Source organism: Hydra vulgaris, chromosome 12 (genome assembly GCF_038396675.1).
Source record: "Hydra vulgaris chromosome 12, alternate assembly HydraT2T_AEP".
In the NCBI taxonomy this organism is placed as follows: domain Eukaryota; kingdom Metazoa; phylum Cnidaria; class Hydrozoa; order Anthoathecata; family Hydridae; genus Hydra; species Hydra vulgaris.
In genome coordinates this window covers 8409321-8481409 of record NC_088931.1, presented here as the reverse complement: position 1 = coordinate 8481409, position 72089 = coordinate 8409321, and the positions used below count along the sequence as shown (strand labels likewise).

The window sequence follows — 72089 nt, the reverse complement described above, 5'->3', positions numbered from 1 at the left end:
TTGCTTTATGGTTTGTTTTATTGTGTTTATTTTTACCTTTAAGGAATTGACAACAGGTTACTCGATTTGAAATCTGTTGTATATAACGGATTTTCTTTAAGAGTGTATCGATGAACAAGAAAAAATAACTATTGATGAACTAGACATTTGATAAAGTAAATATGGAAGTTACTAATGATAAGACCGGAAAGTATGCAACTATTAATATGAGAAGTTCTATTTCTGAAAAATGTAATATTTTTTAGTCTATAGTGTCAACTAACTACCCTGAAAAGTGTGGTTGCGATCATCTGCGATCTTGAGCGCTAAATAGGTTTGAAAATTTTTTTTTTAAACAAATAAAAAACTTCTTTGAATAAAAACTATTTTTTTCAACCATTACTAAAAGTAAAAAAAAAAAAAAACTACTTAAAGTCATGAAAGACTAAAGTAAATTTGTTTCCGTGTCGTTATTGAAAGAAAAAAAGTTATTTTTTTATTTTAATTTCATGTGTTTAATATATATAATCAATTTAAGATAGAATAATTCTAAAGTGCACTTTTAATCTACCAATCGACCAAAAACCACATGAACTTCTAAATGTTAAAAATTTCTTTTTACCTTGTAAGTTTATTGTTGTGAACCAAGATAATCGAAGAAACCAATTTAAGACAAATTGTGGAATGTTTTCAGGTTTAGAAAAATACTTTTGATAATGTAAATAATGGGTTTAAATACATTATTACTAGGATTCAAGTCAGAAGACAAAGTAAATATAATAAGAAAGAGATTAAAAATAACTCTCGCAAAGTATGTTGCACTATGCATACATCATATCGAAAAAAAGGAATACATGATAGTAGAAATCAGGTTTAGCTTAATTCAGTTTTTAAAACAATTGATTTAGTTGAAGCACCAGGTATTCAAGAGGGTTTAATAAATAAATCAGCAAAAAGAGATCAACCAACAAAAGAGCTTGATGAATCAACAATTGATGAACAAGCTTGATGAATCAACAAAAGAGCTTGATGAATCAACAAAAGAGCTTGATGAACCAACAAAAGAGCTAGATGAACCAACAAAAGAGCTTGATGAACCAACAATTGATGAACAAGCTTGACGAATCAACAAGCTTGATGAATCAACAAGCTTGATGAATCAACAAGCTTGATGAATCAACAAGCTTGATGAATCAACAAGCTTGATGAATCAACAAAAGAGCTTTATGAATCAACAAAAGAGCTTGATGAACCAACAAAAGAGCTTGATGAATCGAGTTCTCAAACCAAGACGATTAATAGCAAATATATAATTTGATTCAAAAACGGAATCCATCGAAAAAATATTGTTAATGGCACGAAGAACAACATTTAATAAACGTGACTTTAACTTAGTCAAATTACTTATAAGTAATTTGACTAAATTAAAGTCAAGTTTTTTTTTTAATATTTAAAAAAATTTGCAGTGATTCGGTTCAAATCATTGAAACAAGAATATCCCAAGACTAGTTTATTAAATTTTTTATTATCAATTTTATTATTATTTATTAATAGTTGAGAATAAAAACGAATTAATTCTCATTTATAATCTGTTAAAGTTCGAAAAAAACTGTAGTAACCAGGGATGCGGAGTCCCAAAAGGACTCCAGCTTTATACTCTACTTTTTCTAATCCTGTAGTGTCCAGAAGCTCTAAACATGTTTGTTAACTTATGATCTGCTATAAGAAAAAAATTCATGAGATTTAATGACTTGAAACTTATTGTTTTTAAGCCCGGAGTCCTGGAGTCCCGGAGCCCTTGCCGCCATTATACCTAAGGACTCCGGGTTCAAAAAATGATTGTTCCTCTAACCTAAAAGTCTTAATTTTTATCCTAATAGTAATCCATAAACTTATAAGTATTTTCAGAACTCTTGGATACCAAAACTAGGATGAAGTAACCTTTTTGTGACTTTAAAATCCGGAGTCCTTTTTGGGACTCCGCATCCCTGGTAGTAACTATACTAAAATTTTCATTCTCCCCATTCTCACTGTTCTGCACCATTTTTGAGGGATTCGTGAGAGTCGATCGGCCAAGTATAATATAGATGGAATCCATTGTACTACGATCTGGATATCTTTTGCGACCTCAATAATAGTATTCAACCGTCTTTGTACTAACAATTGAGAAATTCCCCGAGTTTTTACGCGATATTCTTTCTTTAAAAGTGCGTTTAACCATCCCACGGTGCTCTTGCTATCACTGTAAACCCGTTAACTCCTTTATGTCCTACTTACTAGCTAAATTTAGTCCACGTAGTATCGAACCCAGTTCACTTATATTGATATGGTGTGTGTCACTCGTTAGCCGTAGCAATGCTGCATCTTCGACAACTACTCCGCTAGGGTTGGTCAAGATTTAAAAAATTAAAAAATTACACCCGGCTGCATGATATGCTGTTCCTTAACATAAAAAAAGTATTTAAAAAAAAAGTGTAATAGGATAATTCTGAGTACTGCCGAATTTGATATAAAGATTCGCGTTTTTATGCTAAAGTATTGCCCAAAATAATGAATGTAAGGAAGTAAGAGGAGGATGGTAAACATTATGCATCAGTTCTAAACGTTTAAGATGCTTTTTAATTATCAAAAATTTTACTTTTAAAAGTTAGCTTGTGAATTGAGCGAAATCAGAAAAAAGTTGCTTTTTATTAAGATTATCAAAAAGTTTTAAGGAGACCAACAAATAAAAGTTATAGAAAAATTAGGGCAGGCCAAAAAACAAAAATTTTGAAAACTGCACATCTGCAAAAGACACGATCCTTTACACATAAGAATACAAACAATTAAAAAACAAACAAAAAAAACATTGAGTGCTGCCGAATTTGATTTGATTATTTTTATTTTTAGCCTAAAATGTGTTAAAATTAGGATTTTTATATCAATAGAAAATATTTGTTATGAATAATATTTTTTTTTCAGTAAAGTAGCTATCTTGTTACTTATAAAAGAGGCTTATAAATTATTTGTATTGTGCTAAATCAGCAAATAATTGTAGACCACGTTGCGTAGCCTTGCCCTAAAGATAAAAAATATTACTTGAGTTTGTTCTAAATATTTATATTCATGTATATATTTCGAACGTAAAGTAAATGCAATTTTCATTTGCATTTTTTTAAGAAAGATTTTTCCAGTTTTGAGAGCTGCATACTAAACAATGTCTTATCCTGAATCAGTTGGAAAATGAATATAAAAAAAAATCCATTAATTGTTTGAACTAGTAAATTTTCTTTTTAAAATATGTTTCTTTATTTATTCATACTTTCACTGTTGCATAAGAGATGCCGTTGTTAAAATAGTTTGAATTTATATTATTAACCACTTTATTTATAATATATAATTTATATATAAACCACTACCAGTACGTTAGTGGTATAATGATAGAGGGCTCCATTGTAAGCAAGAAACTCCGAGTTCCAACTCATTACGTCCTTGGTTGTACCGCACTCAACTTGTTTCTCCAGGAAACAATCTTGTTATTCAAGGTTCGTGTTTTAAAGTTAAAGCGTTGCGAGAGTGTTATAATACCAGTTTTAAAAAAAAGTAGTCTCCTTGACTGTAGTGGCGAATTCATTAAATATAAAAAAATATATATAAGTATTAGAATGTAAAGCGTGTTGATTTTAATTAATCTTAAGGTGGTAGTCTACCTTAAAATATGAAAATTTTCAAAATTTCAAATTGTACTGTTTTACCCAATATCATATACGTAGAAAATGATGGTGATATTTGTTTTTCAAAAAAATATTTACAACTTATATGATTTTATCATTAGATATAGGTGTTATAATTTTTTTTATGAAAATCGCATAAATTTTGCGATTTCAAAAAAAAAAAAAAATTAAAATCGGATCTTTAAAAAAATTTAAAAAACCAAGCCTACCTGAACTTGTTTTAATCATTGGAAAGCATCTAAAAGTAATTCAGGACATCCAAATGTAGTTTTAAAGTATAACCAAAAGTATAACTCCAAAAAATATTCGAAAAGATTTAATAGAAGCATGCTTTTGCTACTGGCAGATATATTTTGTATTTATATATTACTATAGTTCTTAATTTACTATAATTTATTTGATTCGTGCTAGAAGTCCTACTTGTGTATTCAGTTAGATGATTATGATTATTATTCAAATATATAAAAAAAAAATAATTAGTATGGAAAATAAAAAACTTGATGCTGGAAAAAGACGAAAGGCAGGAGGATCAAGAATTTTCAAAAAACGACGTTTTCATGGCAAAAGTTTTTTTAAAGCTCCTGAACCCAACATTGACACGGAAAATAGTCTTGTTAATAACATACCTTCAAAAAGTAATTTAAATGCTTCAACTTCATCAAATAAACTTACATTATTAAATCATAAAGCAACAACAGTATCAACAAAACGAACTTCATTACCTAATAACAAATCAAATTTTCCACACTGTTACATCATGTTGGATAGCTTTGTTTTAAAAAGTATCATAGATGAAATTGCTATGTGCCCTGAATGTCAATCGAGGAGTATTGAACTTTCTACAGATTTATCAAGAAAGAAAGGACTGTTTGTTTTATTAGAGTTTACATGTACAGCCTCAGTCTGCTCATGGAGTAAAAGGGTTTACACTAGCCAAGAAATTGATGATGAATCTCGTGGGCAATACCAATCGGATGTTAATATGAGATCCATATATTATTATAATATATTAGTGGCTTACATATATAATATAAGTATATACAAATATAAGTTGCTCTAAACTTTATGAATAAAACAGCTGTTGAGATTAAGCAAGGTCTTGGTGAGAACAAGACAGATATTACAGTTTCATGTGATGGCACCTGGCAAAAGCGAGGATTCTCTTCTTTAAATGGTGTTGTAACTATAATTTCAAGCGATACTGGAAAATGCATTGACTACCGCATTAAATCTAAAGTATGCCATCAATGTGATAAATGGGAAACAAAAAAAGGCACTGATGAATATGATGAGTTTCTTAGTACACATGAGTGTAGCATTAACCATAAGGGCTCATCAGGCGCAATGGAGGCAGCTGGAATTGTTGAATGTTTTACATCATCAGAGTCAGACAGAAATTTACGTTATGCTTATTATATTGGTGACAGTGAATCAAAATCTTATCTAGAAGTTGCTAAATGTAATCCATACAAAAATCTTATTGTCCAAATGTTAGAATGTGTTGGACACATACAAAAAAGAGTTGGTAGCAGACTTCGTAAATTTAAAGCCACTTGTAAACTAAAATTGTCTGATGGGAAACCACTTGGTGGAAAAGATTGTCTTACCGAAAAAGAAATTAATAAACTTCAAAATTATTTTGGAATTGCAGTACGTCAATGTAATGGTGGAATAGTTTACCAGTTAAAAAAAGCAATTGGTGCAGTACTTCACCATTGCTCAGATGCACTTACATTAGATAGTCGCCACCAAATGTGTCCAAGAACCCCTGAAAGTTGGTGTAAATACCAGTCTGATAAAATAAATGGTACAGCCCTGTATAAAGAAAAACCAGGACTACCCATTGTTGTAAGAGACATAATAAAACCAATTTTTCTTAGTTTAAGCGATGATGATTTACTAAGTAAGTGTTTGCATGGGCAAACACAAAACAACAATAAATCGTTAAATGGAATTATTTAAAAAAGATGTCTGAAGGATATTTTTGTTGCTAGAGACACATTAGAAATTTGGTGTCTTATCTGCAATCATAAATTTTAATGAGGGAATAAATGGAGTTTTAAATGTATTTGCTATGCTAAATATGTATAATGGAAAATTTACGCAAGAGTTTTGCACAAATAAAGATTTTATAAGAGTCGCTAATATGAATCTTAAGTCTACTCCGAAAGTCATGCTTAAACGGAAAAAAAAAAAAAGATCAGCGTAAAGGATTTGCAGATGCCAATGAAGAAATGGAAGGAATAGTATATGAGACTGGTCTTTTTTAAATTATTTTTTTCTACGTTATTATACCATTTTTTCTACATTATTATATATAGCGTTTTACTAATTTACTAATTTATTGCTTTATGTATTTTTATTCTTTTCTTGTTTTTAAAGTGGTTTTTAAACTTTGAAGTCTTAAAAAAATATTTCTAAAGCCAATAATGATTTGAAACAGTTTGTTTTTCAAAAATAAGGCTTTGTTAATGCAATTTGTGAGTTTTTGGCTTAAGTTAGACTAAAAGAGTTGGATTTTATTTTTCTTTTCTGTTTTTCTCGAAACAAGGTTTTTTGAAACGGTGCGATAAATAACTTTTCTCAATTAAATGCTATTGACCTGAAATTGGGTACATTGATTCTTTTATATATAATCTATTAGCTGAATTAAAAAAAATTATTTTAACTTTTTTGGTTCTTTAGTTAATTGGGCTCAAAATCTGTATTTTGGGTCAAAATTTTGCTGCCATTTTGAATTATCATTTAAACAAAAACTTTTAAATAATATTTTTTTTCCTTAATTCAGCCAATTAACTTCCTTATTAGATGATGTACAAAAAAATCCAGAACTGTATCTTTAATCGTTCTTGGGTTATTTATCGCAGCGTAAATGCCCTTTTTTTGGTCCCACGGACCAAAAAACAGTGTTCCAAAACCAAATTTAAATTTAAATTACTTAGTTTTGTAAGGTTTTTTATATTGCAGCCGAAAATTGGGTTTTCTTATACAAAATTCTAGGATTTAGGTTTAAAGGTAGACTACCACCTTAATTAATAAGTGACTTTGAAGTGACCGCCATCTTAATTAATAAGTGACCGCTATCTTAATAATTTTAATTAATAAGTGGCCGCCATCTTAATTAATAATCCTTATTAATAATTTAATTTTATAACTAATATAATAAATTTTATAACTAAAATAAATGTATAATAATTTTTATAACTAATATAATAAATTATATCATTGATAATTTAAATTTATAATAATTTAATTAATAGCTTAATTAATAAGTGACCGCCATCTTAATTGACTTTGAAACTCTTGCCTTTAATTTTTTTGAAACTAAATTATTTTTATTACACGAAAACTCCGACCCAGATATTAATTATTTTCATGATACAAAAATCGAATGTTCTTACTATTATTCAAATGAGTTAAAGGGAATTCTATTGAAGAATGTTAACAAGGAAGCAACGCTTAAATTAGAATTCTACACGTAAATATCAGAAGCATTAATTGTAATTTTGAAAAGTTCTAAAGTTTACTTGAGGAAACTAAATACTTTTTCAATATTATTTGCTTAACTGAAACTTGGGCTACCTCAAACGACACTAATAAAATTCTAATTTTTTTCTTTCTCATTTTGAAATGATTTCTCTTGAAAGGCAAATAAATAAGCGTGGTGGTGGAGTTCTAATTTACGTTCATGAAAATATTAGACGTTGCTGTAGAAATGATCTTTGCGTTTCTGACGGCGATGGAGAAATATTAACAATTGAGATTATTAATGAACGAACAAAAAACATTTTAATTGTTATCGACCGCCAAATGGCGTGAGCGAGAACTTGAGCATGTTTTTACAGCAAAAGTTATTGCGAAAGGTAACAACGAAAAAAAAAACTTTCTAGTGGGTGATTTTAATACGAATTGTTTTGACTACAATGACGATAACAAAGTGAGAAATTTTTATAATGCAATTTTTGAATCTGGAGCAACTCCTTTAATAAATCTTCCAACTAGAATAACAAAAAATTCATTGATGGGTAATATTATTTCCACAGACTTGTTCAACAGTGATATAAAATTGGGCATCTTAAAAACAGAAATTTCAGACCACTTTTCTGTTTTTCTAACCATAAACACTGACCAACCGCAACAAAAATTAAATAAAGTTATAAAAAAACGTTTTTTTAAACCATCAAATATTGAGTCTTTCAAAAATCAGCTCTCAATATTACATTGGAAACACTTAAATTCTTATGAAAACGCAAACAACCTTTATGAAAAGTTCTTTGAAACATTCACCTCCATTTACTAATCTAGTTTCCCAATTGTTACAATTACATTAAAAACAAAACACTTTAATAATCCCTGGATTACCAAAGGATTCAAAAAATCATCCAAAACAAAACAAAAGCTATACATAAAATATCTGAAAACAAAAACACCAGCTAGCAAAAAAAGATTACAAAAATCTTTTCGAAAAAATTAAAAAAAAACTTACTATTCAAAATTAATTAATAAATGACTCAAAAAGCACTTGGCAAGTATTAAAAGAAATTACTGGAAAACAAAAAACATGCTCAAGCTCTTTGCCACAAATGCTGAAAGACGATAACAATAGCTTGTATGAACCACAAATAATGGCTCATGAATTCAATAAACATTTCACTGAAATTGGATCAACTCTGTCAAGAAAAATACAAAATACCCAAACCTCATTTTATGATTTTTTGGTACCTATTGACAAAGATATTTGCTCTGAAGAATTATCTGCCGAACTATCATTTAATGAGTTTGAAAAAGCTTTCAAATCCTTAAAAAAAAAATAAAGCACCTGGTGCAGATGAAATAAACGGGAATACTGTTATAGATTGCTACGAACAATTAAAAAATATTCTTTTTAAAATTTTAGAACACCTATTCATCAAGGAATTTTTCCTGAACGTTTAAAACTTGCCAGGGTTACCCCTATCCATAAAGAAGGAGACAGATCCAATATCAGTAATTATCGTCCTATCTCTGTTCTTTCTATATTTTCTAAAATTTTAGAAAGAATTATCTTCAACAGAGTATACAATTATTTTAATTACAAAAACTTATTTCATGACATTATTTATTTATTTTTATTTTATTTATTTTAACTTTTATTTCGCTGATTAAACAATATTACAATTTTTCATATAAATTAAATAACATCGTAAACATAAAAAACCTTTATAAAAAACGTTTTTAATCTTTTTAATTTATAATACATATATACTGTTATAATCAGTCAGGGACTCAAAGAAGGTAAGGATGATTCGTTTATCATCACAACCTTTTCATAGAGCCCCTTTAGTCACTAATAAAATAAAAATAAAAAAACACTTTAATTTTTAAAGAAAAATAAAAAATTTAATAAAATTAAAACACATAAGAAGAAAAAAATAAAAAATAAATAAGAAGAAAAAATACAAAAAAATCTGAAAACAAATACTGTAAACTATAATATATATGTCAGGAATTAAGGAGATGCATTTTAGTTTGTTGTTTAAACGATGAAATGCTTTTTAGGTCTTTAATATTTTTATTTTGGAAACGATTCCATATTGATGGACCTCGGTTTGTAATTAGAAAACTTGACTGCTGTGATTTAATTTTTCCTAGTTGATAGTTGTTTCTGGAACTTGAACGCAGATTATATTTTTCAGAAATAATATAAAAAAGTTATCTGAAAAAACGCTTGGTAAAAGATTGTTTTCATATTTATACATAAAAATTAATATCTGTAATGTGTTAAGTTTCTCAATATCTAGAACCATCATGCTTTTCATCACTGGGGCCGGGTTTACTAACCTATTTAAATAATTAATTGCTTTGCATGCATGGTTTTGCAGACTTTGCAATTTTAGCAATTTGGTTTTATTTGGCCCTTCCAATATTTGCGTACAAAAGCTGACTATGTACAAGACTAAAGTAAAGCATATTACGCGATTTACTATCGAGAAAAGGTCTTGACTTATACAAAAAAACCTATTACAGAGGACACCTTTGTTTCAAGAAGACCAATATGGTTTCTCCATGACAAATTTTCATCAAAAAATACTCCCAAAAATTTTGTGCATTTGTTACGTTCAATTTGGTTTTTATTAATAAACAGTTTAGGCAGCTTTAACGAAGATTAATTGATTGTTTTTTTTTATGAAATAGAGTAAAGCTAGTTTTTTTACAATTTAGGGATAATTTATTTGCTATGAACCAGAGGTTGAAATTTTCGAGTTCAATATTCATAGTTTCAAACAAAGTCTTTGCATCAGGATGATTAAAAAATAAATTTGTATCGTCAGCATACATAATAGTAGATATTTTTTGGGAAGCTTTATTCATATCGTTAATATATAATAATAACAATAATGGACCTAGGATTGAACCCTGAGGAACTCCACACGTAATATCAAGGGCTCCTGACTTTTCTAGTAGTACAAATTGTTTTCTGTTAGACAAGTAGCTTTGAATCCACTTAAGTGTTGAGCCTATTTTGCCGTAATATTTTAGCCGTAATACTGTGATCAACTGTATCAAAGGCCTTGGAAAGATCAATAAAAACTCCTTATACCAGTTCATCGCAATCAAACGACTTATATATTTTGTCAGCAAGTTTAATAATAGCATGTTCAGTAGAGCATGTTCAGTAATTGCTTTGAAATCCAAACTGATTTTTGTATAATAAATTGTTTAATGTAAAGTACTTATTAACTCTATTATAAATTACTCTCTCATATACTTTTGAAAAAACTGTATAGAAATAGGTCGGTAGTTAGAAATATTATTGCAATCACCTTTTTTGAGAATGGGATTATTTTTGGCTAATTTAAGTTTGTCAGGGAATATACTATTTTCAAATGAAGATGATATTAAATAAAATAATGGTTTACAAATGCTGTCCATAACATAAATAGCTACATTACTGGAAATACCATCATATCCACATGACTTGTTGCGTTTAAGTTCAATAATTGCTTTATTAAATTCAAGTTTAGTTATCTTTTTATTATTTATACTGGTGTTGGGTTTTTCTCCTAAAAAATTATTAAATGTTTTATTTGGTTGCGCAATGTTAGAAGCAAGAGAGGGGCCTACATTAACAAAATATTTGTTAAATTCTTGACATATATTTGTTTCACTTGTTATAATTTTTTTATCGGAAATTAATTTTTGTGGTAAGCAAGTATGCTTCTTTTTTTCTCTTCCTGTTAGTTGGTTTATAACAGCCCAAGTCCTTTTTATATCGAATTAATGCTAATCTAGTTGATTAAAAAATATCTTATTTTTGCTGCTTTTATATTATGTTGAAAAAACTTTTTATAATTTTTGTAGATTTTTTCATCATCTTTATTTTTTGATTTTAAAAATTTTACGTGAAGTTTTTGTTTTCATTTTGATGTTTTAATTAAAGTTATTGTCATCCATGGATTCTTATATCCTTTGTTTTTTATTTCTGTAGTTATTTTTGGGCATATATTATCAAAGATATTTTGAAATGTACTTGAGAAATTATCAAAAGCGATAGAGTTTTTTTTTTAAATTATTTAGGTTGACAATCAGTTGACAATTGACAATCAGTATGGTTTCAGAAAAGGGAGTTCAACTGAACATGCCATTATTCAATTTATACATAACATCTCTGAATCTTTTGAAAAATCTCGATAAACACTAGGTGTTTTTATTGACCTATCAAAAGCTTTTGATACGGTCGATCACCGCATTTTAATCAAAAAAATTAAACATTATGGTTTAAACAATAAAATCTTAAAATGGTTTAAAAGCTATTTAACAAATCGAAAACAACTTGTGTATAGTAATGATGGTCAGCAAAGGGAACCCCTGAGCATAACCTGTGGGGTGTTCCACAGGGTTCTATTCTCGGACCGCTACTATTTTTAATCTATGTAAACGACTTAAACAATGCTTCCAAATTAAAAAGTATAATGTTCGCTGATGATACTAATCTTTTCTTATCCCATACTGATGTTTATGAACTCTTTTCAACTACAAATAAAGAACTCAATCTTATTTCTAATTGGTTCAAAGCCAATAAATTAACTTTAAATATTAACAAAACAAAATGGATTTTTCCACCTTTCACTCCTGCGCAAAAAAACGTTTTTTACCAAGTAATATGCCTCAAATTTATATTGATGAAACGATAATAAAAAGAGATATTGTTATAAAATTCTTAGGTGTTTATCTTGATGAGAATATTACTTGGAGAAAACATATCCCAGTAAGCACACAAACGTTTATTAAACGTCGAAACAACGTTTAGATTAAGGGTTTAGATTTGGTCGATTATACGTTCAGAATGAAATCCAGATTAACGTTTAGATCAAACCTCCATAAAACGTCGAGATTACAACGTATTTTCGACGTCTATTATAGGGTTAATAAAGGCATATAAAGCGTATATTATACGTATATAAAGCGTTTAGATTTAGTTCAATTAACGTATATAAATTGTTTAGATTTAGTCTAATAAACGTCTAAAACGTGTTTAGATTTAGTCTAATAAATGTATATAAAGCGTTTAGATGTAGTCTAATTGAACGTATATTTAACGTTTAGCTTTAGTCAAATAAACGTATGTATATCGTTTAGATTTAAATCTAATTAAATCCAACCTAATATATATATATATATATATATATATATATATATATATATATATATATATATATATATATATATATATATATATATATATATATATACACACTTTATATGCTTTTCCCAAATATACAAATATTTTATATACTTATATATTATTTATAACTTTTTATAATTTACTACTTTTATACTATATATACCCATTATAAACTTATAAAATACGCTATAGTTTGGATTTACCTTACAAATAGCAGAGGGAAGGGGGGGGGGTCCGTAAACTATATTTGTTTGTTTCAATAACTCTAAAAAATTTATTCGCATTATCCATTATGCCTTCGCACTAGCAATATTACAGTGAAAATTTATAATATCAATTTACGTCTAAAAAAATCCATTTTGCAAGAACGCACCTAAACAAATATTTTTTGTAAATTTAATCTCATTTAGCAAAAAATAAAAGTTTACATTAGTATTAAGTTAAAGATTACTAATAAAATTATTAAACTTATAAAAATGTATTTTGGATCACTGTGTCCTCTGGTTTCTCAAAAATCTTTCTAATATACCGTCCAACGAATGTTCATCAAGCGCCGGTTCTTGTTCATCGTGCGCCAGTTCTTTGTTCATCGGCCTCGGTTCTTGGGCAACATCATCATTCATATTCGTCTCCTGATTGTCTTATTTCGTAACCTAATTTGTAACCGCAAAAAACTATTTTAATTAAAATAATTTTAATGTACATTCATAAAATAAAATTAGAATTACACAGAACAACTTTACATATAGAGGATTTTCTGAATGGAAGTTTCCAAAATTTCCTGTACCATCCATGTTTATTTTTGACAAAAATAAACATGGAAAATTTCGAAAGTCGCGCCATATCATATGCAGTGGCTTTTACCAGCTCTGTTCAACCAAATTTCTTTAGCAAATGTAACTAAATTAAGCTAATATGCATCTAAATTAAAAAAATTAAAAAATTTATTTATTAAACCTTAATTAATGCAAAGATGAATACCTACTGCTACACTATCCAACTAACGCTTACAAAATGAATTTAAACTGTTTATAAAACTTACGAAAAAAGTTCTTGCAGCAGGACTTTTATAATGAGAGACCAGCAACTCATATTTTTTAACTGTGTCAATGTTGCAATCAATAATTTCTAAAACATCTGAGTCCATTAAGTTGTTGGCATTTTGGAAGGTAGATTGTCGCGATAAGAGATTTTTAACTTTTTAGCTTCCGACACTCGTTTATTATTTATTTATCAGTCGTTTTGCTTTCAGTTGTTGCAAGGAAGTGAATCTTGTAAACGCATTTAAATTAATTATTTAGCCAATAAAAAGTAAATTTTTAATAATTTTTTTTATTTCGTTTTAATTATGCCTATTTAAACCGCGTGATATAAGCTGTTATGTGAGTCTTCTGACCAATGGCTATATTGCTATATTATAATATAATAAACGTTTATTAAACGTCGATCAAACGTTTAGAATAACAACTTATATTAGTCAATATTGTAAACGTTTGATTGACGTTTAATAAACGTATAAATTAAAAGATTTAAAGCGTAGATTTTAAATCTATAAATGTTTACGTTTAATTAAGGTCGATTAAAGGTTTACAATATTGACTAATGTAAGTCGATATTCTAAACGTTAAATCGACGTTTATTAAACGTATATATAAAAAAGTTTGAAATATACATTTCAAATCTTTATGAAATATACATTTCAAATCTTTATTAAAAATGATTATGAATTAGGCTATGAAGAATTAGAGGCAGCCTTTGCCTCCTTAAAAAAAAAAAAAGGCTCCAGGATTTGATGAGATATCTAGTGATATAGTTATTGCAAACAAACACAGTCTTAATAGACCCCTGTTTCATATACTTAAGCTCTCATTAAATTCTGGGATATTTCCGGATGTACTTAAATTGGCAAAAGTAATTCCATTATACAAATGTAATGATCATTCTGACATTACAAACTACAGGCCTATATCAATACTTTCTGTATTTTCAAAACTCTTCGAACGTGTAGTTTATAATAGAATCTATGATTACTTCATTAAAAACAATTTTTTTTACCCAAATCAGTTTGGCTTTCAAAAAAATCTCTCTACAGAGCATGCAATCATTGAAATAGTAAATCAAATAACTAATGGTTTTGAAAATAATAAATTTACTTTAGGAGTGTTTCTTGATTTATCAAAAGCATTCGATACAGTGGACCATTGCATTCTATTAGATAAATTAAGGCACTACGGAATAATAAATAAAAGTTATTATTGGATTAAAAGCTATCTTACAAACAGAAAACAATATGTAAATAATGTCCAATCTGGAGTATTAAATGTCATATGTGGAGTCCCGCAAGGATCGACTCTTGGTCCACTTCTTTTTCTAATATATATAAATGACTTTTGTAATGCATCTTTAAAAATGAACTCGGTCATGTTTGCAGATGACACAAACTTATTTCTCACCAACAATGATATCAAGAAATTATATGCAGACATGAATATTGAACTGTGTAAAGTAAACAACTGGTTTAAGGCAAACAAACTCTCACTTAACGCTGAGAAAACAAAGTATATACTATTTCACAAAAAAACACAAGAAGAAAATCTTCCTCTCAAGTTGCCTAACCTATCTCTAAATGATAAACTAGTAAATAAGCAATCCAATATAAAATTCTTAGGAATCATTGTTGATGAAAAATTATCCTGGCTTCCACATATAATATATATCCAGTCAAAAATCACCAAAATAATAGGTTTGATGTATCGAGTTCGCTCCTACGTCAATAAAAATAGTCTTAAATTAATCTACTTTGGGCTAATTCATAGCTTCATCAGCTATGCAAACATTTCATGGGCAAGTACTCAAGCGGCAAAGATTAAAAAAATTTATAGTCTACAAAAACATGCCTGCAGAATCATTTACTCAAAAAATAGGCGTGAACACGCTAAGCCCTTAATGAAAGATATGAAAATGATGAATGTGTTTGAAATTAATATCTACCAGCATTTAATTTTCATGTATCGTTATAATCACAATATCTCTCCTATAAGCTTTAATAACAAGTTTAAAATAAATAAAAATGATAGCTATAATCTTAGAGCGAATATGTCCAACACATATAAACTGCCTCGGATAATAAACAAATATTCAGAGTACAGCATTCTATATCGAGGTCCAAAAGTATGGAATACTTTTCAAAAAGGATTCAAAGGCACGGTAAATTCGTTAAGTTCCTTCAAGTTTTTAACAAAAAAAGAAATTTTTAAAATATAAGAAATGTTTTTGGTTAATCATACTTTGAATAATTTCTCATAAATCTGTTTTTGTTTTATTTCTACTTTTGTTGGTTGCTTATCAATTTTATTAGCGAATTACGCGTTTTATTACGATATTTTATTGAAATTTTATTACGCATTAACATATTACGATATTTTTTTGAAATCTTGTTATAGGGGCTCTATGAAAAGATTGCGATAACGTACTGTCATCCTCATCTTCTTTGAGCCCCTATCTGTTTTACTTATTTTATTTATTGAAATTTTATATTACGAAGTTGTAAAATCTTATATTATATTAAAACAGAGAAAGAAAAAAAAAAAAAAAAAAAAAAAAAAAAAAAAAAAAAAAAAAAAATCAAGCGTCAATTTTTAGTCAATAATAGGTCGCTAAACGTTTTATCTATTTTTCGACCGATTTCGATTAAATATTGACCAATTCTAAACCATTCTGTGTTTACTGGGATTGATCATGTTAGCACAAAATTTCCAAAAATATTGGCATTTTATACAAAGCCCGAAATTATCTAAAGAAAAAAAACTTAACCCAACTCTATTATTTATTTATACACAATTATATAAATTATGCAATCATCGCCTAGGGAAGTACGGATAAAAGTAAATTACAACATCTTTATCGCCGTCAGAAATATGCAATCCGCGTAGTTATTTATGCGGATCGCTTTTCACATTCAAAATATTTTTTTGATTATATGAAGGTTCTAGATGTTTATAAACTGAACGTATTTAATGTCTTATGTTTTACTTTTATATGGAAAAACGATTTATCTTTATTTTTTTTAACGACCTTTTTTTTTAAAACCAATAAATAAATACACATAAAGAAATTATAAATTTTGAAATGAACCTTTTTGTAGAACTAAGTTCAATCAATTTTGTATTTCATATAGTGCACCCCGTCTTTGAAATAAAATAGTATTACCAAACTTTGATCCTTCTATTACTCTTCCTGTTTTTAAAATTAAGTTAAAAAAATTAAATCTCTCTATGGACAACATTCTAAAATTCTACTAAAAAAATTAAATCTCTCTATGGACAACATTCTAAAATTCTACTAAAAATGTATGTAAAATGTATTTGTTAAATCTTCAGCTTATTATATATTAAAATGTGTCGCATCTTTGTATAATGTAATTACGTTAAATCTTTTATATATATATATATATATATATATATATATATATATATATATATATATATATATATATATATATATATATATATATTTATATAAATATATATATATATATATATATATATATATATATATATATATATATATATATATATATATATATATATATATATATATATATATATATATATATATATTACTTTTTAAGGTTCCGATGATAAGATCCTTATAATCTTCATTTGGAAACCTAGCTTTATATTGTTATAATGTACGCTGAATTGTATTATTTGCGTAATTGTATTACGACCACGGCGATCTATACTGAAGGCCTTGCCATCGCGCAAACAGCGTATTTGACTGGGGGCCTATTTTAAACTGTACTAATCCATAATCGCCATTTTCGTTATATGGAAATATGGGTAAAAAGTGCTGTATTTATGGCTGTACCACAAATTATTTATCAGCTAAAAAGAAATCGAATAATTTGACGATCTCAGTGTATCGATTTCCTAAAAATGAAGAAGAAAAACAAATGTGGATTAAAGTAATTCCAAATGCAAATCTAAATGTAACTAATGACACTGTAGTTTGTGAGTTGCATTGGCCGATAAATTTTGAAAAACAACAAGTCAGAGGAAAATATCGTCCTAAATTTCCATCATCTGTTTGGCTTCTTGTCAAATTCCCACTCAATCTCCTCCATTACGTTCAACAAATTGTGCTTCTTCGTGTTCTCGAAATTTCGCTTAAGATGAACTATCAACCTTTTTAGAAAAAGAAAGAGTAACTTTTGCTGAAATGAAAAAAATTATTTTAAGTAATGAAAGAGATTTAGGTATTCCATCGGTATGTTTTATGATTAATAACACTATTCATTTGCAATCACAAGCTTATTCAAATGGGGTTCCATGTTTTTTAATCAAGATTAGTGACGATTTGCATTTCAAAACTTATCACTATGGAGTCAAAATTAAAATTTCTACAATTTTTAAAAACAGAGTTTCCAAAATTTATGCATGGTCAATATTAGAAGAAGTCGTACGTTATTTAAAGAATTTGATTCTTGGAAGAAAAGAAATGTTGTTGAATTGTAATTCAAGAACATTTAGCTTCTATGGGTTCACAGTGTATTGGTAGTAAGATTTATTCTAAAGAAATTAATATTAGATCTTTTCAGTATTTTGCTACGTCCAGAAGTTTGTATAATCAATTGCGAACAGATTACCAATTGCCTTCTGTAAGAACTTTGACAAGAATAACTTCAAAAGTTTCTAAATTAAACGAAAAGCTTTTTTTGACAAATATTTTCCAATCTATTGAAGAAAAACAGAAACTTTGTTTGTTATTGCATGACGAGGTTTATGTTAAAAAAATGTTATTATATCATGGTGGTACATTGTTTGGAAAAGCAATGGACAATTCAACTTCTCTTGCAAAAACTGTATTGGGTTTAATGGTTAATTGCTTATTCGGTGGACCTTCGTTCATTACCAAAATGATACCTATAAATAAATTAAACTCACAATTTCTTTTCGAACAAATTAGCATTACTATACAATCAGTAAAGGAATCATCGGGTCAAGTCAAAGCCATAATATGTGATGGAAATAGAATTAATCAGGCATTTTTTAAAATCTTAGAAAGAACAGTTCCAAATAAACCCTGGTTGACTAATGATGGTATTTTCTTAATCTTTGATTATGTACATTTGCTTAAAAACATTAGAAATAATTGGCTTACTGAAAAAACTGGTCAGCTTATTTTTTATGATAAAGGAGTACATAAAGTAACACAATGGGATCATCTTACAAAGCTTTATGAACCTGAATCCAAAAATTTAGTTAAATTATCTAATTTAAATGAAGTTTCAATATTTCCGAAGCCAATTGAGAGGCAGTCAGTTTCTACCTGTTTAAGGATATTTTGTGACAAAACTTACCATGCTTTGATTAACCATCAATGTTAAGGGAACAGGTGCAGATATTAGATTTAATGATGAACTTCAAGCAGTAATTAGAGATCCTAATGATAATAGTCTGGATGATTATTTAAATTTTGGAAATGTGGCTTTAAAGATGGCTGGAAAGCAAGGTAAAAGAAAGAAACAACTTACTTGTGACACTGCACAATCAATTTACCACACGTGCAATGGTGTTGTTTAGTTATGTCGATCGTTATTGAATAGCTCACATCAATATGTCATTCTTAGTGAGTTTTCTACTGATCCATTGGAGTTTAGTAAATTGCGACAAGGTTCTGGAGGCACATTTTATAACAGTACAACAGGTGATTGAAAAATTGAATATTTCAAGAGCCACGCTTTTACTGTTACTTGATAACCTGGCTGTCGACATAAGTCTTGATACAACCCATTCTTGTCCAAATTGCGGCTTTTTATTGGATGAGTCCTCTGCTGAGATATTTGACAACTTACCAGATCTTGAATCTTTCATTTCTCCTGATACAAATATGGCACTTATATACATATCTGGGTATTTAACTCGTAAAGATCCAACTATCAGAAAATGAGCTGCTAGAAAAACCACTTTTTACCACCAAAAATATGGACAATGCATAGACTCAATTGACCGTGGTGGACTTATTATTCCCACTGATAATACCTGTCAATGGGTAATATTTTCTTTTATAATTTTTAATGCGATTAAGGATCAAATATGCAGAGTTTCATTGAGCAATATTCTAATGTTGGTATCAGAGTTTTACAACTTTGAGATGCATCGACATCAAGGAAATATTCTTTCAAACATTTTTTTAAATAATTTATGTAAAAAGAACCAGCTCATAAAATATTAAAATTGTCATGAATTCTTAAATTATTATTGTAATCTTATTGCAAACTTTTTATTGTAATTTTATGTATATGATTATTAACTTGTGTTTTATAAATAGAGTGTTCAATGTCTTTTTTCTTCAACTTAAAGTTTCACCATTACTGGATCTTCTGATTCATTCACCATTACTGGATCTTCTAAATCTCAAAACCTATTATATTTTGAGATTTAGTAACTCTTCCTAAAGAACCAGTAATGGCAAAACTCAGAGTAGAAGAAAAAAGATAAGTGTTTTTACTAATATATATATATGTGTGTATATATATATATATATATATATATATATATATATATATATATATATATATATATATATATATATATATATATATATATATATATATATATGTATATGGCATGACTTTGATCTTTATTTTATTGTTTGTTTGATTAATTTGAGAAAAATTTATAAATAAAGAAATATTTTGTTGGAATTTCAGCTTGTTATTTTAAAATAAAACGTTTTGAGAGTGAAAGTTAATTGAGTTAATATAAAATTACTTAAACAAATTGTTTTGTTTTCGCCGTTTAAGAAATAGGTCAAATACGATGTTTGCGCGATGGCAAGGCCTTCAGCATAGATCGACGTGATTACGACTTATGTTTATGTATTACGGTTTATGAATTATGTAACGCGACTAACATCGTAAACTTAAAAAAAAAAAAAAAATTTTTTTAAACAAATAGAAAAATTATATGATTATTGAAATAATAATTTTTTAATTACATTACTACGTAATTTAATTCATAAAAACTTTGCTTTACTCAAAAATGTATCCGTTTAATTACTAGAGTTGAAGGCAAGCTTGCTAGAACCATTCATAATGGCTTGAAAGTTGTCAAATTTTCGCAATTTTTTTTTTTTCAAAAATACTTATCCTCAAAATCTACATAACTTTTTTCAATTAAAATGGCTTTGGACCATATTTATATTAAATAAACATATTAACTTAGTGCTTATAAAAAGTATATGTTTTAGTTATATATTTGTATTTAATTTATTCATAATATGTCTTAGAATTGTTGGTATTTTAAAGGTATTTTTCTAAATTTCCTCATCTTCCTTTTTTTAAATGCCACCTGAAGATTGTTTGAATTTCTGATTTTCGTATTTACTAAACAGCAGTTATATTTAAAAAAAAAAAACCATGTATTCTTTAGTTCAAAATCGACGACTTATCATATCTTTTTTAGTTCAAAATCGACGACTTTTTTTGCTTTTAAAAAAAGACCAGTTTAAAGTTAAGATATTTGCTTAAGGATCATAGTTTTTTTTTTTTTCTAATTTTATTTAACACATCGAACCGTTATTTTTTAAATAAACTTTTTTGTTTAATTTTTATTTTTTTCAAAACAGGAAAAAAAAGAAAATCATTTCACTATAAATACATAAAAATCAAATATTTAAGTATTCGATTCCAACCAAATGCCGCTCTCTTGAAATTGGAATTGGTGATATTTAGGAAGTATTAAGGTTGTTTAATACTATTAATTAAAATCAGCTGCGACTAGTTATAATTTAAACTTAAAATCGATTTTGAAAATTCAAGATTTTAGACTAATTTAACTCTTACTTTACAATGCATTGTGACGTGAAAAAATTTATTTGTCTGGAAATTTGAAGTTTATATAGTATTATATGATTATATGAAGCCAAATTAGTTGATAATTGCAGCGATTTGATTAAAAGATTGTAACGTTAAAAACTTAAAAAAGCCTTTAGCATAAAAAATAAACGTAGACACTATAAGAAATTTGAAGTTAGATACTTGCATATACTGTAAATGTTAAAAAATAGTTAAACTATTAGTCACTAACATCCTGCATATAGACTTTTAGTGGATTACACTTACTATATTTTATATTGTAATTATTTATTTAATATTAAATAAATATTTAAAACTGAGAATTTATTTTCTATATTTCAAGGTTAAAAGTTTATTCCTATTTTACAAATTAGTGCACATATTAATTTCGTTTAAATCAAAAGGTAAAAATAAAATAAATAAAATTTTGGTCAATAAATTCAAAGTGAGCATAGTAATAAAATGGAAAATCAGTGTTTTCGTTTTTAGATGATCCGATAATGTCATTGTGCTCATTTAAATTTCTTATTTAATTTATGTTTATTAGTTTTAGTTCCTTATTTTTATCATCAAAACCATCATTCTCATCCATCTTATTACATTCTTCATCCGCATATATATCATCATTTGCATCATTTGTATTTTCTTTTTCGTTACTTGAAAAAGAAGATCAGATCTAGCTTTTTTTGGCAAAATTTTTTTTTCAAAATCTTTTGTTTTTCAACTTTTCTATTTTCAATAGCTACCTTTGAAGCTCTATCTTCAAGCTTTGCATTATAAGCCTCCTCTGAGGTCAGAACAAAAAACTTTAAATTAGAGTTTTTTGAGTGTTTGTTTGTTTAATTTGTGGAGAAGGATATGTAAGAACATCTGAATCTTTATCTGATGGACAAGATGAATTACCAAATGGAAATGGAAGATCTGTTAATGTTTTGCAAAAAAAAAAAAATTTATCATTTGAATCTAATGTTGATTCAATTACTTTTACTTCTTCAAGACATATATCAGTATTTCTTGAACAGAAAAATCAATAAATTCATTGTCTTGTACCGGTTTGATTCTTGCATAACTGTGTTCTGTAACAATATTTGAATATTGCACAGCATTGTCTTGAATTAAAAAATCAATAAACTTATTTTCTTCTTCTGGTTTGGTAGAAGGCAGCGAGTTAATCACAAAAGTGTTTTCTGAGAGATCAGACAATAATGGAAGGTTGTTTATTGTTGAAATGTTGCATTCATTTTGACCTGGGATAGCATCTGAAATTTTAATATATAAAATGTTTGGGATATATGCCTTTTTAGGAATAGCATCTGGATTAAAGGGATAAATTCTACATGCTCTAAATCCTCAGCGTATATTTGTGTCAGTCATAGCATATTTCCATGCTTTTGAAAATAAACCGCAAAAATTAGAATGCGAAACTACTACACTTGGGTAGTTATTCATCATTGTTTGGCATTCCTCAGAATAGGTAGTTTTTAGCGACTTAAAAACTGTTCTGTCACAAGGCTGCAACCAGTTGCTGGTGTGAGCTGGAAGCTTAACAATTTCAATTTGGTTTACAATAGCCAGCTCAATCATTTCAACAAAATTGTGTGAGTCATGTCCATCTAGGATTAAAATCTGTGGTCTTGCTGAGCCAATATTTGGAAGAAACATTTTCTCAAACCATAACTCCGCAATACCTCGTTTTGTCCAGCCCTTTTCAGACACACTCCATGTTGCTCCTCTTGGAGCATTTTTGGTATCAAAACCAAAAAAAGTTCGTACAGTTTTTCTTTTCCCTATTATATGAGGTGGTATGACTTGACCAGCTGCATTTACGCAACATATAACAGTAATTGTTTCCTTGTTGCCACTTGTTCGACTCTGAATATATTTTGAGCCTTTCCTGGCAACAACACGTCTAGGTTTATGCTCTAGTTGCATCCCAGTTTTATCCATGTTCCACATACATTTTGGTTTGTCCTGTAAATTCTTACTTTGTATCAGAACTTCTAAAGAAGTAAAATGTTTGGAAACCTTTATCCTATCCATACACATGTGTCGTATAGAAACTGTAGCTTCTGGACAACGAAGACTAACACAACTGTGTCTCTTTTTAAGTAGTTGCCACCACTTTTCACTAGGTCGATCATTTTTAAAACTCATGTTATGTTTTTTAGTAAGCTTAGCAGCATAAGCGATAAATGTTTTTTTCCCAAAACCGATTCCCATTTGGGCTGGACTGCCAGTATAATCAATTAGTTTTTCTTCAAGGTCACCTAGCATTGGCTTTTTCTCTGGTTTCGCTCCTATTTTGGACTTTCCAGAGATTATGGTTTGCAGAGTCGATTGCGAAACTTTATATGATACACTTGCTTTCTGTTGAGACATACCTGATGCAACTGCATGTACAGCTAGTTTCATGTTATTCTCAGTCCATAGTATGCGTTTTTTTATTATCCTTGTTGAAATAACTGGCTTCATGGTTTCATATAATATTATTATCTATTAAAAATAAAAAAATAAAAACATAAATTCATAAAATACATTTAGGAAAATCATATATTTACTTTAATGGTGTATTTTTATTGATTCAACATTATCAGAACATAATTAACTATAATTATAATTAACTAAAACTTTCTGAGTTCATTCTACTTTCAAAGTAACTTTAAAATTAGTAACTTTAAAATGATTTTAAAACTAATTTTAAAATGATTGAGCATTTTAATTTTAAAGTAACTTTAAAAGTAGAATTAACTCAGAAAGTAACTTTAAAAGTAGAATGAACTAAGAAAATCAGAAATTATTTTAAATGTGGATTTTGTTAATATCTTAACTTAACTTTTCTCACACATGAATAATAACTAAGCGTGAGAAAATTCTACATAAAAATATGAAACTAAAAAATTTTATACCTGATACCATTTATTGGCCATGGCCAGTAAATGGATTAATTAACCGGCCAGTAAATGGTTTATTAGAAAAGGAATAATCTATTTCAGTTAAAACATTATATGTGAAACATCAACTAAATACTTTTGTTTCAAAGTGTACATAAGATATTTATCTTTTTTTTCCTTCCTGAATGGACTGGCACAAATATTTGCAACGCACAAAAAAAAAAGACTCTAAAGTATGAATTTAAGAAAACAAAGCGTAAAATTGTTACAATTTTTATAATGTTTTTGACATTTAGTTTTAGTGACTAAAACCTTCTAGAACTATCCTGGAATTGCGATATTTACAAAGTTTTAATGAAGTAATTGAGTTTAAATAATAATATAGGACAAGTTGTGTCATAGTTTTTTATAAGAAAAGCTTTTAAAAGTGGCCAGTAAATGGTTAACGGCCATTAATTGGCGTATTTACCCTAGACATTGAATTCGGGTTATAAATATAAATTTATGTTCTTTTTAAAATTTTTATTAATGAAATACATATATATTTACGACATTAGTCATCAGAAGGTATATGTTGTAAACTGGAATCCTAGATATACACATTATGAACCCATGTGTGAATTTTTAGATCATAAGACGCATCATGGAACGAGTCTATCCACGAGTTGTTAGTAGGCTACTTTATCAGAGACGTTATTTGGAGAAAATTATACATTATTCAGAGAAAATTTATTTACTTGGCGCGTAAAAATAAAATAAACTGTTTTCGTTACATCCGTATCCGAAAATCTCGTAAACCCATAGTCGTGACCGTAAACCATAAAAATAATACTTTAATTAGTGATTTTTAATTAATAAATTAAGTAAAAGCCATAACAGTTGAAACTTTTATACTATTTTGTTTGTTGAATTTCAATTTGGCAAGGTTATATTAATTAATCCTATTATATGTTTTGAATGAACAGTTTAAATTTTCACTGTAAAGATAAAAATCATTTTGTTGATTTAACTGAGTTTTTTTAAAAGAAACAACCTGTTCTGATTAAGGAATCAAAGTGTTCCAATATCGAGAAACAGTTGCCTTTATTGAAACAAAATTGTATCTTTGCAAAAAAAAAATTTATTTCCAATAACAGTGCAATCAATTAAGTCAAATTATGGCTAAAAGTATAGCCGGGTTGTCGTAATTAGGCCGTATTTGGTTAATTTATACTTATTCTTTAAGTGTTCCAATTAAGGCAACTCTTCCCTGTAGCTCAACTTACGCGCGTCACAGCGAGACATCTCTTTTTCACACTGTGACGCACTTATATTAGCAATAGCTCATAAGATACAAATTTAAAAATAATTACAACTCTATCTGAAATGTTTTTACATTTAAAGGCAATTAAATTTTTTTTTTATTCAAAATTAATTTTTTTTTAAGATTCAAAATTAATAAAACAAAAATTACAATCGCTGGTTTAGTTATAAAAATTTTTATAGTTCCAGCTGTCAAAAAAAAAAGTTAATTTATATCCATTAATCAAATCAATCCAGAAAAACCTTTACAATATATCTGCATGAAATATCCTGGAAAAACTTTACAATATATCTGCATATTTATAGTCGTAATACAAAACTCTTTCAAAATCACTTTAAAAGATAAAAATTGAAAAGCTTTACAAAAATGTTTAAACGTGTCGCAAAATTGCAAAACAATTAAACAATCATTATTATAATTGCCATTAAAAAATTATCAATAAAATAAAATTGTCAATATAAAATAAAATAAAAAATATGAAATAAAATAAAAAATGACAAAGATTACTTAACCAAAAATTATTAAATATCAAAAAATATACTATTAATTTTCAATAAAAGTAATAAACAATTAAAAAAAAAATTAAAATAAAAAAAAAAAAAAAAAAACCAAATAAAAAACAAGTGCAACATTAAATTGATTTCGATTATAAATTTGAACATAAAAATAACAAGTAAATTTGTTTTTGTATTAAATTTTTTGTATTAAGCATAAGCATATTTAATATATAAAGATTTTTGTGCTTTTCTAATATATATATATATATATATATATATATATATATATATATATATATATATATATATATATATATATATATATATATATATATGTATATATATATATATTGAATAAAAATCATATATATTATATATATCATATATATATGCATATATTATATATATATACATATATATATATATATATATATATATATATATATATATATATATATTATATATAAAAATATATATGTATATATATATATATATATATATATATATATATATATATATATATATATATATATATACATTTATTTATAAAGAGAAATTATTAAACAGATGCAATTAAGAAGTTGATTCAATTTTCTTTCGATTGTGCCAATCACTTTGTTTTTCTTCCAACTGCATTTTCATCTTTGCAACTAAAGGTGCATCAGCAACAGATTTTTTTGCAAGTCTTAGAGTACTAGATTTTTGATTAGAATGGGACTCTATTTTAGGAGAAATATTTGTTGATGAGCACATAGGTTCATCAAAGCTTAATGATTGACTTTGATTACTTTTACGCAAGCTTGAAGTAACATAATTCCCTTCTCCGGTTTTTTTAGGTCTCCATTTGTCAATGACATAGTTTTTGATTTTCAAAATTTTAATTTTTTTGTCTTTTGTACTAAGAATAGAATTCATTATTAAATCATCTATACAAATATCTTTCAATAAATCACCATTCACTTGGTTTCTATGACAGAAATCAGCAAAGTCATTTATTTCAATAACTTTTAAATGATTTATAACATCAGTTTCACTCCACTCGGAAGGGTCATCACTAGTAAAACCTTTTAAAACAGGGTAGTTAACTGGTCTTATAATATCTGGTCTCCAACCAAATACAAACTTTCGTAATTTACGAGCTTCAAATAAATCCAAACCTAACTCTCTAAGTACACTCTCATCTAAATCAAGTAAAAGTTGACCATCAACCATTGAGTCATTAAATACATTTGTGTGTTTAGCTAAATTCAAATCTTTAAGACAATCAGTAACATCTTGCATACTCCATGTTGAAATTTCTTTGGCACTTTGTTCAACAATATTATAGAATTGTGTCCATGATTTTTGGACATCAACCAGGTTTGTATCATTCTTTTTATTATCTATTGCCTCTTCATAAATATCTTCATTGACTAATAAAGTGCGATTATGAAGTGGATGATTACCTGGAAGTGGAGGAGGCATCATTGTTTTTCTCCAAGCTTCAATTTTAGCCTGATCTAATTCATCAAAACCACTGTCCCCACTATTTTCAACAGGCGGAATTGCAGGAGCTAATGCTTGTTGCATATGTTTAAAAAGATCAAGAGACTCATAAGCCATTTCGGTAGTTTCGTAAAATGACTCAGGAACTAAAGTAGTATACATTTCAACATTTTCATGTGAGTTAGAGATTTCATTGTCTTTTTTAACTATCTTTTTTCTGTGAAGAGGTCCACCAGATTTTGTACGATCCCGAAAAAAGTTAAAACTTTTTTTTAGGCTGAAAGACCATTGCGAATGAGAGTCAGATATTTGGTCTGTGTCAGAGAGAGCTGAAACACTTTGTCGATGTGGAGAACATAAGGTCTTGTTTTGACTTCCTTGGTTTTCTGGAAAAATATACATATCTTCATCAACTTTTTCAATAACTAAGTCTTTTGCACTAGTACTTCTAATAGCTTTCTTCTTCTTTTTTTCTTCTTTTTCTTTTTCCTTCTTCTCCTTTTTTAGCTTTTTTATTTCAGCTTTTTGATTTTCTTTTTCAATTTTTTGTTTTCGCTCCTTTTCTTTTTTTATAATTTCTTGTTGTTGTGTATCTTGTTGCAGATATGTATTGGTGATTTGATGTGAATGAGCACTCGATTTTGTAGTTTCGGAATGTGTATTTATAGTAGAACTGCTATTTATTTGTTCTTCAACTTCATTTTCGTCAGTATCAATTTTTAATAGTTTCAGCAACTTTTTGTACTGAATAATATATGTAGAATCTTTAATATGTGGATCTACAATATTTAAAAAATTCATTACAGCATCAGTATCTATACTTGAAAAGGACATACACAACTCCCTGTAGGGTTCATCTTTAGCAAGTTTGAGCTTGGAATTTACCTGAAATTTGAATTGTGCATTCAATGGAAAAACAAAGACATATTCTATTGAACCAACTTTAGCAGAAGACAAAACAATGTTTTCTGTAAACCCTTTTGTAATATTTATAATACCTAGGTTAGTGTGAGTTTTTGGAATATCTCTATTACAATCAAATTCAACAATAACTGGAAGTTCTAAAGATTTAGCAGCCAAATCGGAAAGCAGCTTTTCAGAAGTATCATTTACAGCAAGTTTAAATGAAATATCTTGACTCACTGGTATTTTTACATGTTTACCTGTAGGACCTCTGAAATGAATAAAAGAAGGAGAGGAACCTGACTTTTCTACAATAACAACTTTGAGACGATCGCCAACTTTAACTGCTTCCAAACCAGAAATACGAGTTACTTCAACAAACTTCGGAAGAGGATCTGCATTTGCAACATCCAAAATGCTATTAAAATGTTTTTCATTTCCAGGAAGTAGTTTCTGTATGACACTGAAAGGGCATTGTGTAGGAAGATAAAGTTCATTTCCTTTTTCATCGGTCGCAAACAACTTTGTAACTGTTTTTCTTTCATGAATTAAAATAACTTGACCTGCTTGTAAAGACTCACCGTTAACAGAAGTAACTGAAGAGGAAAGCCTTATAAGTTGTGGTAAGTTTACACGGGGGTTAGTTAAAATATCTTCAAAACTTTCACCACATTCACTCCATTCTAAATGATCTAAAGATGACATTTTACATTCTTATGAAACCACAAAGCCTTCATCTAAAGTGTAGAGTTACGTAAATGAATACCAAAAATAAGAAACTTAAATTTGTCACGTCACTTGATATTAAGTTAAATAAACGATAACAATAAAAATAGCAAGACTGTTATGGTTAAACTGACCCGTTTTAAAAATAAGTTAACTTCAATAGAAACTGAATGAGTATGTGAGATAAAAGAACAAATTTTTGTGTTGGTATTATCCGGCACGGTGTTGTAAAGATTTTTACTCCCTGTTTTTATTTACTTTTAAACTGATAAAAAAATTTTTCACGCGCTTTTAACTCCTTATACCTCAAAGTCGCCAAAATTATTTGGTGTTTTTTGTTATAGGAATTGTTATCATTTAATTACAAAAACTATAAAAATATTTATGTTCATATTTAATGCTGATACCTAAAAGTTAAATATATATTTTTTTAAAGAAACTTAAAACAAAATTAATTAAGAATTGTGAAATAATTAAGAATTGTATTAAAAATAATTAAGAATTGTAATAAAAATAATTAAGAATTGTGCGGCCGTCACGCAGTAGTTAGAGCTGTCACGGAGAAAACTGTCCGCGGAGTAGTTTGTCCGATCGGACATTTTACTCCGGAGTAGAACGTCCTAGTTTGTCCTCTCCGTCCGTCTAGGACAATTTACTCCGGTAATTTTTTTGCACGATTCATTGTAAAAAATAATGTTCAGAAAATACAACTTTTTATTTTTTAATTGCGCTCTTCTATTATTTATTTTTTCTTTTTTCTTTTCTTCTCCCTCTTTATTTTTATTATAATTTGCTTACTTTACTTTCTTTAGCTTTCATTTCATTTGTTTCTTTATTTAAGCCGCTTAAATAAAGCGTTCTTTTTTTTAAATTCGAAGTTCTTTTTGTCTTTATTTTTTTCTTTTTAGAATAATTTTTAATGTGTGCGTTAAATTAATTTATATGATCCTCAATGAATCATTTGTTTATTTTACAAATAACTATTGGTTTTTAATTGTCGTTCTTAAATTCAGCATCAGATAATTTTTTTGCACGATTTATTGTAAAAAATAATGTTCAGAAAATACAACTTTTTAGTGTTTAAGGGCGCTCTTCTGTTTGGTAAATGATAGAGTTGTTAACCGGAATGTTTCGTACAATTCCGGAAAAATAAAATTCTTTCGGAAGGATATTGAGAATAAGGAATTTTCTTTTTTCGTACCGAATTTTACAAAACAAAAAAAACCGCCGATGTTCATTTCGCAAATGCTTCTTTCGAAATGTTGTCTTCCGCAAGTTGAATTACGAAACAAAACTATTTTGCAACATACGAAAATAGGGCTTACGCAAGTCGCACTTGCGAAATGAGCTATTTCGCTAAACGACGTTTCGGAGTCTATAACAAAATTTTGTTGGCCAAACTGATATAATTGTAAAAATTAAATTTTTTGTATACCAAAATGTTTATAATAAAATTTTATTTTCAGTATTGCAACATATGAATATTTTAAGGTTTTATTTTTTGAAATAATGATAAAAAACCAAATTTCTTTCGAAACGAAACTCTTTCGCACTGAAACTTGCGAAACAACTTCATTACGGAAAAGCACTTACGAAACGCGGCATATTAAAAATATTTAAATACGTTTTATGAATCAAATACGTATGATTAGCTAGGTAACTAAAATACTAATTATTATAATAATTATTGATATGTTTCAGTTAGTAAATTTTTATAAATAAACCTAGACTTTCATAAGATATACTAAAAATGTCTTTCAATGAACAAGAGTTAAATAGTGAACATAACTTGAACAACATAAACTTTCCCATTTTGAGGGAAAAAAGAAAATTTAGAGCATGTAAGTCATTTGTTTGGGATCATGTAGGTTTGCCTCAAATAGTAAATCGGTTAAAAAAAAAGGGTCGTTATCGAACTAATTTTTAATGTAAACTTGTCGTTAGCTTAACTCAAAGGCAGTTTTTCTCCTGTTCCTTTCTTTATATTCATTACTTACCCGAAGTTGTGAGAGAGCAGTTAATTAGCCCCTGAGTCAGTAAGTTAATGGAAAAAAAGAAACGGTTTTATACGAATAAAATTGCGTGATTGGGAAACAATGCTGTCGTTGAAATCAAAAAAAGATATAGGTCATGTAGTCAATCCTAAAAAATAACTACTCCATAAAGTACGTACTCTTTAAATTTGATCCTCCCCTCCCCCACAATTTTCAACATCCCAACGTTATTGGAACTATACAACCGCTGAAAGTTTTAAAGCTCTGGCTATTTTGGAGAGCAGTAAAAATTTAGTTGCAAGATTTTGCAGCAAAAAAGCGGGTACGTAAAATACAACCCTTTCCCGAGTCTTTGCCCCGGGAAAAAAATTTAAACATAGAAGCTCACCAGGATTATACAAGCGCTGAAAGTTTTAGAGCTGTAGATAGTCTAAAAATTAGTGATAAATTGACATAAAATGTAATGGAACCAAATATTTTACTAAGTTTTTATGTATAAGAATATAAATAGTAAACCTCCATTTCTGAAAAGCCAAAGACAATAAACAACCGAATGTCGGAAGTGAACCAAAGTCGGTACTTGATAAATATTAATGCATGTAAACACTGGGATAGGGACATGTTGCGGAGGAAGCATTGTCCTTTCCCTCAAAACTAACTTAAAGTTTCGGTTTTTTCTATTTAAATTTTAGCTGCGTAACTTTCTTAACCTTTCTAGGTCACTGTATATATATATATATATATATATATATATATATATATATATATATATATATATATATATATATATATATATATATATATATATATATATATATATATATATATATATATATATATATATATATATATATATATATTGTCCTTTCCGTCAAACTAACTCAAATTTCAGTTTTTTTTATTTAGATTGGAGTTGCGTTAGGCCCCCCTTATATTCTGTTTCAGCAACTCCTTCCCCCTCCCCCCCCTCCCTCCCCCACCTTCGTCCTAACTTTCTTAATCTTTCAAGATCACTGTATATATATATATATATATATATATATATATATATATATATATATATATATATATACACTAAAAAATAAAGGTAGAAATTTTTAGTTAAGGTAGGATATGAGATATACCCTTAGTAAGGTATAATTTTTTACCTTATAAGGTAGAAAATTATACCTTTAACTTAAAGTTTAAGTTAGAAAATTGTATGACAAATAATTGTTTTTAATATAATTTTCTACCCTAAAAGGTAGAAAATTATACCTTACTAAAGGTATATCACATATCCTACCCTAAGGTAGAAATTTCTACTTTTTTTTTTAGTGTGTGTGTATATATATATATATATATATATATATATATATATATATAGTGTGTGTATATATATATATATATATATATATATATATATATATATATATATATATATATATATATATATATATATATATATATATATATATATATATATATATATATATATATATATATATATAGATATATATATATATATATATATAGATATATAGATATATATGTAAAAACTATTGAAGAATCACTTAACAACATTATTTTATTTAAATAATAAATAATAATATTTTTTTGTATAACAGTTTAATGAATACTTTCGAGTTTATTCCGTAAGCGCACATTCCGAAACGCTCCTTCCGTAAGGAACTGTTTCGCAAATATTCTTTCGAAATGATTTGTTTCGCAAGTTTCTTTTCGTAAAGAGCTATTACGGAATAACTATTATTTATTTTTTTCGTATAACGCATTACGGAAGGTGAATTTGCGAAAGAACAACTTCCGCAATAACAACTTGAAATACGGAAGATAAAAATGCGAAATTTTCGTAAGTTTTTGTTTACGGCGAACAACCCTAGTAAATGAGCTTTTATTTTAAAGTTCGTCAGGAGGCGCAATTTTAATTAATTTTCTTATCAACATAAAAGTGACGCCACGCAAATTAGTTTCATAATGTGAAAATAAATAAATTAATTTGGGGAGTTTTGCGCCCTCCCAATTTTGGCGCCTCAGGCCGCGGCCCGGCTGGCCCCGCCCTTGGTACGGCGCTGATTCTTGCTGTGCATATAACTGCACAGAAAGACATAAAGCCGGGGCAGATATATGATTTCATGAGTAAGAGTTTATTTTAAATAAAAAATAATTTAATATGATTACTATGATGTTATTTATCTATTGATTATTTAATATGACTAAATATTATCATATTTAATATAATTTAAAAAAATATAAACATAAATATATATATATATATATATATATATATATATATATATATATATATATATATATATATCATCATAATTTATCATGAATGATTAATCATCTATTTATCATGTATATAATCGATTATATACATGATAAATATTTATCTTTTATTAAATTATGATGAAAGATAAATGGCTTATCATATTTATACATAGTAGTCATATTAAGTCATATTATTATGTCATAATAATAGTTTTTGTTGTCTACTATTACTATTATTAACGACTCAATGGTATTTTTATTTTGGATTTCTGCAATTTTGGCCAATTATTGATTAATCCTAGCATATGTTTTGATTTAATGCTGATATTTGTTTAAAATGTTTTAATTAATAATTATATATAAATGTTATTTGTTGTTTTAAACTTAAAAGTTCTTTTTTTAGCTATACCAAGTGTTTTTAATTTTCCAAGTAGTTTGGTGAAGAAAATTAAACCTAGAAAACCTCCAGCTAAAAGAAAAATCACAAGTGAGAGTGAAATTAATATCAAAACAATAAAAGATTATACTTCATCTAAAACTACCCTGGAAACAGCCTCCTTAGACAGAGCTAAAAGACAGAGCTGCAATACCTTTAGGAATTAAAAAAAAACAGCCTTAGAGCCTCCTCTAAAAAGGAGAAAATGTTACCTGAGTGATTTTAAAAAACATCAGTCTTTTAATATAGCATTAAAATTATTTTCAAAGCAAGAAAAAAAAATTAAAATTTTGCATCAACATAATCGGCGACTTCACAAAAGAGTATCTAACTTACAATCATTACTTAAACATTTGAAGGAAATGCAAATGATTGACGAAGAATCCTCCCTTAAGCTTTCTGTAAGTGATATTTACTAAAAATATAAAGTAATAATCTATGTGAACTTTCCATTCAAAATTTTAATTAGGTATAGGTAATAATTTCTTAGATATTTTAAAATTATTTAATTTTTTGTAGGACACAATGCCTGCTTCTACAAAAACTGTTTTTAAACAGTTACTAAAATCCAAATGCACTAAAGAATATCCAATGGAGTTGAAAAGCTTTGCTCTTACCCTAAATTTTTATTCTCCTAGAGCTTATTCATATATCAGAAAAACATTTACTAAAATGCTTTCTCATCCAAGAACACTTCAAAAATGGTATCAAAAAGTCACAAGCGAACCTGGATTTTAATCTGAATCAATTAAGGTCTTAAAACTGAAAGTAGCAGAACTAAAAGAAAAAGGAAAATCATGTATCTGCTCATTAATGATTGATGAAATGGCAATTCATAAAAAAATAGAATGGGATGGTGACAAGTTTTCAGGGTAGGTTGTGTTAATACAGTTATATATAAGTACAATTTTAGTTTGTTTAATCAAAAAAAATTTAACTATAATTTTAGGTATGTTGATATAGGTTCTGAACTTCAAAGCGATTCTGAAGTTGAAGCAAAAGAAGCAATTGTGTTTTTGATTAATAGCTTAAACAATGCGTGGAAGCTACCAATAGGCTACTTTTTAATTAATGGAATCTCAGGAGTTCAAAAAAGTAACTTAGTAAAAATGTGTTTAAAAATATTAGAAGAAGCTGGCGTTACTATAACAAGTTTAACTTTTGATGGTGCTTCAACAAATGTTAGTACATACTTTCCACATCCAGTTATAAAAAAACCAATTTTTATTTTCATGGATCCTCCGCACATGTTAAAACTTATAAGAAATACATTAGGTTTGCACAAAATAATGTTTGATAGTAATAATGAACCAATAAAATGGGATTTTATTGAAAAATTAGTAACTATTCAAGAAAAAGAAGGCCTTCATTTAGCGACAAAAATTACAAAGAGACATATAAATTGGTTTCAAGAAAAAATGAAAGTCAAGCTAGCTGCACAGACATTCAGTTAAAAAGTTGGAAATGCAATAGAATATTTACGAGAAAGTCAGCACTTGAAGGATTTTGAAGACAGCAAAGCAACAGAAAGATTCATTATTGCTATTAATAACATTTTTTATAATCTAAAATAGCTTTATATTAATATAATTTTTTATATCTTAAATAGCAGAAATTTGTTAGCAAAGAATTTCAAGTCTAGTTTACAACATTATATTAAAGAAACTATTTTCAAAAAAATTAAAGAATCAATAGAGTATTTAATAACACTTAAATGTGCTAAAAATGGAGAACCTCTGCATTTAAGTCAAAGTAAAAATGGTTTTATTGGGATGATTGTAAGCCTATAAAATCATATATGGGAATATGGAATTATTATGTTCAAAATGGTAATTATAGTCTTAGGTATATTTCAGCTTATAAATCTCAAGACCATTTGGAAGTTTTTTTCAGTGCTTTAAGGAGCCATGGAGGATATAATAATAATCCCACAGCAAAACAGTTTCAAGCTGCCTTCAAAAAATTGTTGATTCATACAAGTGTTTCAGGTTCTTCTCAGGCCAATTGTATTGAACAGGCACCATCAATAATTTTGGCAATGAGTTCTTCTAAAGATATTAAAATGAAAACAATTGATCATCAGCTTTTTGAAGATTTTGATAAAGAAAAAATGTGTGATGACCATGAGTATGCTGTAAATAGTTTAAGTTATTCAAGAAGTTTATCATTATATGTTAGTGATGTTGTGGAATATATTGCTGGATTTGTTGTAAAAAAAATTAAAAAAGTTTGAGATTGTGACATTTGCTTAACCTTAATTCAATCACAAATCCCAACTTCAACATTAATTAAAAAAAAGAATTACAGTGACATTAAACTATGCTTGGTTCAACCCTCCAAAGATGTTATTCACATATGTAAAGTTGCAGAAAGCGAAATCAGAATTTTTAAGGAAGAAAAGAGGTTGTTTCAAAAACATTTAATAACAAAGTTAATTATTAATGTTCTAATCAGTGTTCGTAGCTCTATTTTTATTGATAACAGAGAACATATGTTTGATAATGATGTTCAATCTAATCATTTGGTTAATTTAGTCAAAATGATAAGCTTTTATTATTGTAACGTTAGATTATACCACCAAGGAGATAATTTGAATAAAGATTGTTAAAATTTCGAAATAAATTAACTAAAAGTATTTTATTTTGTGGTCAATAAATATATATATGAAACTTTTTTATATTTTTACTGTCTATTCAAATCGAGTGTTTTAATTGAGTAAAAAATAAAAAAAAACATAGTAATAAATGTTTTTATTCTTTAAAAGAAAGTATTCAAAATATTTTTAATATTTTTTTTTCAGTAGAAAAAAATTTCCTAAATATTTTGAACTAAAATCCTACATAAACAAAATTCTATTTTATACTAAAATCCGACATTATTCGCGTTTTTGCCACAAAGTGACGTATATGCGCAAAAAGTTTGGCTTCAATCAATTTCAAAAAGCCGCGTCTATAGTTTTTAATGGTCTAAGGTTTATTCACGGTATCGCTCCATTTTTAAAAATATTATTTCAAAATTTTTAAATATTGTTGTTAGCGTGGTAATCGTAGCAGTTTAAATTAAAATCACCAATTATGTAGTTGAATTTCTTTTCATGTATACCTTTTTTAATTATATCATTTTGCAGAAATTCATTAAAATTTTCTATTACGCTAGATGGTGGGCGATAACAACAACTTAAAATTATATTTTCAGAATTTTGGATTATAATTTCAATAGTCAAAATCTCTTTATCGTAATCAGAAACAGTTAAATCAGGCCTATTAATGATTCATTAATGTAAAAAAGAACACCACCACCTTGCATTTTAGTTTTACGCGCTAAAGAAATTATATTAAAATCTGAAAGGTGGAGGTTTGAATTTTTTATATCTTCAGAGCTACATCAAGTCTCTGTGATGCATATAATGCTAAAATTATGTAATGTTTCCTTTAAGTTAACATACAAATTTTCGAAATTTTTTTTAAGCTTCTGATATTATAATGAACAACATTAAATAAATACCGCTGGAGAAAGTCTTTCATTTCATTTATATAAAAGTATGAGCAGTTTTGAAGAGCACCTGCTTTGCTAAAATAATTTAAGTCAGAATCGGAATCATTATCAAGTATAAAATCATTAGTTTGAAAAAAGTTAAATGAACTTGGTTTAAAATTAATTATTTGGTTTGAATCCATTTTTAGATTATAAATCTAACTAGATAGATTAATATTATCTCTGATGTGAAGTCAAATTATCCTATAAGTAAACATTATATCAAATTTCTATCATGTTGAGTACTTAATCTGTTAAAACAATAATACCTCCAAGGTACAAAATACATACTTCCAAGGTACATAACCAGTAGTGTACCTTGGCTGTAATGTAAGCTGTTTTTTAAACTTAAAAAAGGGATGAAAAAGTATGTCTGGATGTTTAATAAAAAATCCTAGCGTAACTAATATCATAAAGTTAATGAAAATAAATTATTACAGAACATATTGTATTTTTTTAAATATTTGTTAAAGTTTGAAATTACCTCCCAGGTACACCGAGCTACCACGTTGAATAACAACGGATTACCTCTTGATGTCTTTTGTAGGAGGGTTACCACCCTGAACAACAGTGGATTACCTCCTTAGTATATATATTAACCTTATTAACACAAATACTGTAAAAAGTTTAGATGTCTTTTTTTCCATATACAAGAATAATTCGACTAACTAAAAATACTAAATGACCAGAAGGACCACCTGACCTCATCTTAGTTGAAATGGAAAACAAAGAAACTCAAAATTTTTTAATTAAAAATTCCAAAAAGTTAAATGATAATATTAACTTCAAAAATATCTTTATTAACAAAGACAAAACCGCAAACGAGAGATTGTTCGACAGTGAACTCAGAAAAGTTAGAAATACTAGAAACGCAGAAATTGCTCATGAAGTTGAGGGAATAAATGGGAGGCAACGATACAATGTGCACAATGGAAAAAAAACTTATTGGGGTATACGATCAGGTGAACTCAAATAGATTGAAATTAAATCAGCATAATTTACATATAAAAATTAAAAGATCCTCTACATTAAACTTGGGTATACAAAATGTTCAATCTGCAATAAAAAAATCTGCTTTCATTCATGATATAGTGCATAATCATTCTTTAGATATTTTTATACTCACTGAAACTTGGATAAAGTCAGACGACCCTACTGCAATTCAAGAAGATATGGCCCCAACAGGTTTTAAAACAATTCAGTACTGTCAATCAGATCATTGTGGAGGAGGCGTTGCAATAATATACCGGGACAAATTAAATATCAAACCACTCTCGTTATTGTCTACCTGCCTGTCTTATGAACGTACATCTGCCAAACTAAATTTGGCAAATAATATCTACAATATTATTGCTATTTACCGATCAAATTCAATCATTCCAACTAGTATTTCCTTTTTCGAATTATCTGATCTACAAGAAGAACTTCAAATATTATCTGGATAAATACTTCTGTGTAGTGACTTTAACTGCCCAGGTACTACTCCAACAACCTGCAATCCAAGACTTACTGAGATTCTAGAGACCTACAACATGATACAAAGAGTTCAATCTTCAACTCGCATATCGACTACTACCGGTATAGCCAACTTGCTTGATCTAGTAATAAATCGACATGATGACATTTCAGTCAACAATATTCAAGTAACTGATGAGGGTATTTCAGATCACTATATGATTCGGGTTGCACTTTATCATCAACCTTCAAATATTAAAACTGTTTGGTTTTCAAAATGAAACTTTAGAAAACTAAACTTGTCATGCTTTATAAAAGAATTGCAAGTAATGCCATGTTGCTTATCACCTGAAAACAATGTGAATGATTATGCTGAACAAATAAGAGCAAATATAGCAAGTGTTCTAGATCATTTAGCACCCATTCGGAAATATTCAATGCGACATGGTAAACATGATGATAAATGGTTATCTTCAGATGCCAAGAATAAAAAAATCGTAAACTGGAGACGTCGTAAACTGGAGCGTTGTTATAAAAAAACTGGAAGCTTATCAGATAAAAAACTATATCGAATTGCATGCCGTGAGTCATCAGCAGCAATTCATTAATCCAGATGTAATCATTATAAGGCAAAACTAAATTCAGCATATGGTAATCAGAAAGAAACATGTAATACTGCCAAGAAATTACTACATTCAAATAGTTCTAAAACTAAAAACACAATACCAGAAGCAAAATGCAATATAATAAGTCAATATTTCATACACAAACTTGAAAGTATAAAAAATACTATCCAGGAAAGGCTTGCAAAAAACCCAAAATCTAAATTCATCTTAGAGTTACATACCCTGGTAAATATTTTAACAACATTTGGTACAGTCACACCTACAGATGTGACAAAAATAATTAAAGCTCTCAAACCTAAGATATCGCCACTTGATATTATTCCAACATACATTCTTAAATCTTGTTCAGAACTTTTTAGTCCAATTATAGCTCACCTTGCTGACCTCTCATTCAAATCTGGAATTTTCCCAGCCTCATATAAAGTTGCTTAAATAACACCAATTCCCAAAAAATCAGGACTAGCAGAATTTGACTTATCAAATCTACGCCCAATATCAAATCTCAATACAATTTCCGAAATTCTTAAAAAGCTTGCGTTATCTCGTCTTCTTCCACACGTAACTTCATCTATTAACTTCAATTCTTTACAATCTGGTTTTAGATCGAATCACTCAACCAAAACAGCACCATTAAAGATATGCAATGACATCCTGCTAAACATTGATGACGCTTTGAACACTATTCTCCTATCTCTGGACATATCTTCAGCATTTGATACAATTGATCACAGCCTGCTGATTTCCCGTATTAAAGATGAATTTGGTGTCACAGATATTGCGCTAAAATGGCTGACATCATGCTTTCACTCTCGAAAATCTTTTGTTTCTATTGTATCAACAAAATCTAGACCAATAGCAAGTTCAACAGGAATACCATATATTAGACCCATTTCTATTTTCCATGTTTGCTTTACCTATATATCGTATTATAGCTAAACTCGGTACCAATCATCATCAATATGCTGATGATACCCAACTTTAAACTGTCATCAACCCAGGCATAGATAGCATTAATGAAATCAATGTGTGGGCTAATGCAGTAACAAAGTGGTTTCTAGAAAATGGACTTCTGCTCAACCCAAATAAAACAGAACCTGTTTTATTTGGATCTAGAAAACAAATTAGCAAGCATAAAAATGATTCAAAAGTTGTTTTTTCTGGAACAACACTAACTACGATAAATTCAGTAAAAATCCTTGGTGTCATCCTAGATTCATCGCTCTCTATGGACAAGCACATAAACAACACTATTAAATCCTGCAATTACCATATTTGTGCACTTCGCCACATTCGTCCATATCTGACTAACGAAGTTGCAAATACAATTGCATGTGGCATTGTTAACTCTCAGCTTGACTATTGTAACAGTCTTTTATCTGGTACTTATCAAAATAATATTAAAAAACTCCAACGATTTCAAAAGAGTCAACGAACTCAAAAAATTCTCGAATCGTTTTCCATTCTCGTATTCATTTAAATTTAAAAATATTGCTGAAATCTCTTCATTAGTTACCAATAAATCAAAGAATAATCTATAAGAAATCAGTTATCACATATAAAATTTTATTATCTAAATCTCCTGCATGTTTATTTAAACTCCTAGAAGTCCAAACTTTAAAACAAAATACTACATCATTAGACAGTTGTCAACTTACACGTCGTCAACAAAAAACTTCTCTGGACTCAAATTCTTTTTGTATGACTGCTCCTCGAATTTGGAATGGTTTATCTATGAACACGCGAAACTGAACGTCTTTAGACACATTTAAAAAAAGACTAAAATATGAACTTTTTATAAACGCTTTTTCAAACTCATAGCCAACTTGTTTTAGTGCTTCTGAATTACTTCATCACTATTGTGATTGTTGTAAGTAATGACACTTTAATCTCTAATTATTTTATATATATATATATATGTATATATATATATATATATATATATATATATATATATATATATATATATATATATATATATATATATATATATATACACTATTGGACAAAACATTTGCAACCAACATCGAACAATGCTAAAAAGTGTTCCTAATTTTACATGTCTTAAAAACGAAACGAACTTTACTACAACAGCAAACAGTTCAGGAGTCTGGAGTCATAGCATGCCATGACATGAGCAATCAGCTGACAGGTGACAGCACACAGGCAGAATTTCGTTGACAAGTGCCATTTTGCAGCGGCAAAACAAGTGCAACTTTTTTGGTTTGTTTCATTTTCTTAAGTCTGGTCCGTGTTAACGTCACGGAAATTTTTTATTAATTAAAGGAAGCATGCAGAAGGTTCCAGAAGATTCCAGAAGAAGCATCTGGAAGCATCCAGAAGTATCTAGAAACATTCAGAAGCATCCAGACACACCCAGAAGCTTCCAGAAGCATCGAAAAGAAGCATCTAGAATCTTCCAAAACAGGTTCACACAGGTTCATTTTACTATTAAGAGACATGTAAATCGACATGTAATTCAGTCAGTATATGGAAGTCAATCAGTCAGTATTATCAAGACAGTTTATTGAAGTGAGTTTTATCAAAGTGTTTTATCGAAGGACATCAATACAAGAAGTGAAATACAACAAGTGTTTCATTACATCAATACAGTCCACATCCAACCAAGACGTTGTGTTCCACAGAGCATTATTGTATAATCACAAGGTAAATGTAACATGCCTTGATCAGCGTGATTATTTATTTTTATTATTTTTATGACTTCAAGTGCAAAAATGGCTCCTACAGTCTTGGATTGGAACTAAGAAAGAAAATCATTGGTGATTACGTAAGTGGAATGTCACAAAAAGTATTTGTGATAAGTATCGCGTGAAAAAATGGACCGTATCAAGACTATGTTCCAAATATCGTTCTACGGGGAAGTTGGCAGCAGATAACAAAGGTGGAAGACCGCGTTCCACCACATCTAGAGAGGATTCTATGATCGTCATATCCGTCAAGAAGGATCTCTGAATATCATCAGTCGAGATACAAAAACAATTAGAGCTGCCTGTATCAGACCGAACAATCAGACGATGTGCTGTTGAAGCCGGATTGTTTTCTCGACGCCCTGCAAAGAAACCACTGGTTTCACTAAAAAACCAGAAGAAAAGACTCCTGTTTGCTACATCTCATATTGACAGGAATGTGCAGAAATGGCGAACTGTCCTGTTCAGTGATGAATCAAAGTTCAACATCATTGGGAGCGATGGCATTTGCCGTGTACGTCGACCGGCCGGAAAACGCCTTGATTTACGTTGCTGCCATAAGAACGTGAAGCATAGTGGAGGCAATGTAATGGTCTGGGGATGTTTTTCTGCTAACGGTCTAGGTCCAATACATCGAAACGATGGAATAATGGACCGTTTCATGTATAAAAATATCCTGAAAGATGTTATGTTACCTCATGCTAAAAGGAATAAACTTGTATTATCTCCATACATAAAGCTCGTTAGTTTTAAAGAATTATTCAAGTCATTTATATAAATTAAAAAAAGGAGAGGTCCAAGAACTGAACCTAGGGGGATTCCGCAGGTTATATTAAGGTGGTACATCCCCATTAATTTTGAAATTTTTAGAAAAAATCAATTTTTTGAAAATTGATTTTTTTAATTCAAAATTTTTCATAGAACAAGTTTATGAAGTATTTTTTAATAAATAAATAAGGAAGTGTGTACAACTGTGTGTTTTGTGGCCATAGTAGAAGTCCGTAGCAACGTCATAGCAACGCATTAAAAAGTTGTTTTTTTACTTGTTCTCTAGCTTATAAACATCAATAGCTCTTTTTTACTGCAGCTTTTTGTTTATTTTTTGCTTCATGCTTATTTTAAAAGCTATTACTTGAACTATTAATGCAAACATGCATCGAATGCTTGCATTCTGTTTTAATTTGTTAATGTTCTTGTAGATAAATTACTAAGTAAGATATGGGACGTTCTATTGCTCGATCTAAAAAAAGAAAGTTTTCTTGTAATCAAAATCTTCAAAGTTTATTCAGCTTGAGACATCAATTTCTGATCCAACTTTATCAGCAAGTTCCAGAAAAATAGTGAACAATAAAATATCTGGAAGTGAAAAAAATTACAACATTTTTATAAACTTTAATATTTTAAAACTAATGGTTAGTGAGTTAAAGTATCGCGAATGTGGAAATGAAATTAGTTTAGAAAATGCTTTAAAAAGCAAGAAAGATTTTTGTTTTTATCTAACTTTGCAGTGCCTTTGTTGCCCATTTAGAAAAGGATGGCACATGTCTCAGTTTTCTACCAAAAAATCTAAAAGTACTCCAGGTGTTCACTCTGCATCAGTTAATTTTCAAGTTGTTACTGCTTTTCGCAAGATTGGTAAAGGTTATCAATCTATATGTAAATTTGCTGCAGTAATGAACATGCCATCTCCTATGAATTTTAAAAACTATAGTGCAATAAATAACAATTTGTTAAATATTTATAATGAAGTTGCTTCTGCAAGTATGTCAAGTGCAGCAAATAAAACCAAAGATATTATTTCTAAATAATACAATGTTACTGCTTGCCAAGTTTCTGTTGGTGGTACCTGGCAAAAGAGAGGTCAGTCTTTAAATGGTATTGTCACTGCTATATCAAGAGAGAATGGAAAATGTCTTGATTTAATTTTGCTAACTAAATTCTGTAAAGCTTGTAGTTATTGGAACTAAATAAAGTCAACTCCAGGTTATCAAAATTGGAAAATCGATCATGTTTGTGAAGTTAACCACAATAAACTATCAGGATCCATGGAAGATTCTGGTGCTGTTTCGATTTTTCAACGGTCAATTGAAAAGCATTGTTTGAGATACGAAGGATATATTGGAAACGGTGACAGCTCAGCATATAATGATGTTGTTGCAAGTAATCCATATTCAGGTTTTAAATTACACAGACTTCACTGTGTTGGACATTACCAAAAGAGATTAGAAAATCGTGCACCTAACCTTAGACTGACACTTAAAGGTCAGTTTCTTTCAGATGGAAAAAGAAAAGCTTCGTCTGACAGATAAAGCCATAAATACACTTCAAAAGCTTACTAAGCAATCAAATACTTATGCCTATATTTACAGATATGACAAATGAAATTTATTATCAAAATGTTTGCACAGAAAAACTCAATATAACAATGAAAGTCTGAATCGCTTAATATGAAAGCGATGTCCTAAAGATTTTTTTATTGGGAAAAAAGTTCTTGAGATTAGTATGAACTCAGCCATTATAGCATTTAATGATGGAAGCACAGCAGTTGGAAAAGTAACAAGTGCTGGAGGTATTGAACCAAGTATATTTATTGAGGAAGAATTTCGTAAATTGGAGTGCAACCGAATTAAAAAAATGAATCACAAATCAAGTGCTAAAAGTAAATTAAGAAGAAAACAGCTTAGAGCCATCAAAAAGGTTATATAGATATTGAAAAAGAACTGAAAAAGGACCCACAATATAATAGTGGAGAATTTTAATTGGCTCACGCTTCTTTTTCTAATATAACAAACTTTTATTTTGTTTTTTGTGTTTTTATCAAAGTATCATTTTAACCGAATATGTAAATTTTAAAATGCAATATTTTCAGTTTGGGACCATATGCTGACTTGAAATTTTCAGGGTGCTTTTGTTATTAGTTGACTTAGGCAATGAACCAGAATTATAAATAACTAAGATGTATTTAAAACCTTTTTTCTTGCTTTTTTTGTTCGAAAATTTTCTAAATATACAGAAAATTACTTTTAAAATGTTCTATACATCTTCGATGATTTTGGTTCATAACCTCTTCATACCTATTTGGAACATTTTGTGAAAATTTCAGAATACATAGAAATGAAAGTATCTTGTTTTAAATTACACCCACTTTTTCGCAATTCGTATGGTATAAGTGAGACAAAAATTGGGCAATCGAGATTTCTTATTTTAAAAAAAATTAGCGTACCTGTTTAAACTTGTGTAATGTATTTTAAATTATGTATTTATAATTATAAAGAAATTTTTTTGAATGGGGGTGTACTACCTTAAGAAAAGTGGTTTGATAATCATTGTTAAATGGAACAAATTGTTTTCGGTTAGATAGATAACTTTTAAACCATTTTAAAATTTCATTCTTTATTTCGTAGTATTTGAGTTTATAAATTAAAATATGGTGATCGACCGTATCAAAAGCTTTTGATAGCTCAATAAGAATTCCTAGTGTATATTGTGCTTTTCGAATGGTTTTGAGATTTCACGTTCAAACTGGATATGTTTAGTTGAGTTACCTTTCTTGAAACCAAATGAATTGATGTAATGTAGATTATTATCATGAAAGTATTGTACATTCTGTTGAACGTGATTTTTCTAGAATTTTCGAAAACGTGGAGAGAACAGAGAAGGGGCAATAATTAATAATTTCAGAGTTGTCCTCTTCTCTAAAAAAAGGAAAAATTTTTGCAATTTTTTATTGTTCTGGGAATACTCCTTGATGGATAGAAGCTCAAAAGATTTTAAAAAGAACAACTTTCAGTTATTCAAAGCAGTTTACAATTGCTTTATTTTTTTAACAGGTTTGAAGACTCTTTCAAACTCATCAAACATTAATTCGGAAGACAACTCATCTGAACAAATGCAACTATCCATGGGTTCTAGATAATCAGTAAACAATTAGTAATAAATTTTCTTTAGGTTTTTGCAAATTTTTTCAAATAGGTTTTTGTAGTTCTTAAAAGCTTTTTTGCTTGTAGCTGTTTTTGTTTTTAAAAAATTTATATATAACTTTTGTTATATAAAAACTTTTTAAAAACAAAAACAGTCTGTTTAACTCTTTATTTTATAAAGATCATAAAGTAAAAAAAGTAAAAAAAAAAGTTTTTATTATTTATTGTATATACAAAAACGGTACTTGTTGACAAGATTTTACTGTCTTCTTTGTTCTACGGACATATTTTTTCTTTCTTGTATATACATGTTGATTATTTATTGTTAATCAGCAAAATAAATGTAAATAAAAAAAAAATGTAAAAAATATCAGCCTTTACTAAAACTTGGCAAAAACCGGAAAGTTTCAAAAAACCGGTTTTCGGTTTTTTTTTAATTGTAAAACCGGGTGACCGGTATAACACTGGTTTTTATTATTGCGAATGTTTATTATTGCTGTTTAAATCCAATTTAACCTACAGAATTGGTATACTTGAATTAGATCTAAGGAAAATTTTTCATACTTAAAAGATTAAAAATCTATTCATTTTCATTAATTATTAAACATTAGTTTTTAATATATCATTGAATATAAACTTATTAAAATTATAAACAAATTTGCTATCAATAGCAAAGAACCAGAACCCTTTACTCTGTTGCTGTCAAAAATTTGATTGTACTTCTAGGATGAAATTATTGTCAAAGGTATGGACGAACTTTTTTCTAACTTTCTATTCATTTTAGTTTTTCATTTATCTAAGCACTTGCCAAATTTCATTAAATTCCAGTTGTCACAGGCACTCTGTTTTTAGTTGCACTGTTGGTGCCTTATTTTTATTTTACTCGATGTCTTTTTAGGAGACAGAGGGGTCAATCCGTGGTTTTGTTTTAGTTTATGTTTGATTTAAACTAAATAAAAAAAGGAAAGCCAAATAACTGAAGGTTAAACATGTTAGATATGAACACATTTTAAAACTTATTTTAATATAAAGTTAATTAACAATTTTTAATGTTTCCTTGCATTATTTTAAATTTTAGTTTAAGTTAATAAATATTAATAAATGTAAACTTTTATTCTTAATTTAGTTAAAGATGGTCCTTAAGTTTCCTAGTTGTTGCTTTTAGTAAACGCAACAACTAATAAACTTCAAGATCATCTTTACATTCCATTTTATAGTATCATCAAACTAAAAATATGTACAAGTATTGTATAATTTTTTTATACAAAACTTATAAATATTTTTTATTTCATTATAGATATTTATAATAAATATGTATAACTACATATTTTTATTTGATTTGCATCTTAAAGTTGCAATTGATGAGAGCTGCAAATGATATGGAAATGTCTGCATGGCAACTTTGATTATTCTGGCTATAAGCAAAATGAGATATAAAGTCGGAAAAGGTGGTCCACAAAGTTTTGTAAATTTTGTAGACAGTAACAAACTACCACGAGGTATCATTCCAAGTTATCATGGAAACCGCCTTCGTGTTCTAACAATATCTTTCAACAAAGCAGTAAACTGTAAATGTTTACAAGCAACTCTTCGAAAAATATTTTGTAGTACAACCGCAATCAAACAAATGTTTGCGTTTGCAGTATTTGGGAAACTTTATACTGGATCCTGGATGAAAATGTTTTATGTAATATCAGAGCATGCAACTTTTGAGTATGTTGCTGGTATCCAGGTTGTGAAAAATGTTATACAAACGATTTTTGTTTTGTAAACAGACCGATTTTTTTGGAAAATCGATTAAGCCAAACATTTTAGAATCAGTAATATATTTATGCTCTTTTGATGAAGAACTTCTTAAAATAACTTCTGCATGTCTTATTACAGTGGAAGATGTTTTAAATAAACAGTATAATAGATATTTTTCAATTACTATTACAGACACATTTAAAAAGCAGAAAGTTATTGCAAGGCTTAACAATATATAGTGTGAGGAATTATAAATAATGAGGAATTGATACGTATGTTTAGTGATGCCAATGTATTCCCCTAATGCAACAATTTGCTATACCTCTTGCAAATAAAGATTAAAAAAAGACTGGAATATCTAGACAGTCTAGACCTAAGTTTGAAAGAAAAGATACTTAAATGATCAATTAATGTAGCACGTAAAAGTAGAAAAAAAGATTAGAAATTGAATGCATTATGCTAATATTCGACCTGAAATTTGCCAAAGGCAAGCATCCAAGCGCCAAAAAGTGAATGAAAAAGACAAAAGAAAATTAGAGAGCAAGCTATCAAAACTGAGTTTTAATGAAATTATAAACTCATACAAACACTTGTTCAACGACCAACTATATGATTTAGAAGATGTCATGTTAGGAAGAATTGTTGGGAAAAAACTATACCATGAATGGTACGATCAAACATAAAACATGCAAACGTGTTTTGTATAATATAATTTTGTACAAACGTGTTTTGTATAGTAGAAAAAGATAACAAATGAAAAAATGACTTTATACACACCATTTGTTACTGGAAAGATGATGAAACTGATATTGAAGCTCTTGACCATCGCATAAAAAAGAGTTGCAATTTTATTAATTTGATAACACCACAAAGATATAGCTTTCACCAAAGATATAGTATTCTACTCAAAAAATTCTTCAAGTGTTGCGACTTGCCAAAAATTTACTGCAGTGTTGTGACTTGCATAAACACACAGCAACAAAAACTAGTTCAAATGATGTACTAAGCCCGGTAGTTGTTCCTCTACCATGTGATTGGACTTTGTTGTGCACACGCTTGTGAAGAGTTGCCTTTGTATATATAATCTTGATCGTCATAAAATTTTCTACAAAACAGCCTTTTTTGTTTAGTAAAATTTAATTTTAGTTTTGGGAGCTTTGAAGTTGATATTTTAGAAAATTTTTTTTTTTTGACGAGGATCAGAATTTTGAGGTTTGCTAAGGCAAAATTAAGTTTTTTTTAAATAATTTTTACACCATTAGATAGAGCACAAAGTTCGCTACAAAATAGTGCCTCGTATTTTTAAAAGTTTTTAGTTTTAGCTTTCAATAAATTTAAAAGAAACAAAATTGCTAAACCGTTCACTTTTTTGTTTTGTTTACTCTTACCCCAGTTTACTCTATTTTTTGACAATTATATTCTATTAATTCTTTATTTTGCGAACACCTTTTTTTACTGCTATTGACTTTTGACTAATTGACAAAGTACAGTCACTCAATAAAGGTTTTAAAATATTTTAGAACTGTATCTGCATTTAATTAAAAAAATTATTTTAAAAAATTTATACAATTTATACAGAGGGGCAAAGGCCATTAAATAAGCATACACCGATACAGTCAAGTAAAATATTTTTTTAATAATTCTTTATTGTTTTTCTTTTATGCTTTTAAATACAAAACTGATACTTATATAATTAGCACAGTTTTTGATTTTTAAAGTGTGTTAAAACATCATCACATTAGAAATAGACTGCATCATGCCAAATTTGTGCTGAGATTTGCCAAAAAATTTTTAGAGTGACCACTTTTAAAGTATTTTTTTAATATGTTGTTACTATTCATACTAGAAGCTCAATTCCAAAATTAAAAAAAAAAAAAAAATTAATTTGCTCTCTGATATTAGATGTCAAAGTTTGACTAAACTTTTAGAAATATTGACCAAACGTTGTCAAAAGCATTTTTGAACTTGAAAAACAAACAAAGTAAATACTTTACAAGAAGTATTCCACTTGATTATTGTTGATTGGCTAGTTCAAACCAATAATTAATAAAATTGGTAAAGGAAATGTTTTTCTTTGTCCAAATATCACGCTTCAAAATATGCGAAAAATGATTTTTTTTGTCCTTTTTTTTAATTTTTTTATTTCATTTTATATTTCGCTGTTAAAATAAATTACTGATGAGTTTTACATGGTAATTATCAATAAATAAAATATTTTAAAAACAGACGGGGACTCAAAGAAGATACGGATGATGCAACATCACCTCAATCTTTTCATAGAACCCTTTAACATAATAAAGTATTGATATTTCAAATTATAAAATATTTAAAAAGGGTTATAAAAGTCTATTAAAAATATAAAAGTAATAAAATAAAAAATATATAAAATAAACTAAAGATATAATAAGAAAGTAAATTATTTTTACAATTACAAATAAATTTTACAACAACTATATTTTAATTTTAGGTATTCAAAAAATTAAATACAAACATATACAAAAAGACTTAGTAATTAATACATTAAAAGACAGGTATATCATTAGTAACTACTAAGAATAATAAGTAAAGTTCATTTGAATAAATTTACAAAAGTATTTTTGAATTATTATTCCGTAAAATTAAAAATTTGTTTTTTTGCTTGAAACTTAAATGAGTTTAATGATTTTACCATATTTGCATTTGTTTTTTGAAAAGAATTCCATAACTTAGGTCCTCGATATGCTCTTGAATATTCTGTATATTTATTTAATTTCACTGGCAGTTTAAAGGAATTTGAACGATTGGTTTTATTTGATTTATTATAAATCTTTCTCTAGTTAAGTACCTACAAGTATAAAAACAGCTATGGGAAAGTAAAGGCTTAGCCGCAGAATCAAACTCTAAAATGAAATTTTAATCTTTTTACGCAAACTAAATTATGCAAAGACATTATCTCTTTCATTCATTCATTCTCTCTTTCCACTTTAAGAAATGGAAAAAGTGTTACTATAACAGATCACAGGAATCCATTTCATTTAATAAATACAAGCTAACTCGTGAAAATTTTTGTAAAACTGTAAGAGCAGATCATAACCTAAAAATCAATAAAATTAACAAAAACATTGAATATCTTCAAAAAACTAATCCTCAAAAGTTTTGGAACAATATCCGAAAAATTATATCTAGTCCAAACACTCGTATTTTTACGATCAAGAAGATAGAAAGGAAATTGTAGAAGAATTTCGACAAAACTTTAATACGATTCTCAACACTCCCGCAATTACTAACAACAATTCCCAACACCGCAATATTCCCCAACTTATAGTTGAACCTAATAAAATACTCTTATCAACTTCCGACATTGAATCTTGTATTTGTAAGCTAAAGTCTAATAGATCACGTGACTCTTGTGGAGTTACTGCAGAACATCTTAAATACTCTTCTAACAACAACCTACTTACACGGCTTTCAAAGTTTTATAATAGTATCTTTAATAATGGAGCTGTGCCGGAGTACTTATCAACTTCCATAATTATTCCAATAGTAAAATCCTATAAAAAATCTCTTAATAATTCAGATAACTATTGCGGTATTAGTATCACATCTATCTTGACAAAACTCTTTGAATATATTATCATGCAAGCAGGGGAGAACTTGCACCCTTGATCCGTAAGCACCTATGATCCTATAGCCTTATCTCCTTACTTACTTAACTTATTAAAGAGGGCTGATAACCAGCGTGTTATAAATATCGCATCTTCAAAATTAATTGTGTTTTGGTTAGAGAGTAGACTACTATTAAATTTATTTCTAAAGAGTTTGATTTTGACGATAAAAAGTAGTTTTTTTACTTTTACAAGGAACCCCACATCTTTAATATTATTTTGAGTTGAATAATTTTGCTTATGTCATTTTGTAACTAAACTATTCACCTCTTGTATGGTTGCTTTTGGTAAGCTATGGAAGCATCTAATATGACAAAAAAAGAATTTTTGTAAAAATTGAGCGGGTTAGCACCCTTGATCCTAATGCGTTTATGCACCTTTGATCCTATGATCAAAGGTGCATACACACACACAAACAAAATGTTTAACCAATAAAGTAACATGTACAATATGTCATATTGTTTTTAAATAAATTTTTTTCTTCCAAAATGTAGCCTTAAAAGTAGATTTTATACTAATTTGTTTTTTTTTTGTCCTCCTAATACTTTTATATAATATAATTGTATTCATTGACCACCTAGAGGTAAAGTTAATGAAAATGAAATGCGAGCAGCTGTTAATGCAGTTCTTAATGGTGGTACAGTTTGCGTGTATCTAAAGAGAGGAGAATCAATTTAATGACACTTAAGAGATATGTAAGGAAATATCAACTAAATCCAAGTACAGTCTGCAAACCTAACTTCATTACCATGCAAATCTTTACCAACGAAGAATAAACATCTTTATCAGACTATCTTTTAAGAGCTTCAAAACTTTACAATGGATTGTCAACCAAAACAACACGAAAACTTGCCTATGAATTTGCAATGACTCTTTCTAAGCACATTCCTAAATCCTGGAAAAGTTTACAAATTGCTGGGAAACAGTGGCTTCGTGGTTTTATGTTATGTAGGAATGAGTTATCTTTACGAAATCCAAAAGCTACTAGTATGGCACGAGCAAGTGCTTTTAATCGTTATACAGTCGGAGAATTTTTCACCAATCTAAAAGATGTTCGTCTGCGACACAAATTTCAGCCACAAAGCTTATATAATGTTGATGAGACAGGTCTTACAATCGTTCAAAAACCAGTTAAAATAATTGCTGAAAAAGGAGATAAACAAGTTGGAAGGATAACTTCAGCAGAAAGAGGGACATTGGTAACAGTTTGTTGTGCAGTTAATGCAATAGGAAACTCAATCCCTCCATTTTTTATTTTTCCAAGAGTTCATTTCAAAGGAAGTATGTTAAATGGTGGTCCACCTGGATGTGTTGGGGTTGCAAACCCGTCTGGCTGGATGAATTGTGCAATGTTTTTCGAGTGGATAAAACATTTTATTCAAAATATGAAATGTTCACCAGCTAATCCAGTGCTTTTACTTCTTGACAACCATGAGAGCCATGTTTCAATTGTATGTTTAGATTTAGCTAAAAAAAATGGCATAACTATGCTGTCCTTTCCACCACATTGTAGTCACAAGCTGCAGCCATTAGATCGGTCAGTTTATGGGCCTTTTAAACGTTATTACAATGCAGCCTATGATGATTGGGTTGTATCTAATCCAAGACCGATGACCATACATGATATAGCTGCAGTTGCAAGGAAAGCTTATGCACAAGCTTTTACTTTGTCTAACATTTTTGCAGGATTTGCTGTGGCAGGAATTGAACCCTTTAATCCTAACGTATTTTCTGATAATGAGTTTTTGCTTCATATGTAACAGATCGTCCAGAACCTATTACTGCTAACCCATTTCCAGATGTTATTGATTCAGTTTCTGCTACTGTTCATGCCCCAGCTTTTAATCAATCATTGATGTCAAGTCTGTCATCAGGGCCAGCTTGTAGTGCATTGCCAATTCAGCCTATATCTGACCCTGTAAGTCAACTATCCAGTGTTTCTATTATTATCTCTCATCAAGCATATTTAGAAAAATTAGACCATTTCCGAAAGCTGGATCAAGGAAGTTCATTAAAGGACGTAAGCGTCAGCGTACCCGAATACTTACAGACACCCCTGTTCGAAATGAACTAAATAGGCTTCAGAAAATGAAAAAAAAGTCTCAGTCAAAAAAGAAAAAATATGAAACGCAAAATAAGATCTTCATGACAAGGAAAAGAAAACTTGATCTTGAAAGTAATGAAAAAAAAACGTTGAGTCTCAGTAAAAAATAACATTTTTTTCATTGATTTTTTCTTTTAAGAAAGATAAATTTGTAGTAAAATTAATAATAACTTTATTGGTATTTATTATAGACATACTTTTGACGACTTAAAATTAATTCTTACACATTTATGGTATAAGTTTGATCTCAGAACATGTATACACACATAGGATCAAGGGTGCATATAGGTAGGATCATGGGAGCATACTGGTATGCACCCATGATCCCAATTGAGGGTTCTTAGTTTTTATAATTTTAAATCTACTGAAAATATTCTGGCAAAAAAAAGATTATTGAATTATAATAAGGTATAAAATTTGCTATTATGTACTTTAGAGATCGAAATGAAAACATATATTCAGTAAATTAGCCTGATAGATTTTTAGGATCATGGGTGCATACTCTCCCCTATGTCCGGAAACATCAGACTCCCACTTTCATCTATTTGGTTTCAAGCAAAATAGCTCCACCCTACATGCAGAGTTCCTATTGAGTGAGACATTAAAACACTATAATAATAATAGCTCGCCAGTTTATACCTGGAGTTTAGACGCAAATAAGGCCTTCGATAGCTGTAACTTGGGTTTGCTGTTTGAGAAATTTTATTACAACAAAAACTTACCGTTATCAGTAGTTCGCGCACTACAATCATTATACCGCTCGGATACAGCTAATACATCATACCTTGGACAAATTTCAATCAATCTCTAGAGCTCTTATAAAATCTGGAATTTCTTTTTGTCAACCATTAACTATAGTGGATTTGTTCAAATCTCTGGCTGTGTACCAAATCTCTGGCTGTGTACCAAATCTCTGGCCGTGTACCAAATCTCTAGTTACACCAAATCTCTAGTTACACCAAATCTCTAGTTACACCAAATCTCTAGTTACACCAAATCTCTAGTTACACCAAATCTCTAGTTACACCAAATCTCTAGTTACACCAAATCTCTAGTTACACCAAATCTCTAGTTACACCAAATCTCTAGTTACACCAAATCTCTAGTTACACCAAATCTCTAGTTACACCAAATCTCTAGTTACACCAAATCTCTAGTTACACCAAATCTCTAGTTACACCAAATCTCTAGTTACACCAAATCTCTAGTTACACCAAATCTCTAGTTACACCAAATCTCTAGTTACACCAAATCTCTAGTTACACCAAATCTCTAGTTACACCAAATCTCTAGTTACACCGAATCTCTAGTTACACCAAATCTCTAGTTACACCAAATCTCTAGTTACACCAAATCTCTAGTTACACCAAATCTCTAGTTACACCAAATCTCTAGTTACACCAAATCTCTAGTTACACCAAATCTCTAGTTACACCGAATCTCTAGTTACACCAAATCTCTAGTTACACCAAATCTCTAGTTACACCAAATCTCTAGTTACACCAAATCTCTAGTTACACCAAATCTCTAGTTACACCAAATCTCTAGTTACACCAAATATATCATACGGATTAAAAATTTGTGATTATAACAATACTTTTCTTAATAATTTAGACGTTGTTGGAAGATCAGCATTAAAATTTCTCTTTAGTATTTCAAAATACAGCAAAAACCATCTGCATTAATACTTTAAAATTAATGACGCATTTACCATCCTAGTTCAAAAACAAATTGAATCTGTTTATCAGATTACTGAGCAATCCGACTTGTTTTTTCTTGATTTTAACTCAAATATCTGATGTTAATAAGGATACATGCTTTATCAACGAAGTAATGAAAATTTGCAACCGCCTGCAAAACGCCATAACAATGACGTAGAAGATAATATAGCGAAAATTTTAAACCAGCCCTTTGAATTCTGAAACATTAGAGAACAAAGAATAATATTCAAAAATTTGATGGAAGAAAGCATTCCAAGAAGAATCTAAATTAGAATTTTAACTATGAGTATAAACTATTAGTTTTATGCCCTGTGTATTTTTTACCTGTAATTTTGTGTGATGAAAAGAATAAATGAATAAATTGATTGTGACATGATCAGGGTTAAAGCGCTGAGTTCACTGTAAAATTCAATTTAAAAAAATTTGTATTGACCTTTAATCTACCTTATTTGTAAAAAATACTTATGGGCTATTGCAATAGTTTAGTAAAAATAACATATAAATAGTATAGATATTTTCTTGGTGCTTCTATATTTATTTATAAACGCTTAAATTCAGTATGTTTCCATGTTACTCTATTTTGTATTATATTTTAAGGCCTTAAAGAGTTATGAGCTAGCAGGTAATTGGAACGAATTCTCTAATTGAAAATTGTTTAAACAAATTTCTCTAACTGAAAATCGTTTAAACAGAAATTTTGACAATGCAGAGAAAATATGTGCGTATCATCGCTACACATTGGGAGTAGAATGGAAACAAGGAAAAAAATGTATGCACTCTAATCACAAAGTACAAACAGGGAAGAAAGCATAATTAGACAACCCGCACCAATATCTATGACATTTCAAATACCTTCCCATTATAATTCATACATTCCAATTGGTTCAGTTATATGCAATCGTCATCGAAAAGAATATTATTCCGAGGCAAGGAAAAAAGAAACAAAAATAATAACTGAACACAAATCTTCAGCTACTGATTTGATTTTATGCCAGATGAGTTTTTACAAAATCAAGAAAAACTTAATACTTCAAATGAAATCAGAGAAAATATAACAGCTTGACATGGGACCAGTCCAATTAAATTCCAGTTTAAAAGAAAATTTGAGCTTATCAATGAATCCACAAAGCAACAAATGTGAAAGAAATATAAACGTATGGAAGAAACCTTTAAAAATAAATTTGCAGCATCTATTGCGCCAGGTCACTCGGAAGAGTTTTTAAAAGTGCTTGAAGGTGATGAAAATGCCGAAACAGAAATTCCAGATGAAATTGGAAAAGTTGTAGAAATGTATAAAAACAGTGGTGCAACAAGTCAACTTGCAATTTTGGCATTTTTTGATTATCATAAATACACAAAGCAATTTAAATGCAACACATTTAAGTGCACAAAATATAAAATAGGACTTGCCAGAAAATGGAAAGCCTCACAAATTTTTTTTAATTTTTTAATTTTTTTAAGTGGACTGTTACAAGATATTTCTTATGATATTTTCAAAATAGAGTATGACAGTGGTGCTGTTGAAACTGTAACTTTTTAACAACATTTTAACCATTTTAACAGCAAAAAACAGTCTCGCCATTGCTTTATATAGAGAAAGTCGCAAAGAAATTGCGTACGAGCCTCTGTCCAACTCAAGTTTAATGCGGATACTAGATGAAATTAAACTATCTCATAGAAAATGCCAGGTTGGTTTAAATGAAACGGCTGCTGCTGGGATGAATGCATTTGCAACACTTGAACAATTCGCAAACGTGTTCAATAAAAAATCAACTGTTGAGAAACTTGAAAGATCAAAAAGGCGTTTAAAAACTAAACATAAACTTCATTGAAGCTTTTTGGAAACTGAAGTTGCAACTCGATTTGCCCTTTCTGAACATTCAACTCGATTTGCTCTTTCTGATCCTGAAAACATTAAAATGCAATCATGTAGCATTTTAAATGATTCTGTATGCTATGAATGCAATGAGCTGTTTGAAGTTTTAGGTGAAGTCAACCAAATAGGAAATGAAAATGATGTTGGTGATGATGTATTATATGACATCAAAGTATCAATAGGCAGCATCACAAAGCATATGGAACACCTCTTAAGAGATTCACAACAGAAATAGGCAAAGAATGATGCAAATAAACTACTAGATGACAAAACAGCATTTTGGTTGAAAGACTATTCACAAAAGATATTACCCGTGGAGTTTAGAGAGGGTCAGAAGGACTACTTTGGGAAGAAGGGCATATGTATGCATATAGATTTTTTTTTACCAAAAAAATGACATTCTCAAAAAGCATGTTTACCTAACAATTTAATATCGCTGCGATCAAGGTGTTTCCTCTGTTATCTTTATTGCTGAATCAGTTCTAAATCAGTTTCGCCTAGATAAATTATACTCAAAAAAATATGATAGAGTAACAAGAAAACATTCTGAATTCAAACGCTTATAAATAAATATAGAAGCACCAAAAAAATATCTATACTATTTATATGTTATTTTTACTAAACTATTGCAATAGCCCATAAATATTTTTTATAAATAAGGTAGATTAAAGGTCGATACAAGTTTTTTTAAATTGAACTTTTAATCGACACCATTTGGTCAATATTTCTAAAAGTTTAGTCAATCTTTGACATCTAATATCTACAGAACAAATTAATATTTTTTTTTAAATTTTGCAATTGAGCTTCTAATATGCAACAACATATTAAAAAATTAGTGATTTTGAAGAGGGTCACTATTGAGCTCTGCCTGATTCTTACAGAAAGTCGCTCTTAAAAAGTAAAATTTAAAAAAATTTGAAGCAAACATTTTTTTATTAACTAATGCTAACTTGTTTCGGTTAAAAATATTAAAAATATTAAAATTGAAATTTTTTTTCAGAATATTAAAATCCTATTTCTGGTTCGCGACGGATAGTGCGGCAGCAGGCTATTTTAGTATGACGTCACACTGCTATTGGGATTTATGGTATGGATGGGTTTCCGTGATGTCATTTTCTTGTTTATATAAGCAAATTATTGAAGAATAAAAGTAATTTTTAAAACCAGATATTTTCTGGTTGAAGCAGATCAGGACTGATCGTTTTTATTATGAAAAAACCACTAGGAGTACCAAGCTCTAAGTTAATTGTTGGTCTTGTATTAGAATTTTTCCTCTCCTAGGTAAAATAAAATACTTTACTCTAATTTTACTTTCACTCTAATTTTAGTTTTATATTACAAATTTTACTTTTACTTGAATCAAATTAGGTTCACTTAAGTGAACTTGATTCGATTCGATCATAGATAGAGCATGACACGTTAAGTAAAAAACGATGCAGTTGCCTCAATCTTGCTAATTAACTTGTAGTCTTAACAAAGAGCTCTTTATGTGGCCTCAACACTGCATGCCAAAAGCACTACCAGGGTCACAATCCATGCGCAACATGGCACTTTTAATATCCTGATATTTTACAGCTGTTGATAGAATCAGCCTTTTTGAGAATAATAACAGTCAGCTCTCAGAAAGGCTGAATTTTTGTGAGTTCTTACTACCAGCTGTCTTCAGAAACATACTAAGTTTTAAAGCTGTACCATCATTAGTAGATAGCCATAAGAATTGTATAACCTCCTACACAGAGGTACAAGAAAAACCTGTGAGTAGAGTCATGATATGATATAATGATATTTTGAGAAACTTATTTGTTCAAACAAGTTGAAATGATGAGCGATAGTTTGAAAAATGACAAGTGTTCCAAGAATATAAATTATGTAATTCTTGTATTATATATTTTTTCTGCAAATTGCCATTATATAAGCAATCCGTAAAATGGGTCATAATTGTCGTATCAATAAATGTCTATTAGCTCAGTAAATAAATCAAGGTGGTTCCATTAATAATATGCGTTAAACTTCAGTTACTTTAAACACATTATTGAAAATCATTATTACCATTAGTATAACAAAAATTATTATTTAGTATGACACAAAAAATGCAATAAAATAAAAAACAATAATTAACTATAAAAATCTGTTTTGCAATATTACCAGTGAACAAAGTTATTTTTACTTTAAAGGTGTTTAAGGGTGGTTTTTTCCAAAAAAAACACCCTACCTGTAGCTCGTTTGAAATACTGTCATTATGTTTTTTGAAATCAGATCTTAAAATTTTTTAAAATTTAAGTCTAAATAAAAGAAATAGCGTATTATTTTTTACATACCATGTCTTGTAGTTAATATTTATTTGCTTTGAAAAACAAGATATTAAATTCTTGTTTTTAAAGATTTTAGTAGGAAAGAAAAGTTAGAATCTGATTAAGCCATTTAAATTTGAGAAAGAAATACTTCTTTGCCACCAGAAACTCTTGTCAAAAACAAAACCACTAATGTCATTATCTTTAAGAGCCAAAACTCTCATTGCAATGCTATTACATTAACTCGCTTTAGGATTTATTTAGAATTTCTCAATATCATAATTACACAACAATGAGAAGACATACCACAAAAAGTGTTTTAAATTTCAATGAGAAGAAATACCACAATGAGAAGACATACCACAAAAAGTGTTTTAAATTTAAATTTAAGGTGTTTTAAATTTCTATAGGAAAAATATTTCTTTTATTATGTTTACCAATACCTTAATAAAATAAGCACTTAAATAAGTTTTTGGCCATCCCAACAGATGTTAAAGCACTTTATTATTGGTTGATGATGACTCCGCATTTATGGTTAAAATGTTAGTATAATCATCTTGTTTAGAATATCCTAATAAAATTTCCAAATTAAGTCATTCTCGAATAACGCGCTTATGTGATTTGCATCACCCAGATTTATTTAATGATAATTACCAAGATTTTTCATTATTAATGGCTTTTGATAAAGTCTGGCATGCTGGTATTCTGTCTTGTCCGTAAGCTCACTAAACATTTGAGAAAGCTCACATTAATATCTAAGAATGTTTTTGAAATTATTGAATTGTTTCATCCTAATTGCAGTATTATAGTTGTCCTTGGTGGACAACACTCTCCTTCATTTCCAGTCACTTCTGGAGGTACAACAGGGTTCTGCGGTAGTCTAAATGATGGACAAAATGAAAAAACAATGTGTTTGTAACAAAAGTATATCATGATAGTTCAATACCTGAATGAATAAACTGCAAAAGACTAGAGGTTGTTATCATGGCTGGTTTAGAAATGATGACCTTTAAAAGTTTTAAAAAACTTGTAAAAAAAAAAAAAGGTTTATTAAGCATAGTTAGATTTTTCACAGAAACATTTTCTAGTTGGAAATATATGCACCAGATATACAATTGAAATTGAAAATAAAATTTTATTTGCTAAAGAACTGAGTATAAAAAGTAAAAATATTAACTTCAACATCACCTCTTCTAAATAAAGAATGATAATCTCCTTACATATATGTAAATATATATAAAAATATAGAAATATATGTCTATATTTTTGTCGTTAATTTTCTGATTAGATAGCATAACACAAATAATAGCACACAGCAATTGACCACACTGTTAAGCTAATATTTTGTCATGTAGATTTGAGATGTAATCAGTAATCAGATTTGTTTTTCTTACTGTACAGAAGACTTTTAGCTATATTCCCTGATGTAGTTCTACCTGCTTAATCTAATGAATTTGGAAAATCCTGCTTGATTCCTGTTCTTTATTTATGTAACTCCTGTATTTTTATCTTTCCTACTTCAAAGAAATGAGTGCATGGACTCCTGCAGCCTTATGAACTTTCATAAAGTGGTTCACAGACCTTACATTAAATCCAGTTGTTGTACTTGTTGTTTGTCAATAGCATGCATCGTAATCATTTGACTTTCTTTTTAAAGTGCCATCTTCTTGAAATAAGTCCAAAAATATCTGCTTCATGGTTTTAGGATCTCTATTTATAATAAATCTCTGTTTAACTGTAAATACACCCTCACAGATCACATTGGGCACCTTCAATGCCCTGATTTATTTGATGCTTTTCTTTCAAAACTGTTTGCATTCACTTTGATAATTTAATATTTTTCATTAAAGATAATAGTAAAACCTTTTACTATTATCTTCAACTTTTGTTTTGATAAAAACTTTTGTTCTGCATCAAAGTTTAAGACTGCATATTCTTATAGGTTTCTTTTCTTATCTAAATCATCAAAAAAATCTCTGTAAAAAAATCCTTATTTATTACTAAGACTATTAATCCCATTTTAAGTTAATTCCATCATCAGGGTTGAAAAGTCAGCAGGAAAAACATAACCACAATTTTGTTAATAATAGTGAAGCTATTATACATTTTATGTCTTCCACTACCATTTTAGCTAAATTCGATTTAGAACTGATTTTGTTAGTTCATATGTGATATGGGCATTTTCAAACTGAAGAATCTGGAAAACTGTGATTTTTTTAGTAGACTCGATAGTCTGAGTAAACTCTAATAAATAGCCCAGATAGAGGTAGAGCTCATTAGAGGGAATTGGTCAAAGAAAGCTAATTGAGTTTTTAAAGTCTTCTCAACAGTGAACCACAACAGATTGCAGCAGCTGTCACAGATGATATTTGGTTAATTTTTTCTCAATCATCTTCTGATTTTTAGTTACCATTTTGATTTAACTTATCTTCATTAAATGACAGCAAAACCTATATAGGTTAGGTTTTACAAACATTTATTAAATACTATGATCTGCATTCTAGAAAGTTATCATAATACCTAATTTAGTATTAAATGAAGTTTAAGTACTTCCACTGTTAAGTTACCTTAAAGTTTAAGTTACCCCCACTTTTCTCAAATTTATGAGCACTTTTTTGTCAATCTTGATGTATTTTGCAACAAACTTTGATATTTTTAAGTTGCTGAACTGTCTAAATTTATTTGTTAATATTAACTTGTTTATCAATGCTTTAATTATTTTCCAATAATTGAAATAATATGCAAATTGTTATCAACATTTTTATAGTTTATTAGTTTTATTTTAACACTAGCATTATGGATATCTTTTTGGTGTTTAACACTATACTGGTGAGCTCCAAATAGATCTCTATAACGACACCCATGGTGACACCCATCAGCTCCTCTGATGTATACTAGATTAAATTAAATATTTTAAAAAGAAACAAACAAAAAACAAAAAAAAGCATCAACAAAGAAAGGATATAAAACACTCAGATCATGCTAAATTTACTGCCCCTAGGAGTTTCAACTACTTAACTTTGAAAAATTAAACCAACCATTCTATTTGCTTGCATCTTCAACATAACACAGGATTATATACTAAGTTTTGAAGAATTATATAAAGTTGTTAAAGATTATACAAAGTTGTTATACCTTTGTTAAGATTATACAAAGTTGATATAAGGCCTTGTTAAGAAGCATTATGCTGTAAACATTTTACATACATATTGATAATTTTATCTATGCCTTAAGCCATTGAGGTTCTGTCAAAATTTTTATTAATTGGAATGTTTAAATTGTCTTTTGATATAGTTTAAGCAGCGTTTATTTTAAAAACATCAAGTTGTAATTAATTATTGTAAAAATTTTTGTGAAATAGTTTAATTTTTGAATTTGTGAAATTTTTGATTTTGTGAAATAGTTTAATTTTTGAGTTAAAAAAAAACAAACAGTTGTATCAATTATCTATGATGTAACATCTTCTGGTTTTTTTGAGTTTCAGTTGATTCTACACCTGATATACACATATCTCAACTTAGTATAATCTTGCAGTATGCTGAAAATAGCAAGCCAATAGAACGGTTAAATTTTTCAAAATAAGTAGTCACACTGGAGAATATTTAGTTCAAACAACCCACAGGTTCTTGACAAAAGAATGCAAATTAGATTTTTCTAAATTTAGATCTCAATCGTATGATTACAGATATAAATCTGTACACAAGATTTTTACCTTATGCTGGACATTCATTAAATTAGATTGGCAAAGCAGGAGTTGAATATTGCATAAAATGGGTCAAATCTTTTGAATTCCTTCAAGCAATTTACACTTTTTTGATTGCTGCAAAACAATTGCAGGTTATTCAAGAATATTCTGCAAAGATTTTGAAGTCATTACCTAGTATGTAGTGGGATGCAAACGAAAAGTCAATTACCAAAATAAAATGCAACTATTATGACATTTTGGACACATTGTATTCAATATATGAGAATCATTCATTTGATACTGAATCTCAGCTGAATCACACAATTTGTTGATGAAAATAGAAAAGTTAGAGTTTGCACTTTTAAAAATTCTTCAGGAAAGAATTTGTAATAGAAGTGATATCATATCTCAATCCCTTAGAGGTTTGAACAAGTTACATCTACGATGTCATCTATGATGAGTAAGTAAAGTTCAATACTCAACAAATAAAAGAATTAAAAAAATTAACCCTATAAAAAAAAGTTTTAATGCATTTATAATCATATTTGAGTGAATGTTTAAGCAAGGAATAGAAAAAAAGTTTTTGCTGATCAGTTTACACATTTTATTTTATTCACACTCTTTTATTTTTTTTTATATTTAGTTATTTTAATTGTATTGAAAATTATAATGGAAATTAATTGTAGGTTGATGATGGTAACACATGAGTGTAAATCGTATAAATTAAATTCATTTTATTGAATGTATATATATATATATATATATATATATATATATATATATATATATATATATATATATATATATATATATATATATATATATATATATATAATTTTTTGCCCTTTTTTTTATTAAAAAAAAGTTATTTATTAAAAAAAAATAAAAATCAATAATGTTTTTTGGTGAAGCTTAATCAGACTTGGAAACTATTGCAACAGTTTAAATACATCAATAAAAAATTAAATGAAAGTGCAACATTTTTGGTATTTGTGTATTGGGGTATTTATTTTTTCATTTTGAACTTGATTATATTTTTGTACATTCTACATATTCAGTTGTGCATCTGAATGTTATTAATCATAACCAGCCAACCGGATGTTTTGCATTTCTTTGTTGGAAATTATTCTATTTTGTATAATTATGCATGATTATTATAATGGTTGTTAGCAAAATGTTTTATCAAATTTTATTACATTTCAGATTTAATGGCTATAGAACTGTGGAAAAGAACACCAGCTCAAAGGATCAATGATGCTTATGCAAAAAATGAGCAGGCTAAAGAACAATATAAAGTACGTTATTGGTATGCAATTTGTATAAATTTAAATGTAAATAAATTTATGCAATATAAATAAATTTATGCAATTTGTATAAATTTAGACAAAAATTATTTTAGAACTACTTTTTACAAGTAGTAAAATAGAAAAGCAGAAAATAAGGTAAAACAAAAATGTAATAATAGAAAAAAATAACAATTAAAAAAAAATCTAAATATCTAAATAAAGAATCATTAAAACTTTTTAGAAACATGATTGTGTTTTTGTGATTTTTCAATAAATAATTTAGTTTCCTCAATTATTTTAATAACTTTATATGTGCTTAAATTTACCAACAGCCAATAGGCCAGATGAACAAAAAAAAGCAATTTCTTTTACTTAGTAATTGGTCAGCTTAAGTGAATAAAAACTTCAGCAATTTTGCTTAAATTTTTATTCACGTAAAGCTGAGCAATTACTCAGCGTTTTTGGAGTAAATTGCTTAACTTAACAAAAATAAATATTTGAGCAATTTTGGTCAAATTTTCGTTCACATAAAGCTGAACAATTATTCCAAAAACTCTGAGTAAAAGCAGTTGTTTTTTTTATTCACCGGGCCTAATCACTGTTGCTGAAGCTAAATCAAGATTTTGTTTAGTTGAAAATGAATAAATAACATTAGAGGAGATATTTATACATTTGATATTTCTAGGGTGGGCAGATAAAGCTCATAGCCAAAAGTCATAACTTTACAGGAAAAACAAAAAAATGCAATAAATGTCAACTTAATTAATTTAAATTAGTCATATTTTATATGTAAATAAAATTAGTCATATATCATATTAAATAAAAAAGCCTTTTTTAATTAAATAAAACCGTTATGTATTGATGAAAACAGTCAAGATTATTAGCAAAAATTGAATTTTTGACTTATGTTATTCAGTCCGCCGACTTGAGATTGAAGACAAAGTTTTGAAAATGTTGCAGCTGCGGTAAAAATTCGCAGAAATGTCCTTTGCAGTGAAAAATATCAGCTCTTCTTTACTCATGAGTTGATTATTTTTTATGAAACATTTTAGCTCATTTTAGCACCCGAGTTATTCATTTCCTCTGTGTAAAAATTAAAACGAGGATGAGTCCTAACCCTAACAGGACACTGAGAAGATCTTCGTTGTAAATTATATCTATAAATGTTTGATGTTTAACATACTGACAACGTTTAAACTTTATAATCAGTTTTCTTAAAAATGTTCGGTTTGTTTGGTGTTGTAAGTTAAAATTTTGAGCTTAGTGTCAATTATATTCATACAAGTTTTATTGTTAAAAAAATTTACCATCTCTGTTATAATTTTTTATTATTCAATATTTTAAAATTACGTCAGAACGAAACAATATCATCAAAAATTTATTATATCCTCAATATTTTATGCTTGTCTACTGCTAATTCCATGAGTGATATGATATAATACATAAGCTGTTGTCATGGTATTTAAATTATAATGGTACTCGGTGATGTTGCTTAAGATGATATGTTCTGAGACGCTCAAGATGAGATACAACTCTTTATTGAGAAAAGCACTTTTTTTAAAAGTTATTTTCCACGAAGCTTTATATTGGTATTTCAAGAGCGAAAGCTTTTTCAAAAAATCACAAACTTTTTTAGAGATAGGAAAGGTTTATTGTTTTTTTTTGGTTGAGATAATTACTTTTTACTTTAGTATAGTCCATAAAGAAATGATTTTATTTAATTTTTTTTTTGTGATTATTTTTTTGTTATTTTGAATTCTTTTTGAGTTCCATTAAAAAAAGCTTATCTTAAGAAACTGGCTGCCTAAGATGAGATGGGTGTGTTAAAAATAACGCGATTTTTGGTATAAAGAGTTTTTGAATGAACTATTCATTTATATTCTTTGAGAGGAAAGACTATATACGTTCCACTTTTTATTAGATATATTTTCTTTATAGATCAACTTAGGTTTTGTAGATCTAAATAAGCGACACTATTTTCTCTATTAAGTCGATTTCTTAAAGGATTTTATACAGTTTCTAGAATGTGTGAATTATGTCAACTTTTTACAATTAGTTTTTGAATAAATGGTTTTAACGTTTTGTTTTAATAGAATCAAGATTTTAAATCTGCTGGTGAATATTACATAAGTTCAATACGCGATGTTATTCCAATTGTTCTGCAGACATCTGAATTCGAAGAAGAAGTACGAAAATTGAAAGTAACATGTTACTCAAATCTAGCAGCATGTCAGCTGAAGTTAAAGCAATATGACCGTGTTATAATTAATTGTAACAAAGGTTTGGAGTTAGAACCCGACAATGTGAAATGTTTATATAGGAGAGCAACTGCACATTTGTCGTGTGAAGATATTGATAATGCTGAAAAAGATGTTAAAAAACTGATATTACTTGAGCCTAACAATATGGCGTTTCGCCAGTTACTTTCTAGTTTAAAAATAAAAGTTTCGGATAAAAATAAATTAGATGCCAAATTTATGAGAATGTTCATGAATACCTCATAAAATTATTGGGAACATATTTAATTACTTTAAATGAAATATTGTAATTCTAAAACGAAGATGGTGATGTTATAGCGCGGTTTATTTTAGATAATTAAAAAATTCATAATTTTGTCTCGTCTACTTTTGTATTTTTATAGTACGTTTAACCGCGGAAATAACGGTAAATACGAAGGGTTATGACTTCTTGTTATCCACAGCTACCTGTATAAAAAATATTTAAACTTTGGTTTAATAGTAACTAATTGGTTTTATGTTAGGAATAACTATGGTTATAAAACAAAAATCAATTATTTAATTTAATATGCAAAAAAAACATTGAACAAAATTTCTTTGTCATTTTTTATAAGAAAATTATAAGTCTTTCTGTATAAAATTCTTTTATTTGAAATTTTGCCACTTGTTTAATTTCTTATTTTTAGTTTCTTATTTTTAATTTAACTTTTAGTGTTAATTGTCAATTTATTAATAGTGTACAAATATATTCAGTGTGAAATAAGTGACATCAACTGACTTAAATAAGAGTTGGCGCAGTAAGTTGTATATAAATCGACGAAGGGTTTTGGTTAAGGCATATTCTATTTATTTTCTTCCACGGGCGCCGTCCGTTGCATTACATGCTCGCATAAATTTGATTTAAACAACTCTAATTTTATATCAAGCAGTTCAACATAACTTTGTACTTGTAATGATCCATGCACTAGAGTTGAGCCCAAGTTTCAAAAATGATTTTTGATATGCACATCAACGTTCAGTTTTGTCGGAAGTGAAATCGTTAAACAAATAGAGGGAAAAATCTGTCAATGAATATAAATTTATTATATGAAAACTATAATTTATATATATGAAAATTACGCATGTATTAAGTTTGAGGTTATTATAAAAGAACCGGTTCAGCCAAATAGATTATTATAAAAAAAACTATGAGTAATTAATCTATTTGCAATGAATAATATTTCTTTCCTATTACAGATCAAAAACTCAGATTAACTTTTATAGAATGCCAAAACAAAATATTTTATTATTTTGTTTTATTGTTTATTTAATTACGATTCCTAGCAAAATACTAAATTACTTAATCACGTATCAATTAAGGGCACACATACTGAATAGCAGCCTTAAAATAGCTTCTAATTAATTTAATGATCATGCAACAGTACTTCAAGCCGGAATAATGAAAAATACCCAAAAAGTTGAAATGGTGCGTGGAAAAGTAATATTGGCACCACAAGAAGCTTTAATAAGACGACGCATTTAGCTTTAATATGACAAAACGCTGCATATTGTAAATTATGGTGTTAATGAGACTTTAGAAGGCTTGTTATATTTAGGAAAAATAAACAGTGTTTACAGTTGCAGTAAGAAAAACCAGGTAAACGTTACAACTTACCTACTTGTTTCATTTGAATTTTACATCAAAGTCATTTGATGTAAAATTCAAGATAATGATCTTTTATGACACTTTTAAGTTGTATTATATTATCCAATTACTAGTTATAAATAGATAAAAAATGATGCCTAAAAACCGTGGTAAACAATATAGGAGATTACAGGTGGAAAAAAACATAAGCATTAATGGTTTTCTAGTGATATTTATTAAGCATACATGTCAATAACGGGCGTTACTTTTGATTAGTCTTCATGACTGTTTGTGGCTCTTCCTATGCTAAGCCAACAATATATTCGGATATAAAAGCATTTTATAGCAAAATATAGCATGAAATTCAAATGAATAAAATAAAAAGTAATTAGAGATTATGCTGAGGTTTATATTAAATTGTCTTAATCACTTTCAATACATGTTATCGTTTCTGCAATTTAAATTTTGGTCCATTTTTTTGGCTTAGAACCACCTCTTCCGATAAAATTTGAATTTTGTTTGCTGTCTTAAATTTAACACCTAAAGCTTGCGCCAGAGTCACCCAATTGTCATTTTGCTCATCAAATTCAACAACTCTTCTTCTGTCATTTGATAAATATAAACATGTTTTTATTAATATTTTTTCGGTTGCATTTATTTTAAGCCAAAAAATTGGACAAGTCGGATTTGGTTATTCTAGAAGTAAACTTGGTGAAATAAATGTTGACACGGATTTAATTTAATAACAGACTTTCGGGTCATAGTGGACATATAAAACAACAATCTTTCAATGCAAAGGCTAAACTTGATTTTATTAACTTATGTAAGTTCATGTCCAAGAAGGCCTATTATAACAATTTTAGATGTTAATAATACCTTATAAGTAACATAGGTAACATAATAATTGGAACTTCAACAAATAAAATAGAGAAAACATTTGAAATATATACTAGCACCAATCTACAGTTTCTTTTTAAAAACTACCACTTTTAAAAAAATGTAAAATAGCGCTGAAAACATAACAATAAATTGTTGTTTAAAAGATATCAAATAGATTCAGTTCTGATATTTTCTACTTGAATATATAAAAAAGTAAGCTATTTTTTTTTAGGTTTGCTTTTTTGGTTAATTTCTTTCATTTAATCCAATTTTCTCTTGAATCTGTTTTCTTTTTTCGTCGCTTTTCACAGTGTGTCGAAGATGTTTCAAAAGTACCGCTTCTAGTTGTTTTTTTTTGTAGTCGGAACTTCCTATATTTTATCTGAGCTTGTGACTTGCATTAGTACGGAGCTTATATTATTCATGACATATTTTGCCGGTGTAATCTTATTTTGATATCCGTTATAACTTGCACTAATAATTACATTCGATGTCTGAGGCTCTGCCGTTGACAACTTCTCACTGCTTATTCTTCATCATTTTAGTGAAAAAATTACACAAGCTTTAAAAGCCATTATAGAATTGCTTCAACCACCACTGCACCAGGTGCTGTAAAGGTGAAGACTAGTATGATAAAAATTGATCGGTTGCAAACAGCATACCTGCACTGAGAACATTGTTTCAGTTGAAGTACCAACCATTTTATGAGAATTCTTTAATTCCTGTTTGCAGAGAATTTTCTGCTTGCCTATGTCGGTTTGAAATCCTGTTTCATCTAAATTGAATATATTTAGTCGCTTATTCTGTAGATAAATTTTCTCAATAATAACTGCTAGTTTTTCTAAAAAAGTCATCAACTACGTTAACATTGCATGCATAGGCACGGTTAGCAGTAAGAGATTGTCCAATCCGACGGGTAAGTTTGTTTTTCTCTCCTTAAAACCACGAATCCAATCAATTCCTGGCTTGCCATTCTAGAAGGTATAGGCTCTACCACTACTGTTTATGTAATCTTGTACAACATTGCACAACATTGTTTATATAATCTTGTACAGCATTACAGTTTCTTTTTAAAAATTACTGGCTTGCTTTTCTAGAAGGTATAGGCTCTACCACTACTTTTTATGTAATCTTGTACAACATTGTACAACGTTGTTTATATAATTTTGTACAACATTATTTATCGCAGCATTGCAACAATCTATCCCAAAAAACCAGTCTCCGAGTTTTTGTACTGTATGAACAATCAACGTTTCTTCTTGTCTTGTCAAAATTGTTGGGCGTTCAACTTGTTTAGAGTGCATTTTTTTGAGATAATGAATTAATGTTGTTCTGACTTTCTTATCATACAATCCGAGTGTTGAACTTTTTGTATGAAGTTGCGAGGCATGATATCATGTGATCATAAACTCTAAAAAAAATCAATCATTTATTTACACTTAAAGCGTAATGACAATAATAACACATTATGATTAAACTTTGACAGACCTATGGGGTAACGAAAACCGAAATGCGCGTTTTAAACATAAAATACGAAAAAATCATTTTATGCCTAGCAATTTCGAAATAATATCATAAAAATACATTTAAAATTATATTATAGTATAGTTTAACTTACCTTATGACTAAAGTTTTTTAACATTAAAAAAATTAAGAATAAGTTTAATTTGTGTTCGTCGTATTGTGTCGTTATTTATTGTGTCGGTATTGTGTCGTTATTTATGTTTACAGTTATGTGGATAAAAATAGCTATTTTTGTTCATTCAACAGATTACTGCCGTGTCGGCTAAAATAACTTAAACAATAGTTAACAGGTGACTGGTAAAAACATGTAACATAACACGTGTCGATGTTACCCACCTGTCGATGTAACCCCGCGTTACATTACACATTTTGTTTCTCATGTTTCAAAACGCCAGTTTTAACGCCAGTTAATAGACTAGACTTAAGGAGATGTTTATTACTCAACCACTATACAAAATTCGTTTACTCATTAGCATTTATGCTTTTTTTTCATTGTTGCTCGCATTCTTTTTGCTTTGCAGTTAATAATTTATTTTGTTTTTGTATGGTGATATATTTGTTGTATATCTTTGTTAATTTTAAATTTTTCTAAAAGTTTTATTTTTTAGTATTGTAAGTATTCTTTGGGTGCTAACATTTGTCTGTCTTATTTTTAGTGTCGTTATCGACTTCGACTAAATCGACTGAAAGTCGACTAGTCAAAAGTAGTCGACTTAAAGAAATTGAACAGTCGACTAAGGGTTTCTTACTAATTGACTAAAAGTTGATTTAGTCGAGCAATAATGTTAAAATCTTTATATCATTTCATTCAATTAAATTTTTCAATGTTCAACTATTGTGTGTTCATTTAATAAGAATAGAATGTACTAATGTAACTACCGCATATTATTTTTTGTGTACTCTCTTAGAGTATTATAAAATTCATAGTTAGCAATATTTATACGTAATTAAACTTTCAGTTATGTATTGTTATAAATTTTTTGTTTGTTTGCGCTACGCTTGTGATTTTCAGAGATTTCATACAGGGCTGTTCCAAGTTGGCTTGAGGCAAAATTAAATCGTTAATCTCCAAAATCTAAATCTATACAATAAATAATAAAAAAAGTCTATACAATCATAGTAAATATGATTGTTTAGACCTTTTGATGTTTAACAAGTATTTATTGCGGTGCCCAAATAATTGGAGTCTGGGAATAAATTGTTTCGTTGTCCGAGTTGTCCTACTTTTATTTAATTTTGCACCATTATTTTTAAAGTGATGTGATGTTAAAAAATAGAAACGAAAAAAAAATTTATTATTTTTATTAGAATTTATCAGAGATAAAACAATCGAAGTCGATGTGTTTCGAAGTCGAAGTCGATGCTTCGACGTCACTAAAAGTCGTGTGTGAACGTGTTTCGATATCGTTAAAAGTTGTATGGAATTTAATTAAACGGTTTTCAAAATCGTATTACCTCGAATAAAATATATTTTCGCGGTTTTCAAAATTGTAAAAAGTTGTATGAAAT

At 28.5% G+C, this 72089-nt stretch overlaps 2 protein-coding genes and 1 long non-coding RNA gene across 4 annotated transcripts; 2 read left to right on the top strand and 1 right to left on the bottom strand.

The window, feature by feature from the left end:
* Positions 1-12739: 12739 nt before the first annotated feature.
* LOC136089097 (uncharacterized) lies at positions 12740-13979 on the bottom strand. The gene is made up of 2 exons (XR_010642799.1): positions 13101-13979; positions 12740-13010 (listed from the first exon to the last, which is right to left on the bottom strand). It is a non-coding gene; the product is annotated as an uncharacterized LOC136089097 (long non-coding RNA).
* A 38240-nt stretch (positions 13980-52219) lies between these two features.
* Positions 52220-53113, top strand: LOC136087932 (uncharacterized). Its single transcript, XM_065811560.1, has one exon. The coding sequence runs from the start codon at positions 52220-52222 to the stop codon at positions 53111-53113; it is 894 nt and encodes a 297-aa protein (XP_065667632.1).
* A 5018-nt stretch (positions 53114-58131) lies between these two features.
* On the top strand, positions 58132-66938 carry LOC136087843 (uncharacterized). Of its 2 annotated transcripts, none has more exons than XM_065811432.1 (3): positions 58132-58335; positions 64234-64325; positions 66410-66938. In XM_065811432.1, the coding sequence occupies exons 2-3, from the start codon at positions 64239-64241 to the stop codon at positions 66818-66820; spliced, it is 498 nt and encodes a 165-aa protein (XP_065667504.1). In that variant the 5' UTR covers positions 58132-58335; positions 64234-64238; the 3' UTR covers positions 66821-66938. The 2 variants fall into 2 exon arrangements, with proteins under 2 accessions (XP_065667504.1, XP_065667505.1); XM_065811433.1 differs by lacking the exon at positions 58132-58335 and adding an exon at positions 63896-64032.
* Positions 66939-72089: the final 5151 nt, after the last annotated feature.

Bases quoted from the DNA above. Each gene is read 5' to 3' on its own strand.
- LOC136087932 (XM_065811560.1), top strand. From the start codon at position 52,220: ATGACTCTTTCTAAGCACATTCCTAAATCCTGGAAAAGTTTACAAATT.
- LOC136087843 (XM_065811432.1), top strand. From the start codon at position 64,239: ATGGCTATAGAACTGTGGAAAAGAACACCAGCTCAAAGGATCAATGAT. The intron at 64,326-66,409 runs GTACGTTATTGG...TTGTTTTAATAG, and splicing joins AGGCTAAAGAACAATATAAA to AATCAAGATTTTAAATCTGC.